Consider the following 72,089-nt stretch of genomic DNA (forward strand, 5'->3'; position numbering starts at 1 on the left):
TTGATAAGGCCGAGGCCCTCATGAAGATGGTGCATATACCTGTTATGAATTACTGACGGTTGTTGCTCGTGTTTATACATGTTAAGTTTTGAGAAGGGATCAATATTTGGTGTCATTGCAGAGAATAAATATCGATTGACTTAACTTTAAGTGTGCACTAGACTCTGAGAACATCTTCGACGCCTCGCACTGCATCAAACAAAAATGAAAAATCAATAGAAATTTCCTTAGCCCAAATTTATATAGAAGGGTTGATAGAGAAGATGATTATATGCCATAAGGGGCCGAAGGAGAATGCCTGTTAGGAAAAGGGGAGTTGATGAAAGACTATATCATCTGAGAGCTAATTAAAGATGAGACATAGGGTAGAAAGTAACTTCTAGTGAATCTGACCGATGAAATTATCTTAAAACATGAGAAATTTGAATCAAGTGTAAATATGAAAGTGTATCCGACAATGTAAATTTGTTTGTTGTCTCTCTAAAAGAAAAATAATACAGATGGACACTTTACTAGGGAGCTGCAACTAGGTAGCGTAGTAGAAATTATCACCTAGATAGAAAATAGCAGAAGACAAAGAAAGCATCCTTGAGGGCATCGAGGATTAAAATGATGTACAGTAAGTCTACAAAACTTCTGCCAATAGCAACTGCAGTTAAAGTAAGGAATCTAAGCGAAGGCAGAAATTTCTGAATTTTAAATTGCATCCCATGTCTTCTTGTTTGTGGTTTCGATTAGGTCCACTGTTGTTGACCTGATCGGAACCACAAACGTGATTGAAAGGTAAATTGAGTATCATCACTTTGATAGCAATATGGTTATAATTGATTGTATTTTATAGCTTTAGCATTCTTTCAACATTTCTTGGAGAAGATCAGAGACTTGCTCTAGTTTGTGAATTTCGATAATTTTTAACCTTGCCTCTATCTTGCTGATTTTGTATTCAAGCTAGTTGTTGTTGTCTTCAAAGTTGGTATAGAGTTCCTGATTTCTTATCAGCTCGATCAGGAACACTACCTTCAAAGTTGTGTCATTGAAGAAGGCCTTTAGCACACTTTCTTCAGAAGTCTTAAAGGATACACAGAGGATCGATGTATTTGTTTTAGGTCAAAATGTATTGATGCACACTGAAGATGTGGTTCCAACAGCTGAACAACATACTTTTATCGAGCGTTGCTCAATGTATCTTGCTCAACCAATTTGATAAATTAATAAGCAAGGAGTTATGTAGCGTATGATCTAAACCGACTCTACCAAGCCTATCAAACGTTACATAACTACAGGCTCATTATCCTATCAAAAAAATTTGACAGAGTTAGTGCACAAATCAAATGAGCTAAATTTCTCAGCCTTTCTGCTGATCGTTCTTCTCCAATTATAGATGACAAGATATCTTTTATGCAAAAGTCTACACCATCACCAGAAATGCTTACCAGGGCGCAAGTCTTCAGATGGCATCATCAGTAATCTCTCAATATCAAGTGATATTGAGAGATTTATAGTCATGCCTTCTCAAGACATTCGCTACGGTAAGAGTTTCTGCTGATGACAAGATATTTGCAATGCAAAAGTCTACACCATCAGCGAAAATTATTGTTAGAGAGAAAATCTTCAGAAGGCATTATTAGTAATCTCTCAACATCAAGGAAGTCTTGTGCAAAAGTCTTCAAAAGACAATCAAAAATAAAAAAGGTTTAAGCAATGACTACATATAATTACGACATCAATAACCTCACCAGATTCACTTCTCATACAAAAGGAAAGACAGAAATATTTTCATTTGCATTCGCATGTTATTTATTTAACAAACCAAACAAAGATGAACTAAATCTAGCATTTAATTCATCTTTGTTTGGTTTGTTAAATAAATAACATGCAAATGCAAATAAAAATATTTTTGCCTTTTCTTTTGTATGAGGAGTGAATCTGGTGAGGTTGTTAATGATAATCAGCATGTAGTCCTTGCTGAAAACTTTCTTATTTTTTAATGTCTTCTGAAGACTTTCGTACAAGGCTTCCTAGATGTTGAGAGATTACTAATAATCCCTTCTGAAGACTGTCGTTCTGGTAAGAATTTTCATTGATGGTGTAGACTTTTACATGGATTATATCTTATCATCAGTAGAAATTCTTTCTGTAGCGAACGTCTTGAGAAGGCATGACTAGGAATCTCTCAATATCACTTGATATTGAGAGATTACTGATGATTCCATCTGAAGACTTGCGCCCTGGCAAGCATTTCTAGCGAGGGTGTAGACTTTTGCATAGAAGATATCTTGTCATCTATAATTGGAGAAGAATGATTAGCAGAAAGGTTGAGAAATCTAGCTCGTTTGATTTGTACACTAACTCTGTCAAATTTTTTTGATAGGATAATGGGCCTGTAGTTACGTAATGTTTGATAGGCTTGGTAGAGTACATTTAGATCACATGCTACATAACACCTTGCTTATTAATTTATCAAATTGGTTGAGCAAGCTGCATTAAGCAACGCTCGATAAAAGTATGTTGTTCAGCTGTTGGAACCACATCTTCAGTGTGTATCAATACATTTTAACCTAAAACAAATACAGCGACCCTCTGTGTATCCTTTAAGACTTTTGAAGGCCTTCTAAATTGCTACAACTTTGAAGGTAGTGTTTTTGATCGAGCTCACAAAAGATACAGAACTCTTGACCAACTTCGTTGATGGCAACGACCAGCTTGAATACAGAATCATCAAGCTGAAGGCAAGCTTGAAAATTATCAAAATTCACAAACTCGAGTAAGCCTTAGATCTTCTCCAAGAAATGTTGAAAGCATGCTAAGGTTATAAAATACAATAAATTATAACCATATTACTATCGAAGTGATGATACTAAATTTGTCTTTCAATCACGTTTGTGGTTTCGATCAGGTCAACAACAGTGGACCTAATCGGAACCACAAACAGGAAGGCATGGGATCAATTTAAAATTCAAAAATTGCTGCCTTCGCTTAGTCTCCTTACTTTAACTGCAGTTGCTATTGGCAGAAGTTTTCTAGACTTACTATACAACATTTCAATCCTCGATGCCCTCAAGGCGCCTTTCTTGGTCTTCTGCTATTTTCTATCTAGGTGATAATCCCGACCACGCTACCTAGATGCAGCTCCCTAGAAAAGTGACCATCTGCATTATTTTTCTTTCAAAGAGACAACAAACGAATTTACATTACCAGATACACTTTCATATTTGCACTAAATACAGATTTCTCATGTTTTAAGATAATTTCATCGGCCAAATTTGCTAGAAGTTACTTTCTACCCTATGTATCCTCATCAATTAGCTTTCGGATGATATAATCTTTCATCAGCCACCCATTTTCCCTCGAAGGAATACTCCTACCACACCTACTGGCGTATAATCATCGCCACGAGCAACCCAACCATATAAATTTGGGCTAGGGCAAAAACTATATTAGTTTTCCGTTCTTGTTAGATGCAGTGCTAGGCTTCAAAGGCCTTCTCAGAGTCCAATGCACCCTAAAAGTTAGTCCAATCGCTATTGAATCTCCTTACAATAACACCAAAATTAGATTCCTTTACAATGCTTGACAAATAAACATGAGAAACAACCGATATTAAATCTTAATAGGGTATTGTCGCGCCCCGTTTTCCTCGCGGAAGGCGGGATTCGACTCTCTTTTTGGAATGTTTGAGGGTACGGTGTGAAGAGTCGTCACCTAACGAATTAAGGTGCGTTAGGGCACGGGTCTAGGCTACTACGAACCTATTTTTGTTGTTTTGTCTTAGTTTACCAGAGTTCGGATAAGGGTTCAAATTACCTCAAAAGGAAGGTGTTAGGCACCTTTTGAGGTCCACAAAGGTGGTTCCCGGATGAATTCATACTTTACGTGGGGATTCAATGTGATCAAATAAAGTCTCTTATTTTATTATTAATTTAACGTTTAGCTAAGCGATAAATTAATTAATAAGCAAATAGATGTCATTTGTTAATTCTAATTGTCGATTATCTAGGTGATAAAGATAAATAAAATATGTAAATAAGACAAGTAAGGAGAAAAAAAGGCAAGACAATTTATGATAAAGGGGACTGCTCATGTAATAAACTAACTATCCCAAATAAATATGTAAAGTAAATAAAAAGAAAGAAAAAAAACCGTCCAAGTCAAACAAAGAAATATTTTGGTTTTGTTCGGATCAGAAACCCAACTTGTTAATCATCATCTAACCCAAGGGCCGAACTCTTAGACAAGTAATGATGTCATTAGCCTTGCCGTCAATATATGTTGGGATCATCATTTCCGAATAACTACCCGTCCCACCCCACATAGGCTGGATGTCAAGTCTAAGGGTGTTCCATGACAAGATTAAAACTAACGTTTCTAGTAATACTTAACGTCCCACCTATCGTTCAAGAGGCATTGAACTTTGTTATTTTGGATTTGTGTTCTAAAGGAAAGCTAAGTTGCCTAGGACTCGAAGCAAGAACATATTGGACAACAAGCAGCACGCAATAATCTCAAGTTAGCCTCTTGATTAATTAACGTTGATTAATGTGGTAGCATGCAAAGACAAATAATTATTTATTATTGTTAACCTATTGGCATGATGTCTAAATGATCAACCAAGTGGTGATAAAGGACAACTGTGATTCATGTCAAAAATAATGATGTAAAATTGTTAAAAGGGCATGTGTAAATATGTGAAAGAATTATATCCATTAATTACGCCAAGTAGGTTATAAATTAGTGAAATGCTGAGTATTAAATTAGAGAGAGCTAGAAAACATATTCACTTGCCAAAATTAATATGTTAGAAATTCCTTTTAGATGCTGAAAATTCAGTTAAGGTACCGAAAATTAATTAAAACATGCAGAAAAGTAAATATAAATGCTGAAAAGTAGTTATAGCATGATAGTAATTAATTTTAAAGCGCTAGAAAAAATAACCTCATATGTTGAAAATTCATTTAATATGCTGGAATTCATCCTTAAAAATGCTGAAATGTTTTGTTAATGTGGTGGAAATTAACTTTAATATGCTGAAAACATTTAACTACCTAACCAATAATTTTGTATCGTTGGAAGATCGTGAAGATGCTGAAAACTATTTTTGCGGACTGAAAATGTTTAATTGATGAAAGATTATTTTAACAGTGTTTAATTGTTGAAACTTGTGTTTAACAGACAAATAATGTTTGATTGCAGGAAATTGATTTTCATGTCAGAAATCGTCTTGAGGAAAAAATGTTTAATTTCTAAAAAAACAAGTTAGTTGATCATTATGAATGTTAAGACTACATATTGAAAAATATGCTAGATGCACTACAAGTCAATTTGACATGTCCCAATGTTAATTAATTTGTGAAGCTAATTCATATTCATCCTTTCTAGACGACGAACAAGTAAATTAGTAAATCCTAAATTACGTTCGTCTAAGTGATTCACGTAGCACGTAAGGTCCATAAATCTCCACCCCCGAGCAGTCCCCGAACTTTATTATTACATTAATAATGTCGTTTGTACATTAATATTACAAACCCAAATGATACAAAAGAAACAACTAGCTCTAAGGAATAACATATTTGATTTAAACCTCCCGGCGACTCTTCAAACCCCGTAATCATTTTCTTTCTCATCTAACCTGCTAAACATAAGAAAACAAAAAAAAAAACAACCCAAAATACAAACGTAATTTTGAAAGCCCATAACCAACCATTGGCACAGTTGAGATCCTAAGGATCTCATGGATCCGAAGGATCTCATGGATCCTGGACAGGCTCACGCCAATGGGGTTATGAGATGTGCAAAGATTGTTTTGTATTCACATATAACCACACTACAATAATGAGGAAACACCCCCTAATGCCTAAATTATGAATGCGATACGTTAGTATGTAAGTAACGTAAGAATAATGTGTAAAAAAATTTAATAATTAAAATTAAATAAATTTGACAAAATAGCAGCCTAAAAGTGATATCAGGAGGTCAAAATTGGATGTCAACAGGTATCAGAACCATATTCATAGTCCCTTAACCTTATCAGTTCGGACCTACCAAACTTAACTGTAAAATTGCAGATATCTTGTTTGAATGATCTATGACTAATCGGTAAAAACAGCATTCACAAAATCAATGTACTCTATGTGTGTTTCTACGATAATATTATCAGTAATACATACCTCCCACATATGAAGTGGTTCCATCTCCATGCAACTTATTCCTCTGAACCCATCTTTACTGCAGCCTCTTATGATGGTCGGGCAAAAGTTGATCAACTGTCAGTTCCTTATATCTACAAAGAAGAGGAAAAGAATTGACGTCATAGAAAGAACATTATTCATCTGTTCAACAGATGTAGATTCTGTTGCATCAGATGTAGAGTCTGTTGCAATAGATGTGAAGACTGTTGCAACAAATTTGGAGTTTGTTAGAATACATCAAACCAGCCTTGCTGGTGGTTTGATTTGTTTCAATAGTTGCTCCGCCTGTTGCAATATTAACAACAACATAAACTACAAAGAAACCACAAATAAAAAACATCAACAATAAGGAAACAACAACATTTGCTCCAACATCATCAACAACAAAGAAGCAACATCCTTTGTTCCAACACCATCAACAAAAACACGCCATAACTTCCAATAACGCCAACCCCACCAACAACATCAATAACAACATAAACAATAAAGAAACAAACAAAATACATACAAAAAAAAGATACTACCAACAAGGCTTTTAAACTTCTCCCAACATAATACTTTTTTCGCATATTGTAATAACAATTATCTATTCGTTTATTCAACACTTATAAGTTCCTTCAAATTTTTTAAATAAATATCATATGGTTAAATGATAATTAAATAAAAAATAGATATAAATAACTTGCAAAGAAGAAGCCGAGAATGAAAGAGCAATAGTGAACCATATCTTAACATCAAAAGAGGATTAAAATGGCAATTTCAGTTGAGAAAAGATATGGATTAGTTTAGATCCAAAAGGATCTTTATGAGAAAGATAAGAGAAAAGATAGAAGAGATAAAAAAAGACTATGATAACCCTAAGCTAAAGAGGAGAGAAAGAAAGAGATGAGAGATGAATAAAATAAATTTAGGGCTGAAGCTGAGGAGAGATAAAATAATTCAAGATGTATCATGTACGTAGACGTGAGTTTCAATATTCATTAATTAATATAATTAATATTTATTAATAATTTGAGGGGCACGAGGAAGACTAGTGACATTGAAAAGACAAGATAAGACTACTCAATGAACACATTTTTGAGTTATTCAAGAAAAAAAAACTCTTAATTTTTTACCGTATTTTGTAGTACTTACTACTTTATCTACTTGGACAGAAGCTTGATTTAAAATTAAAAGAAAAAATATTTTCAAACAGATATGTCATCTATTGCAACAGATGACAATATTTGTTTAAAAATCCCAACAGCACAGTCATCTATTACAACAGATATAAATATTTGTTTAAAAATATCTTTTCATTTGATAATTAAATATGTCAACTGCTACAACAGATATCAATATCTGTTTAAATATCCTAACAGCTCAGTCATCTGTGATGACAGATGCAAATGTCCATTTGATAATTAAATAAGATATATCATCTGTTACAATAGATACCAATATCTTTTTGAAAATTTTCAATAGCTCAGTCATATGTCACAATATATTCAAATATCTATTTGATAATTAAATCAGTTATGTCATTTGTTGCAACAGATGTGAATATCTGTTAGAAATTTCCACCAGCTTAGTCGTTTGTTCCAACAGATTTTATTGCAATTGATTTAGGTAGAACTAGGGATGAATGAATGAGCTCATAGGGTCAACTACAACTTCAATTGAGTCTTTGCAATTGCATGGCGTTGGTATTACATTCATCCCAACCCGGGTCGTCGATTGATCACTCTGAGTTGAAATGAGCTCTCATTAACTTAATGTTTTAAAACTAGTATATCTTTTGAAATTTTAAAAATTAAGTAATATCAATTCGGACCAAATTAATAATTTCAAAACTTGTCATTCTTTTTCAAAATTATAAATCAACCCATACAAATCATCTATTTGCGGAAAAAACTTTTCCTCATTTCAAATCTCAAGTTCTAGATCCTCCCCTCCCTCTCTCTCGATAATACAGACAACAACTACTCAACATATTGCTCAACCCTTCAAAATAGATTGATTTTCTACCCATTTTCGACCATATAGTTGTTATTTTCGGCTTCATTCTCGCTTGTATCCATTGTTTTATTTGTCTTTGCAGGTAACGGAGTTCGAAAAGAGTTTTACGTTTTATTCTTGATTCTAAAAATTAGGGATTTTTAGTTAATGATGGAAAATAAGACTTTTAGTTGTATTATCTTTGAGAATGAGTTAACAATTTTGTGTTTTGATGATAAAAAAGTAGGAAGCACTAGAGAAAACCCTAGTTTTTGTCTCAGTATTTTTTTGATTGTCATGGTATTGTTGGATGGTGTTTGTGGTGTTGTTGGTGGATGTTATTGTTGGTGTCGGTATTTGTGTTTTGGGTGGTATCAGTGGTCTTAGTATTGGTATTGGTGGCATTGGTGGTGGTCTTAGTGGCATTAGTGGTGGCATTAGTTATGGTGTTGGTGGTCTATCTGTTGCAATAGGTGGGATATCTATTGGGAGATATTAAATTGGTCTTCAAATAGATTCCCTATCTGTTCCAACTGATGGCTTATCCGTTAGAATATTTTTGTTGTTGTAATGTGGCATAGAATAATTTATTGAAATTTGTCTTACCTTTTTTTAAAATAAACTATGCAGACATCAAATGCAATGTATTTTTTATTTTTCTATTGTTTGTAGTTAAAATATGTCTCCCAAAATAAATGAAATTGAAAATGGATCAACTTTTGACCACCCAACAAAAATGGCTAGAGTACAGCTAGATTCGGAGAAACTTCCTGAACAATCTCAACCGGGTCAAAATGAAGTCCAGGAAAGTGATAACTCCTCACCAATGAGGCATAAAATATTATCAAAATCCCAGTATAATTCTGTTAAAACCATTAGTATCAATAAATTTTGAGTTGCGATGCCGATGATAGCCCTGACAAAGTAACTGATGATCTTGTACTTAAATATCAATTGAGGAAATGTTTTGATGAATTAAGGAGAATTATGAAGAATGAAAACATAGATGGATTTTTTAACAAGAGCTATTTTGCATACTTTCTTGAACTGCCTGAGGACTACACTCTCTATTTCCCATTGAGCATGGTATATGGTCTTCTCAAGTGTAGGATTAAGTATGTGGGGGATGATAAAGATTCGAAGGAGAGAAAAAAAATATGGATGAAATCTGGATCAACTACTGTAGCATGCCGATTTGTTTTGGGTTGAAAGAGTTTGCCATATTGACGAGCTTGAGATGCCATCGTCCAGAAGAACGTCTCATCAAGGAAACACCCCACAAAGGGTCCAACAAATGCAAGGGAAAAAAGATGAGTTGTTGGGCATTGTTGGACATAGTAGCTACAAAGCAGAGGATTTGATGGCAGATCTCGAGGATAAAGACATACCAAAGCACTGCATGGATAAATTGTACTTAGTTTGGTTTGTCCATTCCATTTTATTGGCAAGAGACGTCAGGAAAGTCATAGAAGTTGATTTATTAGTTCTTGCTGAAGATTTTGATAAATTTAACGACTATCCGTAGGGATATGACAGCTACTACTTGACTGTCAAATATTTACTAACAAAGCTATCCCCAAAGACGATCACATTATACGGCTTTTCCTGGGCTTTCATGGTAAAATTGATCACTATTTTTACTCATATATTAATTTATAATGAATATACTTATTATGACCTTTTTTTGCTTGCTTCCTGTTTACATTTTTTAGGCTTGGGCATGTGAAGTCATTCCCCCTCCAAAAGAAGTTCAAGGATTACCCAGATGAGGTTTCTCATCCAAGGATCCTTAGGTGGTTGGCGGCTGCAAAGGAAGCAAAAAAAATATTAAGGAGCAGAAGGTTGATCTATTTAACCCTCCGAATGATACAGTACGTATTCTTTCAACTAAAATAATTTGCCTTAAAGAAAGATATTGAAATAGGTGTTCCATCTGTTGCGACAGATGGGTCGTCTTTTGCAACAGATTACCTGTCAACTGCAATTGGTGTAACAGATGGGTAATCTGTTGCGACAGACAATCCATATTGCACTATAGATTAACCATCTGTTTCTCTGGTTCCCTGAACTCAACTCAACAAATTACCTATCTGATGCAAATTATGCAATAGATATGTAATCTGATGCAACATATTATCAATCTATTGTGAAATACAGATCAACTGTTGCGGAAGCTAGATCTTCTATTGCATAAGTTGTAAGTTGGCTGTGTTAACATCCATGTAACCCAACTGTCTGCAAATTATTATTATATGATTTAAATGCCGCATGTCTTTTCTTATAGGTTGTGCATCCTTGGATCGTGCCTACCGTTGATGAGCTGGGGATGACTTCTTTTCTTACTCTGGGTCTTGTTGATACAAAAGAAGACCCAATGCTTTAGTTAATAAACAAGGAATTGGCTGGAGCAACATCCATAAGAAGAGAAGTTAGGCAAGGTTAGGCTAATGTTGAAGCTCTTCATGACCAACCTCAAACCGCAACAGATCTGGGTGCTTCTTCTGGGGGTTTTGCTGGTAGAGTTATTTTTTATGGTGGCATCCATCCTGATACTGATGATGCTGCCAGTCGTGATTATGAGAATGTTGGTGCTCATCAAAAAATAAATAATTTTGAAAACACCCCTTCCACATGTCTCTCTCACCTCTGTATCGGTCCCTCTCACCCTTATAGTGGTCCCTGTCACCCCTCTTCACCCTCATGTTCTCATTGCAAATGTAAAGTGTGTAAGGACAGAGAGAATAAACTCCTTGAAAAGATAGAGGCTATTGTTGAAGCTGCCAAAAATTTAAAATCCAGGAGGGGTGTCATACCATCCAACGAGGTGAGGAAGCCATGCACTCCTACAGTGGTAGTTAGGAGAAAGAGAAAAAAAATTAGATAAATTCTCTTCGTTCTGAAAATAGCAAGAACTGCAACTCTTCCTGCTCCTAGTGTTGTTAAAGTTTAGGGGCCGCTGAAGAAGGTGGACATATTCGCGGTGCTTGGCAAGGAGAAGAAGAAGGAATTGCAAGAAATCATAAATGGCAGGATGAAGATTAAAAAAGAAAACACCATGCATTCATTTGCCACCAAAGACTTCACGAATATGAAAAATATGTGTGTGTGGTACGAGGACAATGTAAGTTTACTTTTGCTAATCCAACCTTCCAATCTACTCCATGAAGAAGAATCTACGCAGCAGATATGTAATCTGTTACAACATCTTGGTATTCTGTTGCAACATAATACACATCTGTTGCATAAGTTACGTTGGCTTGGTAATCTGTGAGCTGATTCAGAGAACCCTCTGCATCGGATTCTTTCCACTGTATTTTTATTCTTTATAATTACTAACCTATTTAAAAATTATCTTCTTATACCACAGTATGTTGATGAAATTCTCTGCTTCATGAGGGGCAAACAATTAGCGTACCCGGATTCTTATGATGATGCCGATAGGATAATGGACCTCAAATTCTACAATAATTTCAAGGATAGGTATGCTGATCTCCGTAAGCTAGATGATTCTAGTGGCTCGGGATTTGATAAGTTAGTTTCTATATTCAAATGGAATGAAGAAGCGATTAAATATGTTAAAGGGAAGAGGCCATATCCACACAGCAAGAGCTGGACCAAGGCAAAGAGAATCCTTGCAGTCATAAACGTGGATATCATACATTTTCTCACTATTGAGATACTACTATACAAGGAAAAGATTAAGGTTTATGACTGGAACTTACCTGTCTTTAGCGAGAAGACGTTTTTAACCCACATGTAGCCACTCTTGAAGTTGTTGTCCAAGTTGTTGACGCAGAGTAAGCTGATGGATCATTTGCAGGACGAAGTCTTGACGAAGGAACCATGGAATTTTGAAGGTCGAAATAAGAACATCGAGATCCCAAAAATTAAAACCAATGCAGCGTGCATGCCATACTCGCTTGCGTACATCAAGTGTATGCCGATCGACATAGAAATGACCGGTATGTGCGATGTCGTTGTGGGAAAGATGAAATGGGTTTGGGCTTATGGGCTACTAACTAAATGGTTGGAGCCCGTGTATAAAAAAGAATATGTACAAATACAGAAACAAAAATGAAATATTTTCTTATTTCAAGCCACTTCACTTTACTTTACATGTAGTGGTAATAATTTTTATGTCTGCGGATAGTTGAGTATTTATAATGCAACAGATAGATATCTGTTGTAATAGATATAATACCTGTTGTGACAGATTGATTATTTGTTGGAATAGGTTGGTCATCTATTACATTAATATATGTTTCCTAGTCTGTCTATCGCAATAGATATCCAATCTATTGCAACATATAATCTATCTGTTGCAACTGATAGGTAATCTGTTGGAAAAAATAAAAAAGTAGGAAGACCTGTTACATAATTTCCAATAGATGACCTAACTAAATTGTTGGAGCTCATGTATAAACAAGAATATGTACAAAGATGGAGACGAACACGATAACAATTTTTTATTTCAAGCCACCTCACTTTACATGTAGTGGCAATAATTTTTATTTCTGTGGATAGTTGAATTTTTATAATGCAATAGATAGTATATCTGTTGTAGCAAATATAGTACCTGTTGTGACAGATTGATTATCTATTGGAATAGGTTGGTCATCTGTTGTATTATGAAGATGTTTTCCCGTCTGTCTATCGCAACAGATATCCAATCTGTTGCAATATATAATCTATCTGTTGTAAGTGATAGGTAATCCGTTGGACTAAATCAAGAAAGTAGAAAGACCTGTTATATAATTTCCAGCAGATGACCTACGTGTTGCATCTCATGTTGCAACATATATATAAATCTATTTGATAAGATATGTCGTCGCTGCAGCAGATGTATTATATGTTGCGATATTTGAATCTAGTATTCCATTTCAATTAACATATTCAAAACTAAGGATTAAATTATATTCATAGACAACATAAAATAAGTTGAAGCCTTCAAAAATTACATTAAATAACTGAACAAATAAATGAAATGTAAAAAAATTATTATGGGTACAAATGATCTACTTTACAAATAAATCAACAAGTTAAACCAAGGAGGATAGTTTATTACATTGACGGACTCAAGCTATAAAAATCTACTCAATATGGACAAGTTGTTCTTCATCCGGTGCTGTGAAATTTGACTTTGATCATTGTGGATCTTTAATGTCGCTTGCGTACGGCTTCTGGGCTTTTGTTTCTCCGTATTTCCATAAAAGAGAAGCATATATTTTGTGGAGTAATCCAGCATTAAGTCCATGATTTGGTACTTGTAATCCATTGCTAAAGTACTCGACGTACGCGGCAACAAAAAGACTGCAATCCCTGCATTTTAAAAAAACAGATAATCTATATCTTGTAGTTCATGCAAGCATTGTGAAATTTGTGGAATGAAACTAAATCATGACACTTAAACTTACAGGCTACCAATAGTTTGTTGAGCGATTCCTTCAACATATTGTACATCAAATGGATTACCCATTTTATACCGGTATGCTTCAATCATCGACCAATCAGTACGAACCTTTTGGTCCAAAAAGCTACTCATATTAAGGTAAGTAGGCAATATTTTGGCTAACTTTTGTATCTCAAACGATGGCCCAGAATGTCTCCTTCGCGACATTGAGTCATAAACTCGGATGCGCCTCTCGTTTAGAATGAGGACAACCAACACCCAATGAAATTCATCATCATAATTGATTGGGATGTACACTTTGTCGATCAAATGCCAAGGTAAGCCAGCCGAAATGATAAAATCTTTGATAATGTTGATTAAGCATTCCTCATTTCGGGAAACTTTCGGCTGTTGTTGACAATACCTATCGTAGGGATTATCTATGTAAACTTTGTATAAATAATTGACTGTCGTGTATCTGTATTGTTCTTGTGTTTGCAACTTGACCTTTTTCGGAGGTAGTAAAAAATGACATAGATGTGCTGCGCACATTATCAAATATTTCAGATTACGTGACGAAAAAATTAATACGCAAATGTAATTAAATAAAATATTAATTAATAGTAATATGTATGGCATTTAAACCTCATCATTCCAGCAAGTTTGGGGCTATGACATCAAATAGAACCAATTTGTCATTCTGAAATGTGTAACAACAAAGTCGAACATATCAAAACCAAGGCTCGATTCTTTCACTATGTAGCGTTCATCATTTTATTTTCTACATAATGATTTATATGTGTTAATGTCACGTTCTTACAACAAGAATAGTATAAACCAATATCTTTAAAAATTGATTTATGTATCTGCTGGAATGATGCTTTAACAACCCATCGGAAATCCATTCTAAGTACTTGTTGATCAACTGTATTAGTTTTTTTGGAGCCTCATCCGAGATGTTGAACCCTTCAAACGGGTAATTCTTCCGTTCTCCCGAACTGACAGGCTCCACTTTTTCTTCTTCTTTGGAAGCAGTTAATGGATTATCAACTGTGATATTATATACTTTAGCAGTGGCTTCTACTGTGATGTTCACCTGGAAAGCCAGAATTATCAATGCTAATTACATTATATACAACAGATTATCCATCAGTTGCAACAGATGAGACTTATGTTGAAACAGATGGATCATCTATTGGGATGAATTTAAATAGGTAAACCAGAGCAGTATGATAATTTCGAATAGATGATCCATCTATTGCAATATAAGACTCATCTGTTGCAACAGATAACGCATTTGATGTAACAGGTTAGACAATAGTTACAATAGATGTATATATCTGTTTGATAATTTTCAGCAGATGTATCATCTGTTGAAACAAATATGTGCCTGTTTGATGTTGGAACAGGTGATGTACATTTACCTTCTTCGGGCTATACTGCTCTCCTGTGGCCCTTACACACTGAACATCGGTGCAAGACAAAGACAGAGTTGTTGTAATTTTACTTTTTTCGATGCTTGATGATACCTTAGAAGTATCTTTCCTTCTCCTCTTAGCCGCCTTGATCTCTAGTGGAGTGTATAGATATGAAATCCTCTTTGATGGAATGACACCTCTCTTAAATGTCATTTTTTTATAGAAGAAATTAGTGCATTAATAGCATTAATCACTCCATCGTGTTTCACCTTGCAGTCTTGACATTTGCATGCAAAACATTCGCTAGATATAGTAAAATCTGGAAAAAAATCTGTACAACCAGTATGATCATAATCATAATGGCTTGTTGTTTCAAAAACGGTAGGAGGAGCATCATTAGCCCCAACAGCAACACCACTACCACTACCACTATCACTACCACTGCCATCGTCAACAGCAACAAGTCCACCCTCCAAAATTATTTTTCTTGTAATGGTTGTTGCTCCAAATAATTTCATTTTTATTCCATCAACGATCTTAGGGTCCGGTAAAGTTTGCATAGACCGTAAATTAAGAAAAAATGGCATCTTCAAATCTTGGTTGGTTGGAACAATCCACAGATGTACAATCTAAAATAAATCGATACATACATTAGAATAATGATGAAATCATTTAAAATAATCATTAATTAAAATAAAAACTTAATTAGAATTGAAGTTACTGCTTCCTTGGAGGATTAAAAAGATCAAGAAATTTTGCATTTTTATTGGTTTTGACAGACAACCATCTCAAGATTCTTGGATAGAAAACTTCTTCCTGGTAGTTCACTTGTTGTCTCAAATAAGGAATGACTTCAAATGCCCAAGCCTATAACATAACACCAATAAATCAAAAGCATTATTGGATAAAAAAATGATGAATCATATCATGATAAAAGAAATATTTACCATGAAGGCCCATGGAAAGCCATATAATTTGACGTCTTTGTATTGGATAGTCATTTTGAAGCTTTCATAACCCCAAGAATAGTTGTTAAATGCCTCAAGATCCCCAGAGAGATTTATTAAACTGGGGCTTATGTTGTTGTTAGCGTCTCTCGCCTAAAGAATATTATGTACAAATCAAACCAAGCACAATGATTGATTGTGCTTTTTTGAGAGTCCTTTACATTTCAACGCTTCTATTAAATTTTTATTTTTAAAGCTTGGACCAACAATGGACACCAGGTCCTCACGATCACTCGACTTGCCTTGCCTTTTTTGGGTGTACGGGGTACTTTTTTTGGGGTCAGAGTAGGTATAACTTGAAAAGGTAAAAGAGGATAACATTTTAGCTCGGTAACTATGGTAAACTCCTTCCAACCAAAATAAAAAGGCATGCCACAGTAATTTATCCATACCTCATCTATCTTGTCTTTGTTTTCATACATAATCCTACGCTTGAAAAGATCATTTACCATTTTCATCTTGAAATAAGCATTGTTATCCTCCGGCAAATCAAGATATTTCCCAAAGCAGCTTTCTCTAAAATAAGCATCCAATTTTTATTCTTGAAGTATTTTTCTGAAGGCGTCGAAAGATTTTCCCACGGCTGGCTTAACCACAAAATCACCCATTAAATTTGTGGTACCATCGCACTTTATTCTCACAGGATAATGATCAATGATGAAGATTTTGACCAACTCTTCGGCAGATGGGCTATTAGCATTTGGATCATCTCTTTCGAGACATTCCTCCTCCTCGTGTTCATTGGCTTCTGCTCTTAATTGAGATAACACTTGTAAAGCAAGCTTATAGAGTGGTGGATGTAGCCGAGTTGCTACACTTGTTCCTTTATTTGGACTTGATTCAATTTTTTTATCTTGAGAGCCATATTATCTTAAATTAACAGGAACATAAAATAGATTATAATTGATTAACGCATCATTAAAAAAGATAACAGTGAATCTAATATGCATAATGGTAAAATAACAGTTCCAACAGACCACACATCTGTTGCACTAGGTATGTTATCTCTTGCACCAGGTATGTTATCTGTTGCAATATATAACCGACCTCTTGTAGTGGATGAGTAAACCATTGGAAATAATAAAACAGATCACTAATCTATTGCTCTAGGTATTTTATCTGATGGAACATATATCCGACCCATTGCAACAGATGAGTAAATCATTGGAAACTATAAAAACAGATCACTAATCTGTTGTACTAAGTATTTTATTTGATGGAACGTATAGCTGACATGTTGCAACGGATGAGTAAATCGTTGGAAACCATAAAAATAGATCACTAATTTGTTGCAACAGGTAGTTTATATATTGCAATATATAACTAACCTGTTGCAAGGATGAGTAAACCGTTGGAAACCATAAAAACAGATCACTAATCTGTTACACCAGGTAGTTTATCTGTTACTACGTATAACCAACCTGTTGTAATGGATGAGTAATCCGTTGAAAACCATAAAACAGATCAACTAATCTGTTGCACCAGATAGTTTATCTGTTATAACATATAACTAACCTGTTGCAACCGATGAGTAATACGTTGGAAACCATAAAATAGATTACTAATATGTTGCTCCAGGTATGTTATCTATTGTAATGGATGAGTAATCCATTGAAAATCATAAAAATAGATCACTAATCTGTTGCACCAGGTATGTTATTTGTTGCAATATATAACTGACCTGTTGCAACGGATGAGTAAACTGTTGGAGATAATAAAAATAGATTACTGATTTGTTGCACCAGGTATGTTATTTGTTGCAACATATAACTGACCTGTTACAACGGATGAGTAATCCATTGGAAACAATAAAAATAGATCACTAATCTGTTGCACCAGGTATGTTATCTGTTGCAATATATAACTGACCTGTTGCAACAGATGAGTAAATCGTTGGAGACAATAAAAATAGATCACTGAACTGTTGAAACATATCACCCATCTGTTGTAAAATGAGTTATCTGTTGGATCAATATTGTTTAGATTTCTTCCAAATAGAAGAGTCGTCTGTCGCAACAGATGAATGATCTGTTAGATTGTTCATCTATTGCATCAGATTTTCGTAGTTGAATCAGATTTTAATCTGTTGCATCTGTTACAACACCATTTTTACCAAGACAAACAACAAATCAACACATCACACACACACATACTAAGACATTAAATGTGAACAAAAATCACCAACAAATTTGAATCAACAGTACGACAACAAGAAGAAGAAATGCCAGAAATTAGGATTTTATTTAGTCCACATTTCTATACTAGAAGAGTAGTTGGCTCAAGTTCCTCTGTTTCTTCATAATCTTTTACCTGTGAAAAAGAAAATAGGACGGCGAAGAACTTGAAGTTGTTGTCACCGAAGAAGTCTTTATGTCGATTGACGGTTGAAAGTCGAAAGGGAACTCACCCGACTATTTTTCGCCGGAGGTTGAAGTCGTCGGGAATTGAAGGGAGAATTTTGCAGAATTGTTGGTTAGGAGAGAGTCGAGAGAAGCTGTCAAGAAAGAGAGAGGAGAGAGACTGGTTGATTTGGATTAAAGAGAGGTGTGAGTTGATTTGTATTTTTAAAAAGATTAGAAAGTTTTAAAGATATTAATCAAGTTCATAATTAACTTAATCAAGTTTTCTAATGATGTTTGACCCTTTAAATTGGTCAATGTCACCAATCCTTCATTTAAGACTTAAAAGATACCTTTCCTTCAATTTTCTCTAGTGAGAGAAGAGTTTAAGATCAAAAGAACTCATATCTTTTTGTATAAATGATCTTGGATCAAATTATTTAAAATCACAATTGCTAAAACTTTTTCAAATATGAATAAACAAATAAAATAATATTTTTCGTGCATTACACGGACGCGTATATTAGTAAATGTAAATAACAACAAATTCAAATTATTTAGACCTCGTTTGACATAGGTAATTCCTTTTTAATTACCCGGATGACAAAAATGTCTCTTTCCAATTGAAGGCAAAATTTCCGAGTATAAATATACCTTCTTTACTCATCGCTATTTTTTACTGAACTAGTTAGTACATGTACAAGTGTCCCTACTTAACCGATCGCTTCTGGTATTGTCTCAGTCTCCCCTCAACTTTGTTTTCATTTACTTTTTCTCCACTTGCATTTGCAAATTCCAGTTATTCATGCCTCCAAGCATTGAGTTGTTTTTTTTAGTTTTTGTTTTTAATCTCTATTAAAGGATTCAATTGTTCTATCAAATGGTTTAATTTAATCTGTAAATTGATTCTTTTTTTCTCGTTGAAATATTTGCAATTTTCTGAAGTAATTCTTGTTTATTCTTGTTGATTCTTATGGTTTTGAGTGCTAGATCGTTGCAGAAATTATTTGATGTTGAAGTATTTTCACGAGCAATTTGTTAGTTACGAGTACTTAGAATACTGAAAATTGATATAATAATTATTATTTCAATGGCGATTCAAGTTGCTAGTTATGATAAAAATGAACAACAACATATGCAGTATAATCAGTATAATCACATAATGTGGGAGTCTAGAATGGGTAGAGTGTACGCAGAACTTATCTCTAATTGAGAGGTAGAGAGACTCTTTTCAATAGACTCTCGGCTGTGAAGGGAAAGTTATGATAAAAAACGGAGGAAAGAAAAATAGGCTAAAATGTGTATAGATTTTGGGGATCATTTGGGCTGAGTTAGGGTTTGGTTGTTAATGACGAGTTCTGTTTCGTTTCTTTTTCCCTTAAAAAGTTTATTGCCACTTGTTGTCTACAAATGGTAAGTTATTAACAGAGGCAAAGCCAGAATTTAACGTTATAGGTTCAGGATTTTTACAGTGACGACTATAAGTGCTAATAACCGGTTTCTAGATTAATGTGTGTATAAATTTATGAATTCCTCGACACAAATATACTATTTGAGCAAAAGTTGCTGGGTTCGGCCAAACCAATAATCGGGCTTCTACCTCCGCCACTGGTTATTAAGCCCTTGTTTTTGCATTGCATATATACTACATTTCAGATAAGGTGATTATACATGTGCTACATATAATGTCCTTCATTTACTTCAAAAGCTATGAAGTTATATTATCTAGGGTTAACCATATAGTACATCAGATTGAAAATTGAATTCTTCAGTAACGCATAGATAATTTTTCTTCATTTTTCCCACTTACCGCTATATATGAAAAGATTTCCATTGATACGTAGGTGGGTGATCTTTCCTTTTTCATTTACCCAATAATGTTTGTCACACTTGTTCATTTGACTCGAGCTTGGAGGAATTACCATAGCATGTATAGAACAAAATAAGTACTTAATTGTAGTGTTTCGAGCAAGATGGTGGCATATGATTCATATGAGGTATGCTCCAGGGACTATTGGACAATTGAAAATGGGTACTACAGCATTCGTGTTTGTCCAGATTTCTTTATAGTAAACTGATTCCATTCTAGGTCCATCATCCCTTTGAGGCCTGCGTGATTCCAGTTTGTGGACGTGTTTTCTGGATCTCTAAGGAACAGGATATAGTTTATCAGCTCGTAATATTAGTCCCAAATCTCTGCCATAGTAATAGATATCTGTTCAATACATCATTTGCTCTCTTCTATGCTGAAAATCTATGTTGCTCGGACTCTCCAAAAATGTCGCTCATGTCGGATCCTCAAAAAATGCACTACTTATGGAGGATCCGACACGCACCTGTCAGCATTTTTGAAGAGTTCGAGTAACGTAGCAGAAAATCATGGCCTGCTTGACTGGATGATGTCTTGAGTCTTTCTTAAACTCCTCACCCTCTTGCCAGATGCTTACTTCCTGCATAATGACAAAAGAAGCTCCTAGAGGTCTCAAAACACTGTATGAAGCTGGGAACCGTACTGATTTCTCCAGAAATGGGAATACTTTCAGGAAACAGGTTGAGAATATTGATGAAAATCATAAAGAAAAAGAAAGAGAAAATCCTGTCTTATTAGTAGAACCTATCCCTAATTGAGATGGCAAGGTGAATTTGGGAAATTCAGAAGCAGAATACATTGAATCTGAGAATTTGAAGGATGTAGAAGATGTTGGTTTGAGCATGAAGGTATTATCATCTGAAGATTTCATTTCGTTTCTCTGTTGTTTAGGTTGCTTCTATCAGTTGAATAAGTCTATTCTCGATGTCTTGTATCGTTAAAGAGTAAGATGTTGATTCCATTTTATAGACACTGTTGACTGGGCTGGAATCCAAGGACTGGGTCTTAGTATGTGAGGCACTCAATGATGTACGGCGTTTGTCCATGTTTCACAGAGAAGCATGCTTGATATGTTGTGAGTCTTATTTTGTAAATTTGGATATAACCATTGGTTTTGACAGACCTATGTTATGTGTTCTCTGTTTCCTGGTTGTACTAATTTTTTCTACATAACTTAAGCAGGGGAAATGTAATCTCTCTTATTGTGAAATCCTTGAAGAATCCAAGAAGTGTTGTTTGTAAGACCGCTATCATGACTTCAGCTGACATTTTCAAAGCATACCGTGACAGCATTGTTGACTCAACGGATCCACTGGTTAGCTTAGATTTCGACAAATCTTGTTCGTGCATGCACATGCAACTTAATTTTCTGAGATAATTTTTTTTATGTGCTTATAAAGTGACTGTCTATGTGCCCAGCTTGTTCAACTTCTGTGGAAATCTTCACAAGACAAGCGATTTGTATGTGAGGCAGCTGAGAAAGCTCTGATATCCATGCCGACATGGGTTTCTCCAGTTCTTTTGTTACCTAAGCTGCAACCTTATCTTAACAACAAAAATCCTCGAATTCGAGCAAAGGCTTCAATGTGCATTTCTTGAAGTGTACCACATCTGGTTAGAGTTCTGAGCTACCTATTTATTTCCTTCTGATATGCATTTTGACTGATGACTGATGAAACTTCAGCTACAAGTTTGATACTTAAATTAATCTCACGGCTCATTTTGTAGCCTTTTTGTTCATTTATATGCTACCTAAGATGATATCTTACTAAATTTTATAGACCACATCTAGTTCATTCCATGATCTAGAGAAGGAAATTTTATGTTAAAAGTATTTAATACTGTACTATTGAATATAATATTGTCAGTGATCTTAATCTACTGAACCTATTTAAATATATTCGAGGAGTTTTATGCCGCGGTAACCATCATATTTTGATGCTTATCTCGGCATTGTCAAATGAAGTTCTTTAACTCTCAGATGTCACAGTAAAACAGTTAATGGAACTGTAAAGTATATACTTTGTCATGCATGAGTACTTGCAAGACAAATAAAAGAGGAATAAGCTGTTTATCCTGGTTCAAGCTTTGAATAGGCAAGGTGTTATGACCATTTACATCCTCTATTTTCAGCAGCATATGGGATTGTCTCTAACGGACTTGCAGGATTTGCAGGGAGTTGATGGAATCAAAGCATATGGTATTGACAAGCTGATCCAACTTGCTGCATCTCAGCTCAGTGACCAACTCCCTGAATCAAGGGAGGCAGCTCATGCTCTGTTGTTAGAACTGCAAAATGTCTACGAGAAAACACTTGATATGACCCCAACAGAAGCGAGTGAAGACCCCCAAACAAATTCCTGGGAGCATTTCTGTAACTCGAAGCTCTCACCTTCAAGTGCTCAAGTTGTTCTTCGTGTGACAAATGTCGCCCGTTAGTGTCTTGTCTTGGTTCGTGTAGTTTATGCAAGTATCAAGTTCTAGTGAGCACGTTTTCCCTTTATTCTTTATATACCTGTAAATATCATCAAAGGTGTGAGGTGTTTGGAAGGCAGTTAAACCATATAGTGGAGCTAAAAAACCTAGAGTGTCGGGATCTTATGGTTTTGATAACATTGCATTGTGTAGATAATTCATTGGCAGATGCATACTACCTAATATAGATGTAATTTTGCTTACTACTGTTTGTTTGCCATATCAATTGGCTATTGACAATTCATCGTAACAAATTCGAGGAGATTTGTTTCGTTGTGCCCAAGGTTGGTAGCTACCAGTTTGTTCCTCTGGAGTTACAAAGCAGCATCAACACATGATCTGAGAAAAGCTCCATTCTAGCTTATTTATCATGATATTGTAACATTATACCGGCTGTTCAATTTAATTGGCTGGTTAGTGATCTGATGCACTTTCATTTTCGCTTTTTATTAAAAAAATCTACTTTGAGCTAAAACCTTTCGTTGTCCACTGTGGGCTGGTCAACTACTTTTGGAGCAAAACTACAAATAGATAAATACAGAGAACAATCTCTTTTCGAAAAAAGCTAACTGGCCAAATTGGCCAAACCCATTATATCCCTACAAAGACGTTGAATGTAGGCTACCTTGGTCATTCACTATCCAAATACATGACCTAATTTGGAGAAATGATTGGAATATGATAAATAGGTAAGTTTCTTCTGTCTGCACCTTTATGAATAGTTTAATGTAGTACAACAACGACTATGTTTGTATGTTCTCCACCAACTCCACAAGTGATATAATCATAAACCCCACGGAACATGTGCCTATAGTAGTTTTCTGCTTATGCCCATCTGAATTAGCCCTTTTCTCCATAAAACCAGAACCATATATTCCAGTAGCTGCAACCTTTAAGTATCTTTAAGAATGTTCAAACTCCATTTCTCTTGAACCTGAGGAGCCAATATATGAATAAACTATTAATATTGGTTATTGTTTTTCATCTCTTGAGATTATTGTTTCACAGATGGAGCAAAAGTTGAGATGAATAACTATGTATTAGGCATAGCCAGGCAGGTTGTAATCATGATGATCGCGATATCAATGATATTGCTCTTTGTTGGGATCGGGATACTGATCCTGATTCACGTCTGTATCGTTGGGAGAGCATATAGAAGAGGAATTGGAACCAGTAACATAGTGGAAAGAGGCAGCTTAGCTAGCAACAGCATGTCCCACGAGGATATAGAAAAGCTTCCTTCCTTTGCCTTTCAGTCCAAAGACAAGGGGACAAGTCCAATTGAATGTGCAGTTTGTTTGGATAATCTCAAAGTGGGTGAAAAGTGCAGGTTGTTGCCTCTTTGCAATCACAGTTTTCATGCTGAATGCATAGACTTGTGGCTCTTGAAGACTTCCATTTGTCCAATATGCAGGGGTACTGCTGATTTTCTGAAGGGTGGATCAATATCTGGTGGAGAAAGTAGCCGATACAGTGAAAGTGGCAGACAAGAATTAAACGCGGAAACTGCTGAATTGGCAATGATATTGATACCAGAGAGTGACAATCCTGTCAACAGTTTAAGCTTTGAGACGAGAGCAAATCATGCAGGGGGTGCAGCCCAAGACAGTGAGCAGTTGAGTGTAACTGTTTCAATAGAAGGACAAATTGCTACTGAAGTTAATGTGGAAACCGCTGAATTAGCAATGACATTGGTACCAGAGACTGACAGTCCCATCGACAATTTAAGCTTTGAGATGAGAGAAAATCATACAGGGAGTACAGCCCAAGACTGTGACCAATTGAGTGAAATTGCTTCAATAGAAGGGCAAATTACTAATGAAGTTAATGTGGACAATAGTGAAACAAGTAATGATTTAAGAGTGATCCAAGAAGTGCATGTAAGTGAGAATTCTTCTGAGTTGATAACAATTACCCAACCTATACAAAGCATCAATTCGGTCAATGAAGAAATACTACAATCAAGAAACACCCAAACAGCTCAATCAAGCTAGCTGATTAGAGTTGACAACCTTTGTTATATTGCTTGGACTGTAAACTAATACTATATATTCTTGTTTCTGATTATATAAAAAGGCTTGTTTTTTCAGTCAAGGCACCACTCGTGTTATTCCAATCTTCATTCTCCAATGCACTTAACCAACCGATTGAACAAAGTACTTCTAGTATTATATATACATATAGCCAAAAAAGAAATTACACTAAATATTAGGGTAGAAGGTTAGTAAGATGAGAGCTAGCATTTGTACCGTTTCACGGGTAGTATCTTGTTCTTGGAGTTTTTGGGTGTTGTTTGTGGTTTCGGGTAGATTGTTGGTGGTATTACTTGGTGATAATCTTGCTCTGCTATTGTCTATTGTTTTGTTATTGTCTGTTGTTTTGTTACTATCTTGTGTTTCTTGTCTTATACTATATCTTTTCCTATGTTATTTGATCTCGAACCACAGGTCTATCGAAAAGTCTCTCTACCTTACCTCTAAAGTAGTGGTATGGATTGAGCCACCTATTTTACCACCTAGAGAAATATGTGTGATCTCAGACTGATCATTTCCTGTAAGCAATATATCGTCCACATAGATTGCTATGATATAAACAAAGCCATCAACAGATTTAAAGAATAGTGAATAATCATTCAAGGAACTAGTATAGCCTTTGAAAAGTAAGAGCCTGCCAATTTAGCATAGTGTTGCCTAGATGCGTGTTTCAGTCCATACAACTGCTGGAAATTTCATGTAAACAGTCTCCTATAATCACCATGTAGAAAATCAGAACTAACATCAAGTTGAGATTAATCCTTCTGAGCCACCTATTTTCACTATATTTTCACTAGACTTACATGAGACTAATCCTTTTCCACATATCCACATCAGATTCTACGTCATCTCCATCTCATTCTTCAACTCTTCCTACTTTGTATTTACCTAACCCTTTCTCACTTGTTGACAAAAATGAATCCATTTCTTCACCACTTCCAAATCCCACCTCTGTTTCCACTCCTAGCCCTTCTTTGCCGCCTTCAAACCCACCAAAAAGGTATGGAAGGCTCAGTCACTGATTTAACTAGGGCTTGTTTTGTTCATCCCACCAAACCAACAACTTACTCATTTAATTTTGTCCCTACCAAATCAAATACTCTTCTTTCTATTTCTACAGTCACTGAGCCTCACAATTTTGCACAAGCTTCTTCCCATCCTGGTTGGACAGCTGCTATGCAAGATAAAATTAAAGCTTTAATCATACGTTGGATGTGGTGGAGCTTCCTCCAGGGAAGAGAGCTTTACCTTGTAAATGGTCTTAATTACAAGGTCAAACAAAGTCAGATTGAACTATTGAGAGGCTTAAAGCAAGGCTAGTAGTGATGGAGATATTCAAAAGGAAAGGATTGATTAAACATAGGCTTTTTCTCCACTGGTCAAGATAACCACCATTAGGTGTCTTCTTACCATTGCTATTGTTAAGGAATACAAATAAGACTTCTAATCATCTCATCTTGAAGATAAGATTACAACTTTTATCTATAGTATCCAGTAGTAAACTATCTCTTTCCAGAAGTTAGTTTACACAGTATAGAGTTAGTTCTAACTGTTAGTTAGTTAGTTAAGATATAGTTAAGTAGTTATATCACAGCTAAGACTCTATATATACTTGATTATGTAATCACCACCACTAACAATGATGGAATAATAATTCACTCTCAACTACTCTTATGACTCTCTAATAATCTACTCTCGATATCTCATTCTCTGCTTCTCTGTTTTCTTCTTTTTTTCTTTCTGTTTCATTGTACATGATACTAGTTTCTTCATTATTTATCATGGTATCATAGCTATAATGAATTGAATCAGTACTCATTCGATTCTCATTTTTCATTTTTATTGAATTTAAGATTTCAACATCTGTCACTTGAATTTTCTATAAACTACTCAATCTGATTACTATAGCTACTGGGTTGGATGGTATCGAAACTTCAGCTCCATCTTCTGTGAATGTCAATAATAGCACTTCCAACTTTCAGGTTGTGTCAAATCCACTTGATATTAATCATCCACTTTACCTCTTTACTGCGGATGTTTCAGGTACTCAACTGGTTTCATTTCTTTTAAAAGAAAGTGAGAATTATGTTGTCTAGAGTAAGGCTGTTAGAAATGCTTTATTAGGATGAAATAAATTTGGTATGGTGGATGAATCTTGGAGAAAAGAAAGTTTCTCAGTTGAATTAGGCAATCAGTGAGAAAGAGTGAATGCAGTAGTGCTGTCTTGGCTTATGAATTCAGTTTCCCATGAACTTCTTGGAGGAGAAGTACATGTTTCTAGTGCTTTAGCTGTCTGGCAAGACTTAAAAGAGAGATTTGATAAAATTAATGGATCTAGAACTAATAATCTACATCAAGAAATTGCATTTATCTCACAAAGAGTTCAATTAGTATCTATGTACTTCATAAAATTGAAAGATTTATGGGATGAATTTGAGTCTTTAGTCCCTCTCCTACTTGTAATTGTGAAAGATCAAGGGACTTTGTGGCTTATCAACAGAGACAAAAACTGTATTAATTTTTTATGTGATTAAATGACACTTACTCTCAAGCAAGAAGTCAAATCTTGCTCATGATCCCTCTACCCTCTTTGAACATGGCATACTCATGATAATGAGTTTTGAGAGTCAAAAAAATATGGCTCAGTTTACAACTGCTACAGGCTTGTTGGGGGATGCACCTAGTGGTCATGATGCACTAGTAATGTACTCAAAGTCTAGTGGAACAGGTGGTGGTTATCACAAATGGAAGAGAAACTATATTTCTACTTACAATCCTACTGCCTTCTGTGATTTCTGCAAGTTGAAAGGTCATTGTAAGGAGGTTTTCTACAAGTTAGTAGGGTATTTACCGGGCCATCCTAAAACATGTTGATCATAAAACCAATGTAGTCAACTCTAATGATACTAGGGGCAATTATGATCAAAGATATAAATAAAAAAGAACAGATGGACCTAGTGCTCATAATGTGGTTACTGAAGAATGGTGCACAACCACACATCACCATCAAGGCTCAAATGGCAACATGAGTTCAAGAGATATGAGTAGCTTGCAAGATGACACATCTACTCCTAATAGAGATAAATCAGCAATGATAACAATGCCTCCAAGATTTACACCAGAACAGTACAATCTAATATGCAAGACATTGGAGTAATAGAATTAAGTGGCACCCTCTATATCAGCTGCTAATGCAGTAAATGTATCAGGTACAAAGAGTGACAGAATAGTGTGTCATAATTCTCTTGAGTGGATTATTGACACAGGTGCTACTAATTATATGGCTATAAATATCAATCTTCTTAATGAAGCATCAATATCTGAGCCTAAACTACACAAATGTATGACATTACCTAATGGTCAAATATCACAAGTAGCACACACTGGATCAAGTAATATATCTGATCACAGTACAATTCGTAATGTCCTACATCTATCATAATTTAGATATAATTTGCTCTCAGTCTCACAGATTACAAAGCAACTTAACTGCTCAACCACCTTCTTCCTTAACTTTTATGTCTTTCAAGATCCTTAGAATGAGAAGGTAAAGGAGATTGGTAAATAAAGAGATGGTCTATTCTTTCTACTTCAGCACAAGCTACCAAGACATGCTAAATCAAGATATGGTTTTAATGTTATTATCTCAAATAAAACTGATGTAGATCTATGGCATAGGAGGCTTGGCCATTACCATTTAAGACTCTCAATCAAATGTTGTCTACACAAATAGATCCTCTAAATAATAGTGTCCCTCTGTGCTATATATGTCCTTGTACTAAGCAAACAAGGCTAGCATTTCCTAGTAGTATCATTGTTAATAGTAAAGCCTTTGATCTAATTCACATGGACCTCTGGACCCTACAAAGTTCCTACTACATATGGTCATAAGTCTTTTTTAATTGTAGTTGATGATTTTACAAAAATGACATGGGTGTTTTATAGAAATTGGAATCTGATGTTTTAGTTATTATTAAGTACTTCATCTCTTACATACAAACTTAGTACGATATTCACATTAAAGTAATCTGAATTGACAATGGAACAGAATTTATCAATAGTATGTGTGCTGAATTACTTCTCAACTTAGAAATCATCCATCAAACTTCTTGTGCTTATACACCCCAACAAAATGGAGTTGCTGAAAGAAAACGTAGACACCTTTTGGAGATAACAAGGGTTGTTAGATTTCAGCCTAACATACCATTAAAATTTTGGGGATATTATGTAAAATTTGTTGCCTACTTAATTAACAAGATCCTCTTTATGAAAAAATTTATAATAAAAAAACCTAGTTTAGATCATCTGAAAGTCCTAGGATGCCTATGTTATGCAAAAAATGTTCATAAAATGGATAAACTCAAGTATAGATCTATAGAGGCAGTGCATATGGGCTATTCTGAGACTAAGAAAGGTTACATCTTATTTGATTTGTCTAATAAAGTTTTCTTTGTCAATAGGGATGTGATCTTTAAGGAAGATATATTTCCATTAAAAACAAACATACCTGCAATAACTTAGCTTATTTTTCCTCAATGCACCTATAACACCCCAAAATATGATCTCGAGATGTCACACGGTGCTCAAGACTACGAGTAGCCTTAAGCTAACCCTGTCTGTCTTCTACTAAGCCTGAATCTCATAATAAGAAATATAGATATAAAAGTCATATTAAATGTGGAAACTATTTGAGATAACTGAGAATAATCTGAATACAATCCCTGAAAATCAAATACTCAAAGTTTGAATCAAATCTAGCTGTCTGACAAGCCTCTACTACTAATAACTAGAGAGTCACAAGGAAAAACCCTCAGCTAACTCAAACTATCTGAAAAGAATACTAAATCATATAGACTAATAACCTGATAAATCTGAATGACTAAGTCCCTGAACTAATGAGAACTCACCAATTGTCGAATGTAGATGGAAATTCTTAAAATCACTCACGCTGCTGAAACTGAGAACCTGAACCTACATTATGAGACAATGTAGCACATAGACGTATATGTGGATCAGTACTTTAAGAATGTACTGAGTATATGAGGGTGAAAAGCATAAGTAAAACAAAGTCTCAATAGTCATCATAGTTTGTAAAATAATACATGCTAAACGTAAATGACTAACCTAAGTAGGAATATAAAATCTGTAATCATGAATAACAAATCATAATTTGTAAATCTAGTGAGTCATAACATTTAGTTCTAAAAGCAGTAATAATATTCTATCTGTAAATCATACTGTCTAAGTGTAAAAAAAGGGCTCACTTCAATATCTAAAATCTAAAAACTGAAATCTATAACTAATATCTTTCTATAAAACATAATCTAAATAAAGTTGTAAGCCTTTACACTTAGATTTCTTAAAAGCTTTTCTGTTAGGGAAAATACTTTATCCGAAGCTTATCTATAAGGGAGGTTCTTCAAACCGGCATAAATCATGTGAGCCAACATGGAGTCCAACGTCTTGTTCCCCTTTGAAAAAAACCTCATGATATGGAGAGGTGTCATACTCTTGCCAAAGAGTATAACCTGAGCTAAGTGATCACATCTGTAACTTTCATCCATATAGAAATGGGAATAATCTGATAATCTGTACCTGCATTGGTTACGTAGTTCTATGGAAGATAGGGTACGCTAATCCCACACTTTTCACTCAGTGCTAAATACTACTCCCTTTTTAATCTGTATGCTCATTCTGTTGAAAATCCACTTTAAAACTAGCATAAGGGTTTATTCTGAAATTAATTAAGCATTTATCTTATTAAATTTGTAAATAAAGTTATTCTAATTTCTGTAATCTGTAATAAATCTGTAAAGTGGATTCCAAATCTCATCTGAGGATTAAAAAATCAAAGATTTATTGAAAATCTATAAATAATCTGATCATAAGATGCTTAAGCATCATCTTTCTTGAAATATCAACATATAATCTTGGGCTTAATAACTCATGCATCAAATTTATGTAAAAACATCATAAAGTTCATGCTTGATATTGAGAATAATGATAATTCAATTCAAAATCTGATTTTCTGCAATATGTATGAATATATGACAATAAACATGAAATTCAACTTCAAAATCTCTCGAGAACTCAAAATCTTGCAAATAACAATAATGGGTATGAACCCTAATTCAAATCCCGTGTATATTCATTCAAAATCATATGAAGTTGTAATTAAAAGCTAGTTTTGGGAACAAGGAGGAAAGAGGATCCTTGTTCATAAACAACACATACCTTAATTGATGATTAAATGGAGAAACTTGAACTTTTGATTCCGATTTGATTTCTTGAAGATGAATTCATGATTATCTTGATTTGGGAATCCTCAATTTAGAGGTTTCTTGGAGAAACAATGGAGGAATTTGATTTCTTGGAGAAGAAGCTTTGGAGCTTTAGGGTTTTCTTTCGAGAAAGAATAGATGAAAATAATCATAAAGTGCTTATAATTAACTTAATTTTATGCTTTGGACAGATTGGGGACTTGGGAATTAATCAAAGAGCCCTTTCTAATTTTTGATCGAAACTGAAAATTCCAACTTTGCATGCCATCGCGACGCGCCACTATCGCAGTGGCTCACTAGATTCTTGACAATTGGGAACTGGCAAATTACCGCGACACAGAGCTATCACGGTACTCTATAGAAATGCTATTTAGGCCATCATCGCGATGCGGTAGCATCGCATTGACCTACTAGAAATGGATAACTGGGAAATTGAACCTCTTCGCGACACGAGCTTATCACAGAGGTCCACTGATAATTAACGAATGGGAATTTAACCTTCACCGCGATGCAGTGATTGCTCAGGTGACACACTGCATTACTAAAAATGTCATAACTCCTCAACCATGTATCGGATTTGGGCTAAATTGGTATCGATGGAAAGCTTATTCAATTATCTATAGAATGAAAAGTCAAAATCTGGAAAATTTCACATGTAACAAAATTTATTCAATTTTTAAGATAACCCTTGACATTCTTGGAGTGAAATTAAGCTAGGAAAAGTATGGGGTATTACAATATCTCCCCCTTGGGAATATTCTTCCTCAAATGTGGCTAGGCAAGCTGAAAATAGTGAGGAGTATGGGGCTACAAGCTATCATGCACAACTTAAATAAAATGTATAACTAAATCTAAAACATACTGAGCTACTTAACTTATCCGTGAGTGCTTGAATTTACATGAGGACAACTACATAGCTGAATCTGAGAATAGAAAAGAACTGAATGAAGGAATACTATTACCTTCAACTAAATCTGAGCTCATGGGGAAGAGATGAGGATACTTGGTACGCATGTCTGCTTCTGATTCCCAAGTGGCACCCTCAACGGACTGATTTTCCATAGAACTTTGGCCAAGGGAACTTTTTGTTACCTAGTCTACGGATCTGATGATCAAGAATCTCTACTGGGACTTCTTCATATGAGAGGCTATTCCGAATATCTGTACTTTCTAGAGGAACTATAATGGTTGAATCGTCCATGCACTTCTTCAACAAGGACACATGGAATACTGGATAAACTGAGGATAAATCTGCGGGTAGCTCAAGCTCATACGCCACCATCCCAATACGACTCAAAATTTAGAAGGGGCCTACATATCGGGGACTAAGCTTTCCTTTTTTACCAAATCTCTTCAGCCCTTTCATGGGTGAAAATTTCAAATACACAAGGTCATTAACCTCGAACTCAAGATCGCTTCTTCTTGCATCTACATAAGATTTCTGATGACTCTGAGCTGCTTTCAATCTCTCTTGAATCAACTGAATTTTATCCATGGCTTCAAACACTATGTCTGGCCCAATTAAAGCGGCCTCACCCACTTTAAACCAACTAACCGGTGATCTACATCTCCGATCATAAAGAGCTTCGAACGGAGCCATCTGAATACTAGCATGATAACTGTTATTATAAGTGAACTCAATCAACGACAAATGCTCCTCCCAACTACCTTTGAAATCAAGAACACATGACCTTAACATATCCTTTAGAGTCTGAATGGTCCTTTCTACCTGACCATCTGTCTGTGGATGAAAGGCTGAACTAAGATAAACTTGGGTACCAAGACCCTTCTGAAAGGCTTTCCAAAACTAAGAGGTAAACTGAGTACCCCTATCTGAGATAATAAACAAAGGAACTCCATGCAATTTGACTAACTCTTTGATATACAACTTAGCATAATCTTCAGTTGTGTAGGATGTGTGAACTGACAAAAAATGTGTTGACTTAGTCAATTTATCTAAAATCACCAAAATCAAATCATGTTAGCGATGCGAATGGGGTAAACTAGTCACAAAATCCATATTCACCTCTTTTCACTTCCAAGTGGGGATACCAAACTCTTGCAATATACCACCAGGTCTTTAGTGCTCTACATTAACCTATTGGCAAGTTGTATACTTTGCTATAAACTTTACTATATCTCTCTTCATACCACTCCACCAATAGATTTCTCATAAGTCGCGGTACATCTTGGTGGATCCTGGATAAATAGAATAATGCGCACCATGCGCTTCCGCCATTATCCATTGCCTTAAATCATCAACACATGGCATACATAATCTACTCTGGTATCTAAACACATCATCTCCCTCTTGGGAGAAAACCTCTATCTTTTGGTCTTTAACTGACCCCTTCAGTTTGAACAAACTAGAATCCTTATCTTGCTTATCTTTTAATTTTGAAACTAGAGAAGATTCGAAACTACTCTGAACGCAAACATTCCCTTCAGCTAAATCAACCAATCTAGCTAACCGATGAACTTCCCGAACTAACTCCTTCTTATTATTCTCCACATAAGTAACACTGCCCATGGACAATCTACTAAGGGCGTCTGTCACTACATTGGCCTTGCCTGGATGATACAACACACTCATGCCAGAATCTTTCAATAATTCTAACCACCTTCTCCGACCAAGATTCAAATCTCTCTGAGTAAACACATACTGCAAGATTTTGTGATCCGTGAACACATCAACATGCACCCCATAAAGATAATGTCTCCAAATTTTCAAAGAAAATATAACAGTAGCTAATTCAAGATCATGGGTAGGGTAATATTTTTTGTGAGGCTTAAGTTGTCTAAAGGCGTAGCCTATAACCTTACCTCTCTGCATCAACACACAACCCAAACCAACTATAGAGGCATCACAATAAACAACGAAACCATCTGTACTATCGGGTAATACTAAAATTAGGGCTGAAGTTAGTCTAGTCTTCAACTCCTGAAAACTCTTCTCGCAGGAATCTGACCACTGAAACTTAACTTTCTTTTGGGTCAATCTAGATATAGGAGACGTAATAGATGAGAAACCCTCAACAAAACATCTGTAATAGCCAGCCAAACCCAAGAAATTCCTAATGTCTGATAGAGAGATAGGTCTAGGCTAATTTCTTATGGCTCTGTCTTTTGAGGATCAACTCTAATACCCTCATTGGAAATAATATGACCAAGAAAAGCTACTGAACTTAGCCAAAATTCACATTTTATGAATTTGGCGAACAACTGGTGATCTCTAAGAATTTGCAATGCAACACTAAGATGGTTTACATGATCAACCTCACTACGAGAGTAGACAAGGATATCATCGATAAAGACTATGACAAACATGTCCAGATACTATTTGAACACTCTATTTATCAAGTCCATGAAAGTTGTTGGGGCATTGTTTAGCCCAAAAGACATGACTAGAAACTCAGAATGACCATAACGGGTTCTGAAAGTTGTCTTTGGAATATCACATTCCCTTACTCTAAGTTGATGATAGCCGGGTCTAAGGTCTATTTTGAGAAGTAACTTGCACTTTAGAGTTGGTCAAATAAATCATCAATTCTAGGAAGAGGATATTTGTTTTTAGTTGTAACTTTATTTAGCTGACGATAGTAGATGCATATTCGCAAAGAACCATATTTCTTTCGCACGAATAAGACAGAAGTGCCCTATGAAGAAACACTAGGCCTTATGAAAACCTTATCTAAAAGATCTTTAAGTTGCTATTTTAACTCTTTAAGCTTGGCAGGAGCCATACGATATGAAGGTATTGAGATGGGTTGAGTATATAGAAGAAGGTCACTACCGAATTCTATTTCCCTATCGGGAGGTACCCCTGACAAATCTTTGGGAAAAATATCAGGAAACTCATTAACTACACTGACTGACTGAACTGTTGGAATCTTAGACTTAGTGTCTTTGACTCAAACTAGAAGATAGATACACCCTTTGGAAATTAACTTTCTAGCTTTAAGGTAGGATATGAAATGACTTTTGGGAGACACTGAATTTTTTTTCCACTCAAAGACTAGCTCATATGGAAACTAAAACTTCACCACTCAGGTGCGACAATCTATGGATGCATAGCAAGAATAGAGCCAATCCATGCCAAGAATAAGATCAAAGACAATCATATCTAAATCTATTAGATCTGCTAACATGATTTTATGAAGGACAGTGATAGGACACTTCCTATAGATCTATTTGGAAATAACTGACTCACCTACTGATGTTCTAATGTTTTACGAAACATTTAGCATCATTTTCTTAGGAAAATTGTATGTTTTCAAGCAACAAAAGTGATATTTAATGAAAGTTTCTAGTGTTTCAGTGAAAGGAGATAACCACAGAAGAAAACTGGAAAAAGTAGAAGAAAAAGGGAATTGATGGTCAAAATGATGGACCGTCAGGTTTACGACGAACCGTCATATATACTGTCAAGTTGAACCAGAATAAGGCCTCCAGAGGAGTCGAGTGACAGACAATATGGCGGACCGTCAGACATAGGACGAACCACCATATTGACCGTCAGTTCTTATCCAGAAGCTACCTTCCAAAAGGACTCCGTGACGGTAAAGATGGCGGACCGTCCCAGGTGTACCATCAGATGTTATCCAGAAATTGTCATTCGGATGAATCGAGTGACGGGAAAGATGGTGGACCGTCAGATCTTTGACGGTCCGTCATATGGACCGTCAAATGGGATGCGGTTTTTTCGTTTTTTAAATTTTAAATTCTTTTTTTAGCTGGGACATATAAATACCAACTTTTAGGGTTAAGAACACATCTTTTACTTTTTACAAGTTTTCTTTTTCATCTATTGAACTTCTTGGTATCCAAGTACTTTGGGGAATTTTAGTATCAAATAACTGATCATTGAAGATTCAAGAACTGATTCTTGGGATTCTTTGTAAGTAAACTTTCCATTTATTTATGAATAATACAAGAATGAATTCTTTATCTTCTATGGAGTGTTGTGGCTAAATCTCATAACTAAGATTATGGGATCCTTAATGTGAAATGCATTTATGGGTTGGGAATCAATTTGAGTTCCATAATTGAATAACATTGCATAAACCTTTCTTCAATTTCATGACTTTTCTTGGTTGCAAACTTGAGGAGTAAGACCTAGAACACCTCTTGTCTGAGAGAAAAGTGTTTGTGGGGAAAAGAAGATGTTTACATGAATTCTAAGGGCCTTAACCTTTAGAGTAATAGCTAATGCCCTAATAGGATTAGCTTACATGAGAACTAGGTTGAAAGAATAAGACATCCTATGAGTTTGAGAAAATTATAGGATAATCTATCCATTTAGGTTGAGAAACTAATGGATATAAAATAGGATTCAACCTTTCTTGCAATTGAATTTGTTAAGTGGAACTCGTAAATAATTCACAACCCAAATGATGCTGGCATTTTGGTGATCATAACCCTGGTTTGATTAATCTGATAAAGTTACGAAATACGGAGAAAATCATTAGTTGAACAAATCTTGTTACAATTTATCATTTTACAAATTAAAGAAAAACCAAACCCCCATTTTGGTTAAGAAACTCTGATCAACAGTCTAATAACAATTACGACACTTAGTGAACACAGTATTCCATGTGGGATTTGACACCCAACCGAGTTGGGTTCTATATTTGACAACGACCGCTTACACTTTCTACTGTAATTTGGATGTATCACTGTGTAACTACAATTATATAATTTAGTTGTCGTTGGTTAGATTGTTCTTCTTATGATTAAGTTATTTTATAGAAAAGGGTAGAAAAGGGAAAGTGTATTTATAAACAGACAAAAAGAGTCACTAAAATAAGATTATACACAACTAAACTAAACCAACTCCATTTAGTTGATGAACGGTCAACTTTGATGGTCCAACTCACGTCTCGTTGGCTATTTTAATTTAGCCCGACAGAACAGATTAAACTTTACTAGATGTAATTAATTAGTTGTAACCCGCTAGCTTTTCTCATGGTAAAGATTTGTAACCAAATTATATCAATTGATTATAATGATTAAGTGGTTCAATTAAACAAAAATCATAATAATTAGTCATGGTTGAGTCTAGAAATTTATTTATTTAATATAAATTTTTAGTATGATAAGTTATCCTTTCTAGATTATCCACTTTTAAATTTTATAAACTATTACTAGATTTTCAAAAGAAGCTAAACAGTTTTTGCTTGATGATAAATTTAAAAATATTTTTGAATAGCAATTAGTATTTGGATAAGCTTCTTAAAAGTATGTATCTTTTCAAGAGAATTTTTGAGAAAACCAGTTTTTACTACTCCTTAAAAACAATTATTTTCTCCTAAAAAGCTTGACCAAATTGAACATCCCACTTTTCCACTCTTGACCTCCCAAAACTTGACCGAACAGGCAATAACAATTAAGTAAAAACTAAGCTAGGTATATTATTAATTTATAATCATAGAGAAGACTGAATTGGTAACATTATTATTGAAATATCTCCTATCACTATATAAAGATGGGTTCATTAAATAATAGTAACAGTAAAGAGAACTGTTCTCCATTATTGAATAAGTGATGTACTCTTTAAATAAGTAAGTAGGTAAATGTGTTCGCAATGTCTAATAAAGAGTTGCATAAATATATACTTCTAGTTTTGTAAGTACATACTGATCAATTCTTCTATTGCTTTCTTTTCCATGTTTGACCCCAGAATAATATAATTGTTCATGATCCATACGTCCAGTAGATCATTAATTTTCGTAGGAATCTAAACACCAGCAGTAATAATCTGCTCGAGAGTTTTTCAGCATTTCTGAAGGCGCCATCTTCTCAAGCTCATGTTGCCTACATTCCCCAAAATTATTACGATTTTGTGGGTCAAAGGCATATGGATAGTCTTCCCTTTCATGAACCTGTGATTTCATCCTCTTGTACAGCCTCATTGTTGCTACACAATCATCATATGGATCTTGCACTCCTGTCTGAATCTCGTACCTATCAATCACAAGATAATTAAGATTGATTATGAGTGTTAAGTCAAATTAATTAATATTTGGTGTGAATTTGAGCACAAAATCTTCAATTTTTTGAAATAAAATTAATATTTTAGAAACTACAATAAAAGTACTTTAAGTCGGAATGATTAACAATTTAGAATAACTAAAAGTATATAAAAAAATTATGGTCAATGAAAATATCCGATGAAAGTCCAAAATATATAGTAACTAGGAGTTTAGGACAAACAAAATGAAATGAATAGAGTATATATTTACAAAGCCTCAGCATTTGAGATACTAGCTAGTGAGAAATATATCAAAAAAATTTCTTGAAATACCTTAGTGAAATATAATAGTTTAACTTCTTTTCTCCAAACGAAATTATTTACGTCCAAACATATATTTAACTTCAACTTTCAAAACCCTTTCTAAACTTCAAATTCACGTACAACTTATTTCCCAACTTTAACCAAATGTTTTTACAACGCATTCTAAGAATCATTTCTTTTAATTAGGATTCCATAGGATACTTGGTAGTTGGTACCAATATAAATATATAATATCAGTAGATGACGCTGAAAACATTGAAATTTGCTTATTTACGTACCCAAGATAAGCTTTGGTCAAGTGCTTGAGTGAGTTGCTGAACCTGCTTGTTTTCAACAATGGAGGGTATATTGCAGTATCCCTTCATAAAAAATTGTTGAATAAACGTCAAACTATATATTGTAAATTAGGATGGAGTTACATTTAATTTATAATTGTCTTATATATCATACTTCATTAATTATGTTGCACATATTGTGTAATTATATTCGTTAAACTAAAGACTTACCTTATCATTATTGTTGGGTATTCGAGTTCCAAGCATTTCAAATCATTAACCAAACTAGGACCAACAAGGATCCTAGCTTTTTCACTTCTTGAACGTATTAGTGTTAAAGGTTCTCCATTACAAAGATAATCTTGAATCATTTTTGATACTTGTTTCAGACTTTCAGTGGCACTGCATCCCTCAAATGTCTTGGCCTTATCCCCGTTATTTCATACCTAAACATTACATTGATCAATTCATATAAGACTACATTAATTAAATTCATAAGACTATAATTGATTAATTAGACTTTAGTAACTTGTACTATAATCAATAATTACCTGTAGTTAGTGATGGGAAGATTTGGTGCAACGTAGGAGTGAAATAGGATTCTTTCATGTTCATCAATTAGGCAAACTCTAGCACAAAGGTCAAGAGAGCCATCACTGCCACCACCTACCATTTTGCAGGAAAGAGCAACAACTCTTCCATGTCTATTCTCAATCCTTAGGTCATCTTGAATGGGATAAAGCAAATCCTGAACACGAACCAACACAACTATAAGGATTTGAGCAAACTAGGGTGTCAAATGGATAAGTTATGATAAGATTTTGGGGGGTTAAAACAGGTTGACTTATTAATTAAACGGGAGACCATATATAACTTGTCTAATATTTGCTTGTTTATTTGACAGGTCAATTTTGACTAAATAGTGGATCATGATCCAGGTCAATTTGGACTAAATAATGGATCATGATCCTATCTGTCTATTTTTCTTTATTTGTGTGCGCTTTTATAAATTTTCATTTATCAAATCAAATTAATAATATTATATTTATTTATATACTTAATCACCATAACAATACAAAACAGACAAAAAAAACTCACTACTCTTTTTCAATGATTTGATAAAGATCTCTTATGGATCGATTTAACTAGGTATACAACCCATGTGTTCTGACTAAAATGACCTACCAATGAATATCTATTAAACTCATCCAATCAATATTTTTGCGAGACTGTGTGTGTTGTGGATTTTGAATAAGCATACATTATTTGAGAGCGTGGGAGTTGGCATGATTCTTTGTGAGCCCTTAGTGCACTCTGGCTAGCAAGGAGTGTCAAACAAATATAACATCCTCGCTCCTTGAAAATCTTCCCACAATCGGCCTTTGGTAATGACCCTAAAAAGACATATATAGTAATTTGGTAGCAACACAAAATCATGTTACCACTCATGACTAATTAGAAGAAGAAATTTTCTTAAAAATAAAAATTAAGATTACCAGTGAGATGTTCTCTCAAAGAGTCAAAAGATCGACAGTGTATTTGACAAATCCCACACACAGGTTCATGAACTGAATGATAAGATGTCCTCATGTGGTCAATTAGGTTCTCCAGTTTGTTGAATTGCTTATAGCATGCTGCACACTTGTTTCTATTGTCCAACGAAATTTGTAAAGAGGCTTAAGTTTCATGGATTCACGGTATAAACAAATTTATACAATCTGATCATTTGTATATATGATAAGCATAGTTAAATCTTATAAACATTATTTAACTTATTATCATAGTTTAAAATGCACCAATAGTGTAAAAATCATTGCACGGTATGTAACTTAAATTCGTTTGAAAGAGCACCCTTTATTTAATTAATACTATCACGCTTACTGATAATGAATGAAACAAATAATATAAAGCATGAAAAAAGTCCTATAGTACCTGAGGATTTTGGAAGACTCGGATCTATGATCCATGGGAGTAGTAGTAATGCTTGAGAAATATTAATTGAATAGAGAAGATAAAGAGATGAGAATAGTTGAGAGGGGGCATCAACCTATTTATAATACAGGTAATGCAAGATGAATTAGCCTCTGGAATATTCTTGTTTCTAATTAAGAAAATCATTCAACTACATTGTTACAATACCATATATGGGCTAAATCTCACTTTTAAGGTAAGGCAATTAAAAAATATCCCAAGTTTGGCTATACTGCAAATGGGAAACTTTTCTAGTAATCAAAATGCTTGGGCCCCCACAATGTCCTAGCAAGACCACTGCCCATATCTAAGGTTCTAAAAAGAAATTTTATTTAAGTTATACTTGCCGGATGTCATAAAATAAAATAAGTTATTACACCTCAGCAAATTAATTTATCCCGTTTCCAAATTTACTTACTATACCTAAAAATGTAGACGTTTAATTACTTATATTTGCACACATTTACCAACGTAATCTCTGTTGCAGCTTAATATATACAACCAATTAACCATATACGTACGACATCTTATTCATTCCTCATTTGAACTTTTTTTTTACTTGGAACATATATCCAATAATGATAAAATTAGTTATGATCTACTCAATTATTCGTCCATAAATTAGGAGTCTGCTTAGATTTTTAAGCCATATTAATTTTTAAGCACTTTTATAGTGTCCGGATAAGATTAAAAAGAAATGTTTCTACGTCTTTTTAAGACAAACTTTTCAAATAGAGTCAAAATTTCTAACTTATGACTTATGACTCATGAATAAAAAGATCTAAAAATTACTTATATACACAAGTTAAAGTTACATAATTACATTAAATCCCAAATTGGTAAAGTATTTACACAAATCCTCAAATAATTACAAAAATCCCCTTATTTGACAATTTCTCTTTTCTTAATATTATACATTAAAAAAAGGCTGTCTTTTTCTCCTTTTTTTATCTCCCATTACAAATCAGTTTATCCTCCATTATTCAATCCTTTTTTCACGCCTAAAATCAAGCAATCATACTTAGAGTTTACCATTAGAAGTTTTCAAACATTAATTGAATTTATTGATTTCATTCATTATTTTTTTTTAAACTTCACTAAATCAGAAAGTCATGGACTTATTTGAGAAAACAAAGGTAAAAAAATGACGACGAATTATCAGAAGTTTCGAAAAATCTCCATTGGGTCATCATCATCATCAGCAGCAGAGTACAACAGGGTGGAACATGGCACGAAAAATGAATCCCCTGAATAGAGCACAACGACGTTTATTCAAATGATTGAATCAAGAAATCACTTACTCAATCTTCTGTAAGAATCTAAATCCTAATTATTTGATTATTTAATATTTGTTTATATTATTCTATTTCTGAAAAGAAATGATCTTGCTTCGTTTTATATTTTTTTAATACTCTTTCAAAGATTCTATTTTGTAATATCAAATTCTTTCTATATTCTTGGAGCTAACTTTATGTTTCAAAGATTCTATTTTATATGTTTTAGTATTTTGTCTAACTTTATGTTTGCTTTTTATTGAAATAGGCTAGCTTTGTGGTTGCAAAGATAACTACAATTTGTACACCGAGGCTACTCAAAAGAATAAGTGATTTGCTATGATGAAAAAAAATTACTCGTCATCACGTCCAAAGATGTAGATTTTATACATTATACATTACTTTATTTAACACTTATGCATAATGTAAGTTTTTGTATATATAGAAGAGGTTGTTTTTGTATTTAGTCGGATTATACAATTATAATCTATGAATTTTGTATAAGGTTACATTATACATTCTGACAAGTTTATAGATAAATAATGTATAATGTTAACATTTTATATATATGGTGTAGCATTATACATTCTTGAAGTTTTTATTTGAAAGTATAAGATATAATATATCAGACATTATACATTAGTTATTTTGGAAGACTAATGTATAATATAAGTCTAATGATATATATTTTCAATATGTTATACATTAGAAGTTCTTATTACATTAGTTGTGTTTTATGTTGTATTTTACAGTCAAAAAGTCTTATTTTTGTATAATTTTTCATTATACCTTCTGTCAAACTTATAGGTCATACATGTTTAAAGTGAAAACTTTAGATGTGTAATATGACATTATACATTACTGCAGTTTATTTTTAAAATATATAAGTTGCCCTTATTCTTATTCTAAAGTATAATATAAGCCTGAAGATATATATTTTAATATGTTATACATTAAAAATCCTTATAAGATGTATTTTATGCTTTATGTGGTATTATACTGTTAGAAAGTCTTATTTTTGTATTAATTTTCATTATACCTTCTGTCAAGATATATACGTCAGATATGTTTAAGGTGAAAAATTTAGATGTGTAGTATAACATTACACATTACTGCAGTTTATTTTTTAAATGTATAAGTTGCTCTCATACATGTGAAATTGTTGTGTATTTTACTTCAATTTTTTTATGAACTTCGTCAATACTCAATTCCATCGCGATCGTAGCAATCAATTTTAAAAAGTTAATACTTTTCGAAATAATAATTGCATCACTTTTATAGAATTGATAAATGATTTTCAACTCCCAAATTTCAAAATGACGCAACAATATAGGGATGTTCATATTTTTTTTTGAGAATTAAAGAAAGACGAAGACGACTTTTTTTTTCAAAACGTCATTAAAAATGAGGAAAACTAATAGTGATGTTTAAGAGTTTTTTTGAATTTAAATTTCAGTTATTTTATTTAATCATACAAAACATAATTATAAGTAATTAATGGCTTTATTTAAGGGAATGAAAAATTTTATCTGATTACTCTTTCCATGAATGTAGGAGTTATGTTTTACCATCTTACCTTAAATATATGATTAACTGTTTTATCATACATTTGAGCTACGTATGATGGACAACCGAATGTATGAGTATATTTGCAAAATTTGGGAGAGAGAAAACTAGAAGGAATTTTATGTAATTAGTTTCAATAGGTAGGGGATTTATGTTGTTTACACTAAAAAGATTATCATAATGTGTTCTAATGTACTCAACTCATTTTAATTTACCGGCCCATTTCAATTCATCTAAAATTTTGGTTGATTTTAATTTATCTCTGAAAACTACTGTTAAGATATTTTTTAAAATTTTTTTTTTCGTTTGTTTGATGTTGTTAGTTAGTTAGATAATATAGTTCCAAGGCATGAAAGTAAAAAAACTAGAGTGAGAAGCTCCAGCTTCTCTCTAGCCTTATAAACAAAAAAAATCTTTTTTATATGTCCTCTGTTATGAACTCAAACAGTGAACCAACATTAGACAACAAAGTAAATGGGCTGGCTATTCAAATGGAAGAAATTGGGCCTGAGAAGCAGCCACATAGGAGCAATAGGCAGAAACATGTCAATAAGCTTTTGAAGAATTATATATGGCATTCGGGTTGAGGCACGTGTTAATAGTTCATTGGTTTATAGGGGAATACTATAGTATATTATGCACTATCTAGGATAGAAGTAGGGCATCATCGTATTATATTGCAGCATATTCTCGTGTGCTCGCCTCTCTTTCTCCCTGTAACCCTTCCCATCTTTACCCTCTTCTTCTAGCAGTAGTAACTATATAAGTTAGTATCATTAAACTTTGTTTTCGTTTCAATAAACTTCACCCGTGTTTCTGATTTTTGAGATTTCAGATTACTGTATTGGTGCTTTCATTATTGTATTCCAATGGGGGATACTCGACTCAAGCAGCTTGAAGAGACACAAAAGGGTATGGCCCGGGAGATGTCAAAAATTCAATTAGCGGTCAACGTCCAACAAAAATTAATGCAAGAGGTTCTTAATCAAGTGTCGTCGATTGGTTCTCAGTTGAAAGCTCCGTTGGTAGAATCCTCTCGCTCGAAATCGACCGAAGTTGTTCTGTCTTCCCGTACCGTCGATAGCAACTTAGTTATGCTACGACACAAACCAGCATCAGTGGAGCTGAATAGGTTTTTTGGCGAACACCCGGATGCCTAGGTATTTCAAGTTGAATGATATTTTGTTTTTTCCTCTATCCTCCTAGAGCAATAATTATCTCTGGCTTTTTTTTATTTGGATGGGACCGCTCTTGAATGGTATTGCTGGCTCTTCCTAAACAAGCAGTTGGTTGATTGGCCTCATTTTTATTCTAAGCTATTCATTCAATTTTGAAAAAGAAAATTGGAGGATCCAGAAGGCCGGCTAGCGAAACTTCATAAAACTTCCACCGTCGCCGACTATCAGGCTAGGTTTGAAGCTACCGCTAATAAGACTGAGGATATACCAGACACCTTGATGGTTAAGTTATTTGTATCTAGGATTTATTTGGATATCAAAACGAATGTGTTGGATTATAGACGCAACACTCTTGATGAGGCTATTTCCTTGTCCCATACCCATGAGCAATGTCTTAATCTAGAAAAAGGGTCGATGTAACCAACTTTTACTAGGACCCAACCTCTACTACCCAACCCTTAGTCTCGATCTCTAGCACCCTCTAGAAACATAGGTACCCTTAGTCTCGATCTCTATCACCCTCTAGAAACACAGGTGTTCCCTCTACTAAGTTTTCTATCAAACGTTTGTCTTCAGTTGAGATGCAACAACGTTGGGAAAAATGATTGTGCTATTATTATGATGAGAAATATATGGCTAATCTTTGATGCACAAATCTGCCTTAAATCCTTCTACTCAAAGGTGATTCAAACCCCTATTTATCCAGAATTAGAGGATTCCACCATGGAGGATTTGTTAATTGAGGAGCTCCAATGCTTGGAATTGTAAGCTAAATTCATAATTTCATACCATGCCTTGGATGGAGGCCGTTCTCGTATTATTTTATGTTTCAAAGGGCATGTGCAGGGGTATCCTATCACTATTTTGGTTGATGGGGGAAGTACACATAATTTCATTCAAACTCGAGTTTCTAAGTTCCTAAATATCACAGTTACACCCATTACTAATTTTGCGGTAGATATAGGTAATGGTCAACGCCTCCGATGTGAAGGGTGATTCGAGATGTATGATTCTCGGTCCAAGGGACTGACCTTTCTATAGACTTGCATGTATTAGATTTCCATGGAGAAGATGTAGTACTTAAAGGTGTTATGACCTGAGGCTACCCCCTAGTCAAAACAACGATGCTTACAACCACAAGGGTCATAAACTAACCCATGAACTAATACCTGCGTGAGCACTGAATAAATAGTAACAAAATATATAAGCGGAAAATAAACTGACATAAAACTGAAATCTGAATACTGAAAAATGCATCAAAGTATGCCTGAACAACTTATAAAATACTAGAAACCAATTTTTTAACCAAAATATCTAGCAATACTGAAGCAGCTAACTGACTATCTAACTGATTGTCTGAACATCTGAAAGCCTCTAAACTAACTTAGGATTTGATGGGATAGACCCCCAACTAACTCTGACTGACTGAAAAAATGAAGTACTAAAATAATTGAACAATCATAACATGTCCTCGATGGATGAGGACTAACCATTATGGCTGCTGGATTACGCTGAGTTGACTAACTACGGCTGGGAAACTGTGCATTTAAACCTATGATATAAGACATCATAGCGCAAAGAAGAGTATGCGGTTAGTACTTTAAATGTACTGGTGTATGAGATGTGGATAGACTGATATGCATGGGGTACTATGCATATGAAATAAGAACTAACTGAATAGCATGAGAATAATGAACATGAATGCATGAAAATTGTCATATCTGAGAATGCAAGACTAAGTGTATATCTATTATGTTACTGAGATAATTTGTAATCTAAATAATTGAAAGCTGTAAAACTGAATATATGAAAGTCTTACACTTATTCAAGCAAACCTAAACTTAAGATACACTAAGTACTGTACTATGACTATAGGAGATATCATCTAACCAACATGCCCCAATCTCAGCTAATTGGGGTCCAACATGTAACCGTAGTTGGAAGGGTGTCAGTATCGTGCCACGGGTACTAACACTGGCTGTGTGGATCCACTAATCTAATGTCTCGAAGGACTAGGGAGTCAATTCTAAACTGACGGGTGACCCCTAAAAGAGTGTCAATCCTAAACTGGTGGGTGACATCTCATAATCCTACGCTGGCTACGTAATTCTGGAACTTAGGGACTGCTACTAAGGATTCAGTTCTAACTGGCAGATGAGTCCCCATCTTTAGGTTCGTTCGGTGCTAAATCCTACTCCCAACTAACTGACACTAGTACTAAACTGAACTAAACTCAACTAAATGCTATTACATAACTGATAGTGCTCATCATGAATATGAATATCTGAGTATACTGATAAGATTCATGGATTAACTGTCTGAGTACTTGAAAAACTGAATTCATGTAAAACACGTAAGTATCGGGTGTTCACAACCCACCAGCACTGAATGGAAGTACTAACAATGCCATATAAAAGCTTTAAAACCATAATAGGAGATTATTTTTCAAAACCCAAAACTTAGGCAATTCATCAAACATATGAGAGTCATGAACTTAAGCATGGGGATAGATAAAGAATGCGAGAATGACATGATCACAAGACTAAAATCATAAATTATGGATTTAACGTGAATATTTCAACATTTAAAACATATAATGTCTAATTCCACTTGAAAACACTCATAAACATAACTTGTAATTGAATTAAAAAGAGATTCATAGAAATAGTTCGACTTAAACATGTAAAACTCATAATTTAAAAACCAAAAAGGATTCTTAGACTCCATGGGTGAAAGGAGCTCATGGATGAACATCATACATACCTTAATCTTTCAACTTGATAAGAAAACACAATTCTTGATGGTTTCTTAAAGGTTCTTGAACTTGGAGAACTTGAATTCTTGATTTCTTGGGGAGAAAGGAATTGAATTTGTGTTCTTGAAAAAGGGGAAGGGTTTTCTTGAAAAGGATTAGGAGAAGAAGGACAAATAATATCCCAATACGTGTTATGGACGATTTGGGTTGAGGTGAAAAGACCCAATTTCCCCTCAACTATTTAAATTCGAAACTGGACGTAACACATTTACCGCAACGCAGTCTAATCGCGGTTGGTCATTTTTCTTACCGCGACGCGGTCAACATGAGAACTAGAATAGGGTCGCGACGCGGGATTATCGTGGTATCCCTCTGGTTCCGTGATCCAAACATGCCCCAAACCTTGTTTGAAAAATTTGAAACTTCTTCGAGACATGCTCCTTACACCCCTGAATATGAATCAACTCAAAAACTAATGTCTCGAGGTCAGGAAGACCAAATTAAAAATTCTCAAAGTTTAGAAGCCTTAAAAATGACTAAGTTCCTAACATTTAGTAAAATTTTCAGGCCTTAAGCCCCTTATGCATTCAACTGAAAGCTGAACAAAGCTAAGATTAGTACGGTGTATTACAATATCTCCCCCTTAGAAATATTCATCCTCGAATGAGATTGGCTAGACTGAGAGTATTGAACTAAGGCAACTGAGATCACATACTAAACATGCATGACTGGGAACATGAATACACAACTGAGTCTGAAACATGATGCATAAAATGAACTGATTTCGTAAATACATGATATGACATAATAATGTTTATATAGCTGGAACAAAGAATGGAAAAGAGTCAATCTAAGTAAAACTGTTACCTCAAGCTGGGTCTGAGTTCGCAGAAAAAAGATGAGGGTACTTGGTACGCATATCTGCTTCTGTTTCCTTAGTAGCTCCTTCTATGGACTGATTCTTCCATAGAACTTTAACCAAGGAAACTTCTTTGTTCCTTAACCTACAAATCTGATGATCAAGGATCTCAACTGGGACTTCTTTAAAAGAAAGGCTATCTCGAACACCTGTAATTTCTAAAGGTATAAAAATAGTTGAATGGCCAATACATTTCTTTAACAAAGAAACATGAAACACCGGATGGACTGATGCTAAATCTGCAGGCAACTCTAGCTCATAAGCTACCTTCCCAAAACGGTTCAAGATTCTATAAGGACCAACATATCAGGGAATAAACTTTCCCTTCTTGCCAAATTCCTTGGGTGAGATTTTTAAATAGACTAAGTCACTAACATCAAACTCAAAATCTCTCTTCCTCACATTTGCATAAGATTTCTGACGACTTTGGGTTGTCTTTAGCCTCTCCCAACTGAACTTTCTCCATCATATCAAACACCAAATTTGGCCCTATCAAAGCAGCCTCACCTACTTCAAACCAACCAATATGAGACCTACATCTCCTTCTATAGAGAGTCTCAAATGGAGCCATCTAAATATTGGAGTGATAACTGTTATTATAGGGAAACTCAATCAAGAGTAAGTGGTCATCCTAACTACCTTTAAAATCAATAACATAAGCTCTCAATATATCCTCTAAGGTCTAAATGGTTCTCTCTGCTTGACCATCTGTCTGGGGATGAAAAGTTGTACTAAGATGAACTTGGGTACCAAGACCCCTTTGAAAATCCTTCTAAAAGTGAGAGGTAAACTGAGTACCTCTATCTGAATTAATAGATAATAGAATCCCGTGCAACTTAACCAACTCTCTGACATAAAGCCTGGGATAATCCTTAGTTGAGTACAAAGTATCAACTGGCAAAAAATGAGCTGATTTGGTTATTCTGTCTATAATAACCCATATCGAATCATGTTGAAGACGCATACGAGGAAAACCCATCACAAAAGCTATGTTCACCACTTCCCATTTCTAAGCGGGGATGATGAACTCCTGTAATGCACCACTAGGCCTCTGGTGCTCAACTTTAACCTGCTGACAATTTGCACACTTAGCTACAAACTCTACAATATCCTTCTTCATACCATTTTACCAATAGATTTTTCACAAGTCTTGGTACATCTTGGTGGCTCCTGGATGAATGGTATATCGTGCACCATGCACTTCTGCCAAAATTCATTGCCTCAAATCATCAACACATTAAACACATAACCTGCCCTGACAATGCAATACATCATCTCTCCCTTGGGAGAAAACCTTTACTTTGTAATCTTTGACTGATTCCTTTAACTTAACCAGACTGGGATCCCTATCTTGCTTTTCTTTCACTTTGGCAAACAATGAAGATTCCAAACCATTCTGAACCCATATACTACCTTCAGCTGAATCAACAAACCGAATGACTAACCTAGCAAGTTGATGAACCTCTCTAACTAACTTCTTCCTATCATCTTCAACATAAGCAGTGCTACCCATAGACAATCTACTAAAGGAACCTGCCACTATGTTGGCCTTGCTCGGATGATACAACACACTCATATAATAATCTTTTAACAACTCTAGCCACCTTTTCTGTCCAAGATTCAATTTTTTCTACGAGAACACATACTGTAAACTTTGTGATCCGTGAACACATCAACATTAACCCCATAAAGATAATGCCTCCAAATTTTAAGGCAAAAACAACAGCTGCCAACTCATGATCATGGGTAGGATAATTTCTTTTATGGGGTTTAAGCTGTCTAGAGGCATAGGCTATGGACTTACCTCTCAGCATCAATACATAACTAAGACCAAGTCTATAAGCGTCACAGTAAACTACAAACCCATATGAACCATCTGGCAAAGTCAATACTGGGCTAAAGTGAGTCGAGTCTTAAACTCCTAAAAACTCTTCTCACATGAATCTGACCACAGAAATTTGACTTTTTTCTGAGTCAATCAAGACATGGGGGATGCAATAGAAGAGAACCCTTTAATAAACTATCTGTAATAGCCACCCAAACCTAAAAAATCCTAATATTTGATGGAGAGATGAGTTTGGACCAGTTTCTTACTACTTCAGTCTTTTGACGATCAACTCTAATGTCATCCCCAAAAATAATATGTCCAAAACTCTACTCAACGTGGCTTTCAGACACCCTAGGAAACTTTAAAAATTTAGGCTCTGATACCAAGTTTTGTCATGATCCGAGGCTACCTCTTAGCTGCGACAACGGTTCTTATGATCACACGTGACCACAAGCTAACCCATGAGCTGGTACCTGCTATGACCATTGAATAAAATGGCACTGATATAAAATATGTGAAAGATAAGTTAATAAACTGTTAAAGAAGTAAAAATACTGAAATACATAATACTGTCATGTCTGAGATAACTGATAAGAGCTAAAAGTAACCGACTGACTGTCTAACTGTTTGTCTAAAAAGCCTCTAACTAACTATGGAGTTAATGGGATAGACCCCTAACTAACTCTGACTGATTGAATATAAAGAACTACTGAAATAACTAAAATAAACAATCATATCCTCGACGGATGAGGACTCACCACTACTGCTGCGGGGTACAATGAGATATCTAGGAGCAGTCGGAAAACTGAGCATCCGAACCTATGTTATAAGACAACATTTATAAAATAAAGTATGCGATTAGTACTTTACATGTACTGCTATATGGGATAAGGTTTGGCTGAAATGCATTGGGTACTATGCACATGAGATAAGGGCTATCTGAACAGCATGAAATAACTGAGCATGAATGCATAAAAATTGTAATATCTGAGAATGAAAGACCAAATATGTACATATTTCTGAATTAATCTATAAACTGAAAGACTAAAATTGGTGTGACTAAATAACTATAATCTGTATACTTTGATCAAACAAACTTGAACTGAATATACACTGAATATTGTACTGAGAGTGTGGGAGGTATCATATAAACGACATACCCTAATATAAGTTAATTAGGGTCTAAATATAACCCCAGTTGGAAGGGTGTCACTACTATGTCACGAGTACTAACACTGGCTGACGATGTGGATTCCACAAGGCTGATGACCCCTAAGATAGTGTTACTCCTAAACTGGCGGGTTACATCTCATAATTCTACACTGGCTACTTAGTTCTTAAACTTACGACTGCTATAAAGAACCCAGTCCTGACTGGTGGATGAGCCCCCATCCCTAGGTTCGCTCGGTGCTAATTCCTACTCCCAACTAAACTGACTCTGGTACTGAACTGAATTAAGTTTAACTGAATATTATTTCTGATAGTTCTCGTCTTAATCATAATAACTAATTAAGTAAGGATATTCATAGTTTAACTGAATCATACTTGAAAATCTAAAAATTATGTAAACACGTAGGTATTGGGTATTCATATCCCACCAGCACTGAGTAATCATTAAAATATGACATTTAAACTTAAACTATAATATTGAATCATGGTTCAAATCAAAACATGAACATTTCATCAAACATGTGGAAAGCATGAACTTGTGCATGGGGTATTTTAAACATGAGAATTCAACTACATAAAGTTCACTTGGCTAAGACATGGAAAACTGAAATTCATAGCATAAGGAATTCAAATCTTGCATGGGGTCATACATAGATGGATTATATTTAAATTACCATGAAAACATGAATTAAACCCATCTTAAGTAATATAAAATATAATAATGATAGAAAAATCTGTTCTTTAATTGAAAAGGAGTTTTTTGGGCTCCATAGGTGAAATATACCCCCACATACCTTAATCTTTTAACTTGAAAGGAAAAATGTTATTCTTGATACTTCCTTGAAGGTTCTTGAACTTGAGTAACTTGAATTCTTGATTTCTTGGGGAAAAAGGAATTGAATTTGTGTTCTTGGGGAAAAGGGAATGACTTTCTTGGAAGGAAAATTGGAGAAGAAGGTCAAAATTATGCCCTAACTGATCCAAACATGCCCCCAACCTTGTCTGGAAAATCTAAAACTTCTCTGAGACATACTCCTTAAATCCCTAAACATGACTTAACTAAAAAACCAACGTCTCGGGGTCAGGAAGACCAAATTATCTTTAAAGTTTAGGGGTCTTGAAAATGACTAAGTCCCCAACACTTGGTGAAATTCTTAGGCCTTAAGCCCCTTATGCACGCAACTAAAAGCTAAATCGAACTAAGAATAATATGGGGTATTATACTCGTATTCACCTGATGTTTTATATTTCTTTCTCAGATGCTTTAGAGGACAACCCGATCAACAAATTACTCTCTTAAAGCTCCAAGATTCAACTACTCAGAACCTTGAGGATAAGGTTCTCTTTTCAGGAGAGAGTAATGTTATGAATTCAACCAGTAAACCAACATTAGACAATGAAGTAAATGGGCTGGCTATCCAAACGGAAAAAATTGGGCCTGAGAAGCAGTCACATATGAGCAATATCAATAGGCTTTTGAAGAATTATATATGGCAACCGGAATGAGGCCCGTGTCAATAGTTCATTAGTTTATAGGGGGTTACTACAACATATTATGCAGTATCTAGGATAGAAGTAGGGCATCATCGTATTATATTACAATATATTCTCGAGTCCTCGTCTCTCTTTCTCTTTGTAACCCTTCTTATCTTTACCCTATTCTTCTAGTAGTAGTAACTATATAAGTTAGTATCATTCACCCTTGCTTTCGTTTCAATAAACTTCACCTGTTTTACTTATTATTCAGAGTTCAGATTATTGCATCCTCTATGTCAACCACGCCTATTGTAGAAAATTTGGGAGTTAATCAAAATATCCCACTAAAGCCTCCAAATCCTATAGCTTTCTTCTCAACTAAGGAACACTTCAAATCAAAATTACTTTCTTCTGAATATATATCTGACTTAAGCATGGAAAACTGTATGTAGGCTAATGCAATCCCTAGTCCCGAGAAGATGCACAGTCCTGGGAGGTTAATGACATAGAAGTGGGAGAGTTAGCCAATGGGATGAAAGCTATTTATTTATCCAAAGAGGAAAATAATCATTTATGCTCCCCTTGGAAACACTCTCTGATCATTAAACTCTTGGGCAAAAGAATAACCTATCAGTATTTGCATGAGAAACTTGTGTCGCTATGGCAGGTCATTGAAAGTTTTCCCTTAATTGATTTGGGGTTGAATTTTTTCATTGCTAAATTTATAAGTCCAGAAAGTATAGCTCATGTCCTAAAAAATAGACCTTGGTTTATAAATGGACAATATTTATCAATTAAGCGTTGGGAGCCAAACTTTGTGCCAGAAAATGAGAAAGTTATGTTTTCGGCATATGGGCTCGTCTTCCGATTTACCTACAGAGTTTTATGATGGAATCCTCTAACAAAAAATTGGGAATGCAATTGGCAAAATATTGAAGGTGTCCGAATGCTTGTACCAACTCTACTCTCTAAGGTTGTTATACCCGACTTTGCATACAAATTCCAATGGAACAACCAGTCCTAAGTTCCATCAAAATAGGAAGCCATATCCAACCAATTTCTACAAAAGAGGGGTATCTTTATACTGATTGTGAAAGATTTGGACATGTAAAGGATAAATGTATTCATCAAACTAAATGACCAAAAATGGAGTCCTCCAAGAACGAAAGTTTAGCTTCTCTGGGGACTTCAAACAAACAACATCAAGAATGGAACACAGTTAAATTCCCTCCCAAACGATGAAATAATATGGAAAAGAAAGTGGTCGGTACAAGCCCAGCTCTACCACATCCTATTAACACAGAGTCCACTTCCTTAGACAACAAAAAATTGAAGGTAACTAGAGTAACTGAGAAGCAAGGTATACCCTTATCGACCTTTAATTTTCATCTAAAAATCTTCGCCCGTCTAAAAACCTCAATTCTATAATCATAAACAAGAATAAATTTAATTCTTATAAAAAACGTCGACTTCCTATCCATGCAGTAAATATAAATCCTAATAATGCTAATTTAAATAAATTTACTGCATTGAATGAGGAGGACTCCTCAACTCAGGAAAGAAATAATTTTGGGAAAATTTGGATTTATAGAGCCCCTTCTCTGCAAATGCCAATACCCTCAATATTGAAAAAGCTATTCTTAGGGCCTCATCGATACAAAAGAGGAAAAGTTCCTCTGCCCCTATATCAGCTATTTATAACGTGGCAAAAACATTAGAAAATCCTAACCCTTCTGTTAGCTCTGACAAAATTCTGAAACCAGCAGGTAGCAAGGCTGAGTTGGCTACCTCCTTACCACTACTTGATACCAAAGAAATTTCTTTGTCCTTTCCTCCGGTACTTTTCTCAAGGACATTACATGCAAAAGATTTCTGAAAATATTTTCACTTATTCTCCTGCAAAATCTATAATAAATATACAACATTCTCCATTACAATACACAAACTCCCACTTGTTACCTTTACCATCTTACTCCAACTCTTTGTATTTAAAGTCATCTACTACTAGTTACACCTATGAGAAAAGTGGTACTTCCCCTCCATAAAAAAATAAAACTATCTCATCTCTCTCGCCCTATATGCAATCCAGCCATGACCAACTTCCCTCAACGTCTCCACGGGTAGCCCAACCTCTAATTTATGCGACACAACCAGTTCATCCACTCTCTTAGTCCCATACTTGGATAGAAAGAGCTTTTCAGGGTCAAGCAGCTCTCTTTTTGATGGACAATAATGGACTGGAAATAATAATTATTCTCCAAAATTAAAATTTTCGAGCAAAATTAATCTCAGAAGGAATGAAAAAATGGATAGAATACTTTGTGAATCAAATATGGCTAACAAATGTGATGGACCCACTAGTTCCATCCATCACCACAGTTTATTCATACCATCCAGACTCTGTGGAATCTTTCACATTGCTTGAACTAATTCCAAAATATGAACGAAATATCTTAAACTTCATTCTTCACTCCGCAGGAAACGATCAACTCCAACCCTCCATTCTTTCCATGGAACCCTATATTAGTCCACCAAGGTCAATTAGTAGTCCCGAATCCACATCTAAGGAGTTCAATACATAGAGATATAAGGATAGTACCACTAAGACGGACCTCTTTCACAAAAATTTCAAACTTCAAAAATGCATCCCTAATGATTTTTCTCGAGGAAGAGGACAAGAAATATATTCTCTTGTGCCCAATGGCACTACTCAAGAGCTCATTCGACTGGAGACCAGCTATAAACAGAGGATTATCCAAATATACAGTAGTGATGACCCCGACACTGAAATATAACCAATTTACTGTGGGGGAGGGGTCGAGTACTCAGTCTTCTTATTTTACACCTATGAGTCAGGCTACTTGCTTTGTTGTGTAGAATACTCGTGGAGTTAGTAATGATAATTTTAGGAGGAATTTCAGGAAATTAATCAACACCCAGAACCTATGTCTAGTTGCTCTATTGAAAACTAAGCTTACTGATCATCTAGGTATTGTGCATGAGTTTGGTTTCAATGAATATTGGGAGGTGCCAGCCCAGGGTATGTCCGGGGGCATTGTCATCTTTTGGCTTTCCAGATATGTTAGTGTTACTCATCATAGTCAGTCCCTATAGGAACTCCATGCCATGATCAAGGTACTTCCTCAAAACTCTCATTGGTTATTTTCTTCTATATATGCTAGTACAAACTTTAATAGGCGTAAAATTCTTTGGAATAATCTCAAAAATATGTGTCACTCCCTTGATGTCCGTGGTTAATTGCGAGGGATTTTAATAAAATTCTGCCCCAAAATGATAAATGGGATGGAAGATCTATTAATCATCGTAGAAGTTTTAAATTTTGGTCTTGGATTAATAACTGTCAACTAATAGATCTTCGCTACTGAGGGAGTAAATACATGTGGTCTAATCTCAGAAAGCATAATAAGGGTAAGGGTTTAATTTTGGAATGAATTGATAGTGTCTTTGCTACAAATGTCTGGCTTGCAATGTGGCCCAACGCCAATATTACTCATCTCCCAAAATAAATCCATACCACAACCTTCTCCTCATTTTCCTAACTAATCGTTATTTTCGCGGAACTAATAAACCTTTTAGACTAAAAAAATTTTGATTGGATCATTCAAACTTAAGTGATATAGTTTCTAATAGTTGGGAGAATAAAGATTATCTGGATGCCCTTCCAGGCTTTAGTCAAAATACCCTCAGCTGAAGGAAAAAAACTTTTGATTGAAAAAAAGAGACACATTTTAGCGTGCTTGAAGAAATCCAAAAATTTCATACTTATCTGACTAGTACTTTTCTTCAAACTCTTGAGGCTAGCCTTACATTAGAATATAATGAGGTCCTTAAGGTAGAAGAGGACTTTTGAAAAATGCAATCTCGTATTAACTGACTTAGTAAAGGGGATGCCAACACTAAGTTTTTCACCTTTCCGTTTTCAATAGGCGTAGAAGAAACAAAATTTCTTTTTTCAAGGATGAACTTGACAATTGGATTATGGACCCTAATAGGATTGCTAGTCACACCCTGAATTATTTTAGAGATTATTTTACTAGAAATCACAAAAGCTCTAACGGGAAGCATATTAGGAATTCTCCGACTAAGTTTCATGCTCATGACCTTTCAATACTAGATAGACCCCTTCATAATATAGAAATTACTCATTATTATAGAAATTACTCAAGATATTTTTTCTTTTAAACCCTTCAAATCCCCAAGACCGGATGGGCTACACCCCCACATTTCCAATCTCAATGGAAAGTTGTTGGTCCCTTCGTTATTACTTTATGCCACACAATTTTTATTACTCAAAAAACTTTCTGAATCAATGAATAATACTTATTTATATCTTATTCCTAAATTTGCTAATGCTAACCAATAAAACCTTTTTAGACCTATCAGCTTGTGCAATACGATTTATATCACAAAAATCATCGCCTAATCGCATTAAGCCTCACTTAGCTCACCTCATCGAACCCTATCAGACTACTTTTCTTAAAGGTCATTGAACATGCGATGATGCCATTCTTGTTCAAGAATTTATAAATCATCTCGGGAAGACTAAAAAGTAAAAAGGCTGCTTTAATCCTTAAATTGGATTTAGAAAAAGCTTTCGATCTCGTAGAATTGTCCTTTGTCTAGCGGACACTTCTGTTTTTTAAATTTCCCCCCAACATAACTACTTTGATTATGCATTGTATTTCTACTAGTAATATAGCAATTCTTGTTAATGGTACTCCAGCAAACTATTTCTCACCTTCGCGAGGCATTAGGCAACGGGATCCTATGTCACCTTATATATTTATTCTTTGCATGAAACTCTTATCTATCTATATTAATCATCAAGTAGATATTCTAAAATGGCTCCCCATTACTCTAAATGCTAGTGGTCCACCGCTCTCTCATCTTATTTTTGTGGATGATATTGCTCTCATATCTAAGGCCACAGTTGATTCTGTAACTACTATGTATGAGTGTATGCATTACTTTTGTATAATTTCTGGACAAAAAATTAATACTACTAAGTCAAAAAGCTTTCTTTTTCTCCAAATTGCTCTGCTAGTATCATTGCTTTAGTTAAAAACACTTTTAACATCCTTCCTTCTGAAAATTTTGGTAAGTATTTAGGTTTTACAATCTTAAACCACAAACCTAAATGTGCCAACTTTCAGTTTATTCTTGACAATATGAGGAAAAAACTTTCTCCCTGGAAAACAACCTTTCTTTCTCCCGTGGGTAGACTTGTGTTAGCAAAATCCACCCTCAATGCCATCCCCGCTTCCACTATGCAATACTTCAAGCTTCTAAAGAAAATCTATAACTCTATTGACCAAATCCAACGGGACTTCCTTTGGGGATCTATGACCCAAAAGTATAAACTCCACTACTTAGCATGGGATAAGGTCATCTCCCACAGAAAATGGAGGTCTTGCCTCTTAACATTGCAAAAGAAAAAACCAGTCTCTTCTAACAAGCCTCTCTTGGAGGATTGTCACTAACCCTTCAGCCTTGTAGGTTTTCATTTTAACTTCCAAATACAATCGCCAACAAACTCACTCTTCTACCTCTTTTATATGGAAAAATATCCTTTTAGGTGGAGCTATTTGTAACCAAGCAATTGCGTGGGCCTTTGCAACGGGACATACTATTAATCTTTGGTCCTATCGTTGGGTGCCGAACACCCCTCCACTTCGCCAGCTTCTCCATGGGCCTCTTAATTAAGGGGAACATATGCTATCCCTTGCGGATATGTGGAATGAAACCACTTGGGATTGGAATAAAATCTCCTTTGACATCACTCAAGATATAATCATCAAGGTAACCTCTGTTCGTCCTAAGATTAAACTAGGTAGCCAGGATAAACCCTATTGGGTTTATAATAAAAAGTGACTTTTTCCCACCCAATCCTTCTATAAAACCCTTCCAAGATCCAATCATACTCAGTTTCCTTTCTACTGGATGTGGAATATTCATACACTTGAAAAAATTAAGATATTTCTATGGCTTTGCTCGTACGGTAAAATCCTGATACATAGTTACTTATATTACATTAGTGGTCCCAGTCTGTCACATAGCTCCAGAGAAAGTTTCACACCTGTTTCTCCAATATTATATCGTAAAAAAATTTTGGTACCCACCCTTCCACAATGATCTCCCAGATTGGCTTGTATTTTTATCCTTTGCTCTTTGGAACATTTGGATTAACCGCAACAATAATGTATACAAGGGGAAAAGTAAGTTTCTTAACATCTCTACCGTTCTCAGTAAAACCAAGGAATTTTTTAACCATACTCTTGCGCCTGGGAATAATCTTAGTAGTATTAACAACAATATAAAAGGGTTTTCTCCGACACCTGCAACCTTTAAACTTAATATTGATGGTTGTTTTTCTTCCACCTGAGCTTATTGTGGTATAGGGGGAGTTGTTCGTGACTTTAAGGGCAGTTGGGTCATGGGATTTTACAATGAGAGTCATGCCCACTGCCACGTTATGGCTTAATTGGAAGCTCTTCACAGAGAGTTGTTAATGACCAGTAATCAAGCTCTATCCTATAGAAATAAAAATGGACTCTGTCGAAATCATACATCTTTTGCAACAACCCACGCATCCTTATAGTGATCTTGTTACTTCTTGCAGGCAAATATTGAGGAACTTAGGGAGTCCAGCAGTGCAACATAACTTTAGACAAGCCAATGGAGTAGTTGATCGACTATCTCGCCTAGGTTCTCAACTAACAATGACCAACTCTCATGATGTTTTGTCCTCTCCGCCTGATGAAGTCAAAGCACAAATTAAACTGGATCGAGATGGAGCTATATATAGTTATCTAGTTTCATGGTCAACATGTAATAAGTTAGTTTGTTTAGGGAACCAATCCATAATATATACTATGCATAGTTCTAACTTTATTTTGTCCAACTCAACTATGAGTTTGGATTCTAGTAGTAACATTTCAATGCAGAACACTACCAGCAATAGTTCATATACTGCTCCATGTACTTACTAGCACTTGTATGTATATATATATATATATATATATATATATATATATATATATACTAGATTGGTGTACGTGTATCAAACGTTTATTAATAAAAGTAATGGTAATATCTATTTTGATATTCAAATTAATGAATTATAGCAAAATATACAAACAACAATAACAACATACCCACTGTAATTTCACAAAGTAGGGTCTAGTATACGTCATACTACTATGTTAGAGATAAAGAAGTTGTTCCTAATAGACCCCCGGCTCAAATAAAATATGCTAAAACAGTATAGAAAAGAAATAACAAAAATAAAAACAGTCATGACAAATACCATAGATAATCTGAAAAATCATTCCAAATAGTGGTCGTAATAAGACACAATGACAATCAAAGTGTAAAAGCCACAACTAATAATCAAAATCAAATGACAAGGAATTATAAAATAAATATGACTCATAGTATGAATAATAGTAAAGAAGAATAAGCAATACAACATTCAGTTATCTAATTAACCTTTCTCTAATTTGCTACCTCCATAACGTCTTATCTAAGATCATGTCCTCGGTAAGCTGAAGTTGCGTGTTGTCATATCTAATAACCTCTATTAATACTTCTTTGGCCTACCTTTACCTCTTTTAAAATCATCAATATTCAACCTCGCATACCTTTCCACAGTTGCATCTACACTATCCTTATCCGAGTTTTGGCTCCATTATGCACATCTTGAATCACTTTAATATACACCACATGTACGCATTTATTCTCCAAGCATCTCCATATAGCCTCTATGACACTTTGTTATAAGATTTTTCCAGGTTAATGAACGACACATGCAGGTCTTTCTTCCACTCTTTGTACTGCTCATTAGATTCCTTAAAAAGTGAGACCTCTATAGTCGAGCATCCCGACATGAAACCAAATAGGTCCATAGAAGTAGTCACATTCTTTTTTACTCTCATCTCCATCACACTTTTCTAAACTCTCATAGTGTGTCTTGATAGTTTCACATCCCTGTAAATATTGTAATCTGAATGTCACCCTTGTTCTTGCACAACAAAATTATCTTACTCCACCTCTATTCTTCAGACATTCTCATCGTCTCAAAAGCAATATTAAGCAATCCAGTAAGCCACTCTTACATATTATTTTTCAGTAAATCCAATAAGGTAAAATATTATTTTAGCTGCCTTGAAAAAAAGATTATTAACATATATTTTAGGACTCTTTATATATCAATTTTTATAATACCTCTTACCATATATTTTTTGTACCTAAAAGTATTTCGGCATATGCACAAAAATAGACTCTCAACCATAAGTCTACATTATATATGAGGTATAATAATATTACACAACTATTTATCACAAATTAGTAGTAATATAAAGAATTATGACAAAGTTGTTGACAGTCCAATGAGAAGTAATTATAAGTTAAATCTACAACGTCCAAATTCAAATTTTGTGATTTTACTATTACTTAGTTAATCTTCAAAATCTGTGATTTTTTTACTAATAAAAATGATTTAGGAAAAAATAAAATAAAAATAATCGTGACGTGCGATTTTTTTGGCTATTTTTATTCTCTCATTTATTCGGTCCATCAATTAATTCATGTATCGACTTACTTCTCAATTATTTTTTAAAAAGTAAATGCATAGTAGTAACAAAAATTTAGCCAACAACACAAGATTACAATCCGTTCTATTATAGAACATCCTTTATCATGATGTAACGCTTAACCTTGACAGAGAGTCCATTCTCCGTTGACTTTACCTAAAAAGAAAGGGGGTTTACATGATTTTTTTCAACTTCTATAAAAATCTTGCTGATTTCATATTTCTTTTCATCCACAATTTTGTCTCAATATATGCTCCTATATATTTGTTTCTTCTTTTGAGAGAGGGTCCATTCTCCATTGACTTTATCTAAAAAGAACAGAGGATTTACATGATTTTTTCAACTTCTATAAAAATTTTGCTAATTTCATATTTCTTTTCATCCACAATTTTGTCTCAATTTATGCTGCTCTATTTGTTTCTTCTTTTACTTATGCTTTATAGCTTTTTACGATTTTAACATAGTATACAATATTTTTTGAGTAATTTATTTATGTCAAAATCGACGACATCATCTTGTATGTATTAAGTATTAGTTTACTAATTATCTGTTTTATGTTGTTGCAACTTTTCATCAATTTTGGTGTTGTTTGTTTTATTATAGTCAAAAGAAAGTGAAGACAAAAGTAAGCAAAGTCAATTTTTTTTAAAAAAATTTAAGATCTATGATAAATAATTCAAACATTAAATTTTTTTTTTTTAAAGTTCTAATGTCTTCTTCTAGGTTAGTGTACGTATATTGCATGTATATATCACGGTAAGCCGTTAATCACTAAAAAATATAAAAGAAGAATAAATTATTAAAAAATAAGACTTGGCTTTAATCAAAATGTAATATTTTATTCTTTGATTTCAATAATAGAAAATGAAATTCAATGTCTTGTTTGTAAATTAAATATAATAATTTCAAATTTGCAAGTTAATATATTTACAATTCTATTTTATTCATTTTTTTTTATTTTTGGACAAATAACTCCTTGCTACTTGCCAATTCAGTCAATCTTGTTGTACAACCTTTTCATGAGCTTATTCTTTTTCATTTCAAACATGACTAATATAATTGCTTTGTCTCTTGAATCATGTAGTTACAAATTGTAACAGTGTCAATAATAATGTACCTAAGTCATTAAATAGTAAAAAAATTCAGTTATTAAGAATCTCTCTCTCTCTCTATATATATATATATAAAAGAAGATTGAAAGAATAATGATGTGACACCTCTTATATGCAAGAAAGCCTAATTATCTTTTTTTTTTTAAAATTTTTTGAGATTTTTCTCTCTTTTGCTTTCCTCAAAATATTTTCTTAGAAATTAAAATACATTTAATAATTACTCTTTAATTATTCATATAATTTCTCAATTAAAAACATCAAGCATTTAAGAATATTAAAGGGTCATTAGCTTAAAATCTTTCCTCATTCTAATAATTTATTTTAATTAAATTTATTTTTAATGATAAAAAAAGGAAAGAAAAAAAAATGTTACTTATCAAACATCAAAAGCATGCAATAAAAAAGTTTAAATGAAAATTCAAGAGTCACATTATGAAAAAACGCTTTTTGGAATTAATTAACATTAATAATTAAAAATTAACAATTAATGATAAAATAAATAAGAAGAATCAAATTTGACAAACTCCATCTATATAATGGATATTGGGTGTTTGTGTTTGGTATTTAGTTTCCTCTGTTTGTCTCTATACTTTTCACATGTTGAAATCTTAAATATAATATTTCTATAATTGTCTTTAAATTATATCATTTTTTTTTTAAATATATACTTATTTGATATTTCTCTCCTTTACTTTTTTTCCTTTTTAGGTTACTAAGAAAAGATTGAGTCTATGAAACTTTCAAACTACAATCTTTGGAGAAATAAGAGGAAAGGAGAGTAGGAAATAGAAGAGAAGGTCTCCTGCACAAATTTGATATTTGAATACGTTCGACCATTTGAAAAGAAGGAGCAACATATGTCCATAACTGGGACTTGGGCGAGATATAACTTTTATCTATGCATCTTTTTTTTTCTTTTCTTTCTATTCAATATTTTATATATACAGTAGTTTGAACATCTTTTAAGTATTGTCGTTCTTTTGTTTAATCTATTAATTATTATAGAAGTGATTTTTATTGATTTGAGGCATTTTGCAGAAGCAAAATTTGAAAAGATTTTAGGAAAATTTAGAATCAGTTATTTTAGACACTTGGATCTTCTGTTTTTACTTTTTTCCTTTTATTCTACTTCTTTATTTGATTTATTCTTTCCATTTTCGTTTCATTTTTTTTTTTTAATTAAATTATGATTTTTTTTGTAAATTTGTACTTATTGATTTTTGATACACGAATATTTTGGGTGAGATCGAGTATGATATAAATGATAAAGAAAAAATTATTATAGATAATGAAACACGGTTCAATGAATAAACACTATTTTTTTCTAATTTCTCATGTGGTATTTGATATTCGCATTGAAAATTCATTTAATCCAAATTCATTTCGACTAGACTTATGAAAAGGATGTTTTCATTCTCAAGTCCATAGAGAGTAATTGATCTAGAAAAGACAAATAATATATCTTTGATTAATTAAAATTTCATAACAACTAAATCATCCTGACAATATTTGAGATATAAATTATTCTGAAAGTGCATAAAACATTCAAAGGACTATTGCCGGAAAATGAAAGAGCATGAAAAAATGATAGTTTCAATTTTTAAAAGTTGACCTTTTGATTTCTTTTTAGCTTAGTAGATAATTTTTAAAATGAAGAAAATCCTCAAAAAATGAGAAAAGAAAAAGATAAATAACAATACTTGCTTTTGACTTATTTCAATTCAAGAAATTAGTCATTAGTAACTTTACGATCGATAATACTATTTTATTTTAATTTATTTTCTTAATTTTGTTTTTTTACTCATTTTTGGTAAATATTTTATCTTTTTTTATCTTAAACTTATTTTTATGTTGTGACCCGTCGTTACAATCTTCTCATGTTCCATATTTCTTATTCCACTTTAATGGAGGAGCATAATTTCATTATTAAATTTTCTTTCTATTCATTTAAAGGTGTCATAACTAGGAGTTCATGAAAATTTCAACAATATCAAGTACTACCAAATAAAATTTGTTGCCTAAAATTTTTTTCAACAGTTTTAATATATCGTGAGAAAAAAATCAAAAAACATAAAAAAAAATATAGAATTGAAAGATATAGGTCTATATAATTGATAGTTTGATGATGAGCAAACTAAATATTCTACGATTCAAGAAAAATTGAAGATCAACAATAAAAATCTCATTTTTTTTATATGGGGACTTTGTCCCCAATTAAACATTGTAATTTACAATATCACTTAATCTAGTATTTCTCATTTTTTCTTCATTTCAAAAGTTTTATATTTTTTGTGTAATATTTTCTTCATAATAGATATATGTTATTTTAAAGAGCAAAAGTTTTCTATCTCATAACTTTCTTCCTTTCCATTAGAGTCATTAAACTAATAATTGAGAGTGTAATTTAATTAATATATCAGACCCCTCTTTGTCTTATGATAAGTAATATTAAAATTAAAGTCGAAGAAAAAAATTAACTCTTTTTGAACTTTTTGACTTGACAAGTACTTAAATATGACAACTTTTAACATATGTGCAAGTACAAACGGAGGGAGTAAAATTCCTATAGAAAATATAATATGTATTAGTCAAAAAAGAATAAGGTGCATGCAATAACAAACACCATAGACTCATACATACATGAGTAAAAGTAAATATTTATTTTTTGAATTTAAATAATAAGGATAACTTTTTCTTAAAAGATCTTTTTTCGAAAGCGTAAAATTTAATTACCAAAAAAATTTAAATATCATTTTCTTAAAATGTGACTATGTAAAAACATTCGTAAGTAGAAATAACTCTTTAAATTTTTGTATATGAAATTAATCTCTTCTGTCTTTATTAATTAAATAATATAAAATAAAGTTCATCCTCAAATTCTATTTATTATTTCCAGCAATAATATTATCATTTTTCTTGAAATTTTTTTTTTATTTTGAAATATATAGCATCTTCACATATACATATTAGCTAATTTAAATTTTTTGATACATGTATCTCCTCAAAAGTAACCATATGTATTCTAATTTCTATTTGATGTATAGAAAACACATTTATATGGGTATCATTAAAAATATTATTGGTGATTTCATTAACTTACAATCTTTTTTTGATGTGCTATGTAAGAAACTATTTAAAATCTTCTATCTCAACTATATTTTTAAATAAATTATTTTAATTATTATTTTTTATGACCGCGCGAAGCATGGTTAAATTCACTAGTCTATTGAATACATATCATATTTGTTATATGTTTCAAGCAACGTTTTAGTCTGTGATTGAAATGACTTTTTGGAATGATCTTGCATCTACGTCCTCTTATTCAAGTTGTTCCTTGCACTGCTAAAACTTTACCTTATTATTTTCAATTGCTGTCAATTATATTAAGTTCTTTAACGTTTGATACACGGAATAAAATGAAATATATTATGATTAAGTTTGATATTAAATTTATACCATATTTGACTGATGATATAAATTTAGCTCGAGACTAACTTATACCATCAATCAAAAATGATATAAATCTAATACCAAACTTAGTCATGTAATGTGTGTAAGAGTGTATGCATTGACAATTAATGCAGAAAAGGGAGAAGTAAATGTATGTGGAAAAATGTATTCAAAGATTTTCAAGAGAATACACATATTTGCATCTTCATAAAAAAATGGAAAAGGGTCATATATACCCCTGGACTATTAAAAATGGTACGTATATACCCTTTGTTATACTTTTGGTATATATTTATCCCTACCGTTATAGTTTGAGGTCATATATATATCTTTGTCACAAACGATTGCCACATGAAGTCTCACATTGGTTTAACCCATTCTCTTAAATTTTTAACCTGGATTTGATAATTTGCCCAAATCGGACCCGATATACCCACTAAAAATTCTCACTCTTCTCACTATCACGATTTCATCTCCTCTTCTTTCCTCACTTGAATTTCAATAAAAAAAAACTTGGCCTACCTTTGATGAAATTAGTATCATGAAATTTCTAACAGCTGTAAAAGCAATAGAAAAATCAATTATCATTTACATTCATTACAAGAGGACTAATAATAGAAAGAGGAAATCCATAAACTTCTAAAATAATTTTTTCGCTGCTTGTCAATGCCTTTGCTCTTAAGACATGAAAGTTGTGGAATGGAAACAATATTGTAACACTGATAGATCCCAAAATATTTTATCAATCCTTTGAAAAGGAGGTTGTGAGTAGTGTGTATATTAGATTAATATGTGTTCAAGAATAAGCAGAAGATGGGCCAAATGTCTATGCAGATGAACACATTAAACTGCTCCTTTCATTAATGGTAGGCTAGGTTTTTGGATAAAATTCAAGTGAAGGAAGAAAAGAGAATAAACTCGTAAAAGATAGAAGTGGTTGAGAATTTTTCATTATTTCGAATCGATTAATGGGTCACATTTGAAAAAATTATTAAATTCAGATAAAAACTTTGAGGGGATGGGTTAAACCAATATGCGGCTGACACGTGACAATTGTTATGTTAGGATTTGCCCTAAAATTTTTACTTTATCTAATTTTCTGTCATAATTAGAATTACTTGAAAAAAAGTTTCCTTGTTGGAAAAGATCTCTTTTTCCTATCAGGTTTCTTCTTTCTTAGAGGAAGGATTTTGTAGTTCTATAAATAGATGATCTCTTTTCTTAAGTCAGAACACAATAGCATTCACAATGTAGTCATTAAAGAGTTTTGTTTAGGGGGAGATTTTATCCCAATAGATTTTATATTTTTCCATATTAGTTTTTCATATATAGGTCGTTTAACTAAATCATATTAATAATATGTTTTTATTATACTTTTCTTTGTCATCTGAATGATCGTCTTTATAGTTTGCAAACTTTAAGCTTCCGCATGATGTCCTCTCGATTTCAACCCGACAAGTGGTATCAAAACCTATAGTTCAATGGTCCGATGATTCAGATTGAGGACATGTTCTAATCAATTTGCAACCAATTTGATGATAATGAAGATCTTTGTCTAGCTATATGAGGAGAAAAGTTTCAAAGATTTTTTCAACAATCCTGCTGCTAATCCATCTTTAAAACCAAATTAATTTTTAACCCTTGTTATGGCCTTCAACTTTCAACCCCTGCTTACTTTCAAAGCTTGAGCTCCTTCCAACTCGTGCATTTATTTTTAACGCATGAGCTCCACTCTTAACCTGTGCTCACTTTCAATGCACAAGGCTCTACTTTCAATCCCGTTTACTAATAACACAGGGCTCCAATAATACCAATCCATACTTTTATTTTTAATGCATAGGGCTCCAGTTTTAACCCATATCTATTTTTAATTATGGTAAATAACAGTGATATATGAAGATTATGTGAATAAGAAGATCAAGATTGATTTGCCAGAAAATTCAGACTAAGGGGAGATTTGTAAGGATTTGTCCTGAATTTCCGACTTTATCTGACTTTCTATCATAATTAGAATTACTTGAAAAAAAAATTTCTTGTAGGAAAAGATCTCTTTTATCTATTAAGTTTCTTCTTTCTTAGATGAAAGATTTTGTAGTTCTATAAATAGAAGATCTCTTTTCTCAAGTAATAACACAATGACATCCACAATGTAGTCATTAAATAGTTTTGTTTACGGAGAGATTTTCTCCCAATAGATTTTATATTTTTTCATATTATTTTTTCATATGTTGGTCGTTTGACTAAATCATATTAATAGTATATTTTTATTATAGTTTTTTATGTCATCTGAATTATCGTCTTCTATAGTTTGCAAATTTTAAGCTTCCGCATGACACCCTCTCGATTTTGACCCCAACACTTTAGTGACAAGGGTATATATGACCCCAAACTATAATGGTACAGACAAATATGTACTCAAAGTATAACGAAGGGTATATACGTACCATTTTTAATAGTTCAGGATATATATATATATATATTCCTTTTTCATAAAAAAAAGAAGAAGATAATAATAACACATCCAAAAAGCAAAAATATAGAAAAAGCACAAAGCTGGGATGATGTATTGGGAATAGCATTCCAAGAGAACATATAATTTGCTAATAACAATACCAATAAAATTGAACGCGATTGAATTTCTTATACCCTTCATGACAAGCTATATGAGTACTTTTAACGGGTTCGTACATGCTCATATTTAGCCTGTTCAAGGAACAACTAGCAAAATTTTCATATCTATATATCTATGAATCATTATAAATAAGAACACATTTTGTTATTTTAAATTTTAAGAACATACTAAAATCACAAAAAAAACTTCTGAATTAGAAATTGTCTATCTAAAAGACATGATAATTTATTTTTATAAATATTAAAAAATATATTAAAACTTCTGAAAACTTAGTTCAAATCACTAACAAATTTGTTTCTTCAATCTAGATGCTATCAATATTTCAAAAATAAAAAAAGACTTCTTAATTCGTATTGTATATCATGAATAGATGATATTTTATTATTCTAAACATCAAGAACATATTAGAATTTTAGAAAACTTACCACAAATCACAAGAAAATTTATCTCTTTAATCATAGATAGTATCAAGATTGTAAACATCAAGGACATTAAAACTTTAGAAAACTTACCTCAAATCACAAGCAAATTTGTCTCTTCAATCATAAGATATATCAAGATTTCACAAAAAAAAAAAAAAAAAAACTTCTCAATTAGCAATTGTCTATCAAGAATAGATGATATCTATTGTAAACTTCAAAAACATATTCAAATTTATTTATTTATTTTTGCCTCAAATCACAAATAAATTTATCTTTTTAATCATAAATAGTATCAAGATCTCAATTGATAAGAAAATTGTATACCTAAACATGTTTTTCTCCTGCACACCGTAGTTTTGGAACATGCAAAAATAAAGATAAAAAATAGTAAGTAACTTGAACATCTCATAATACAACGATGGGCGGGGGGACTCCCTTTAGAAGAAGAAGCAAAGGATGACATTGCTCTTTAGGCCAATTTGCTAAAAAGAAAGGAAAAAGGTGGTATAGTATAAAGAAATTGCTTGTACATATAAAAGGTAACAATGTCGAGAAACTTTACACAGAGCTTTTACATATATGAAGGGAACAAATATGCATACGTATAATCATTTAGAAATTATGTTTATATATATGCTAATTTAAGTAGGTTTTAATTTTATTATCACCGACTTCAAGATGGTTTAGTTACTTGATTTTAATATTATTACTATTTTTTTCAAAAAAATTAAAAGAAATGAGAAAAATCAGTGTGAGTAGCTTTCACTTTGTAAAGAATATTTTCCTTTTTTTTCTTATCATATATTCAAGCATAGCAGTTTGGCGTGTGTCACGTTGTGTACCAAACTGAGTTGTGTGTATGTTGAAATGAATCCTAAAATATATACGGGTCGTTTGGTAGAGTATATAAAATATTGCAAAAATATAATGTGTTAGTAATGCTTGTATCAGTTATGTTTGTATTAGTTATGCTTGCATTAGTTATGCTTGTATTTTTCTTATGCAGTGTTTGTTTTGATGTATTAAAAATAACATGAATTAAATAATTTCTAAAAAAAAATATTTTTACAAAAATATTCTTCAAATATATGTTGGAAAGGATGCAGAAAAAATGTTGAGGGATTATAGTGTCTTTAATTATGTTAATGCATGCATTGGATCCATTGCATTGCTAATACCACGAATTTTGAGGTATTAGTAATACACATCAAACGACCACAACTCAGTACTCCCTCAGTTGTGTTTTTTCTTGTCACACTTTGACATATCAATTAAGAAAAATAATTAATAACATGACTATTTTATCATAGTACCCTATTAAATAATATTTATATTATATGTTGAAATTAATTTATAGAAAAACAATTAATGCTAAGGGTAAAATAGAAAAAAAAAATTTCTTGATATATCAAAAATAACAAGTAAACGTAGAAATTCAATTAAAATATTAATAACAAGTAAAAACGAAAGAAATGAGTAATATTTAAGCGGATTAATGGTCCATCCATATCATTATTATAAACTCCATCTCACTTTAACGTGTCCTAAACTCTAACTCATCCATTTGACATCTCAAAATTAGTATATACACCTATTAGCTAGGTTACGCAGGAGTCAAACTGATACACACTTATTATCGATCAGTTATCTTTATCAAGTTATGTGTGTTATTTTTTAATCATGTGGCATAATGGATTGTTCAAGTCAAAATTTGGACCGTACAGTTCCTAAAGGTCAAAAATTTAACTAGTGTTACTTGGGTTAACAAAGATATAGAATTAAGTAAAGTTGAAGTAGCTAGGAAGTAATTTGCAGTTTCAAGCAAGTTATAGGTACATTTAATAATAATATAATACCAACTAAAAATTGTAACATTATTATTGAATCTTCTGTCATCAAGTAAAGACGAATATACTAGATCATATAATAGGAAAAAAAAAATCTATTACATTATTGAATAACTAATGTACTCTTTAAATTAGTAAGCAGTGTATGATGTCTAATAAATATATAGCTTAATAATTTGTTGGTACACTACAGATCGATTAATATTTCTGTTATTTTATTTTCCATTTAATTATTTGCCTATATAGAATTATATCATTGTCGATCATCTAGTAGATCAATTTTCTTAGGAATCCAAACACCAACAATAATAATCAGATCGAGAAATTTCCATCAATTTTTGAGGCGTCATCCTCTCAAGCTCACTTTGCCTCCATGCCCCAAAATTGTTACGATTTTGTGGGTCATTGGCAAGTGGATAATCTTCCCTTCTGTGTGCTTGTGATTTCATTCTCATATACAACCTCATTGTTGCAACACAGTCTTCATACGGATCCTGAATACCTGTCTGAATCTCATACCTATTCATCACAATATAAATCGAAGAAGATTATAAAATAATATTAAGTGTAAAAATATACAACTCTTTATGTTTCTCTTCTTATCTCTCTACCTAAGGAAAGTACGTACTTTATTATATAGACACACTTTCTCTATTTAGAAATTAAACTCTACGATCTCAATCTAAATAATATAACTAACGAAGTAATGATAAACTATGTTATATATATATATATACTTATCTTATTAATTGCACGTTCTGTCTATCAAATCAAGCATATTATTATTGGCCATAAATAATGTTGTTTCAGAATTTGTGCATATTGAAGTTAATTATTTCAAAATATTAGCTATGCAATCAGTATTTGTAAATATTGCTAGTATATATATTTACAGAACTTTAGCATTTGAAATAATACTAGTGAAATATTTTTTAAAATCTGTTTGATAAACATTTTAGGTGAAATAAATAATAGTTTTAACTCGCGTTTTTTTAAATTATTTTCTCCAAAAAAAATATTTATATCCATACATAACTTCAACTTTTGTATATTCTTTTTAAACTTCAATTACATCTATAGCTGGTTTTCCAACTTTACCTAACTATTGTTAAAATGTGTTCTATATACTATGCTTGCTAATAATATTAGTAGATGACAAAGCAAGAAGCATTCAGATTTGCTTATTTACATACCCAAGATAAGCTTTGGTCAAGTACTTGAGTGAGTTGCTGAGCTTGCTTGTTTTCATCAATGGAGGGTATTTTGCAGTATCCCTTCAAAAAGAAATGTTGAAGAAATGTCAAATTATATATGTTGTAATAATTAGAAGAAAT

At 33.4% G+C, this 72,089-nt stretch overlaps 2 protein-coding genes, 1 long non-coding RNA gene and 1 pseudogene across 3 annotated transcripts in view; 2 read left to right on the forward strand and 2 right to left on the reverse strand.

The window, feature by feature from the left end:
* The first annotated feature begins 20,288 nt into the window (after positions 1-20,288).
* On the forward strand, positions 20,289-24,754 carry LOC107852626 (annotated as a pseudogene).
* A 12,858-nt stretch (positions 24,755-37,612) lies between these two features.
* On the reverse strand, positions 37,613-43,397 carry LOC107852618 (RNA exonuclease 4-like). The gene is given in 6 exon segments (XM_047407746.1): positions 37,613-37,937; positions 38,547-38,627; positions 38,775-38,932; positions 38,935-38,989; positions 39,095-39,330; positions 43,365-43,397. Coding segments are annotated over 6 exon segments (807 nt in total). The 3' UTR covers positions 37,613-37,693.
* A 14,301-nt stretch (positions 43,398-57,698) lies between these two features.
* LOC124895941 lies at positions 57,699-59,669 on the forward strand. Its single transcript, XR_007052172.1, has 2 exons — positions 57,699-58,500; positions 59,321-59,669. It is a non-coding gene; the product is annotated as an uncharacterized LOC124895941 (long non-coding RNA).
* An 11,099-nt stretch (positions 59,670-70,768) lies between these two features.
* LOC107852623 (RNA exonuclease 4) overlaps positions 70,769-72,089 on the reverse strand; it is a 2,988-nt gene continuing 1,667 nt past the window's right edge. Inside the window, exons 5-6 of the mRNA XM_016697653.2 lie at positions 71,949-72,029; positions 70,769-71,274 (exon numbers count right to left, since the gene is read on the reverse strand). Of these exons, the coding sequence (XP_016553139.2) occupies positions 71,040-71,274; positions 71,949-72,029 (316 nt within the window). The 3' untranslated portion in view covers positions 70,769-71,039. The remainder of the gene's footprint in view (positions 71,275-71,948; positions 72,030-72,089) is intronic.

The sequence above is a fragment of the Capsicum annuum genome, chromosome 2, assembly GCF_002878395.1.
Source record: "Capsicum annuum cultivar UCD-10X-F1 chromosome 2, UCD10Xv1.1, whole genome shotgun sequence".
NCBI lineage: Eukaryota > Viridiplantae > Streptophyta > Magnoliopsida > Solanales > Solanaceae > Capsicum > Capsicum annuum.